The sequence below is a fragment of the Leopardus geoffroyi genome, chromosome A1 (genome assembly GCF_018350155.1).
Source record: "Leopardus geoffroyi isolate Oge1 chromosome A1, O.geoffroyi_Oge1_pat1.0, whole genome shotgun sequence".
In the NCBI taxonomy this organism is placed as follows: domain Eukaryota; kingdom Metazoa; phylum Chordata; class Mammalia; order Carnivora; family Felidae; genus Leopardus; species Leopardus geoffroyi.
The window spans coordinates 224,428,354-224,500,442 of record NC_059326.1 but is presented as its reverse complement, the minus strand read 5'-3'; positions in this window follow the sequence as shown (position 1 = coordinate 224,500,442).

The following is a 72,089-nucleotide window of genomic DNA, read 5'->3' as shown; positions in this document are numbered from 1 at the left end:
CTTCAAACACACTAAAATGCAACTAAATTGGATAGTTAAGTACATTGAAATACTTCCAGTGAGGGTGTAGCATGATGTTCCATGTGATTACTATTTATCCTGGGTATGATAAGTGGTTTAGACAAAGGACATGAAGGAAATAAAAAATAACTGAGAAAGCAGGAAATATTTAGTTTACAAAATAAAGGTAAGCATTTAAATCCTAAATATTTAGATGCCATAGATAATATTATTCTATTAATATAGTATATATTTTATTAGTTTTATTTTCAAAGTCATATGAGCTCTAGAATGCACTAAAGAGTCTTCAACTTTATGTAAGAACATATTTCTTTAAGCTGGATATAGAAAGTTGCAACAGGGAAATTTCAATTTTGAGTGAAAAGACTTTTCATCATTCCTTGACTGGTCATTTAGATTTGTAGATGATTTAGTTGCAACATTATTCTCCATATATCATAAATATTGTATATAATTTGTATACACATATATATGAATTAAATGAATAAAACATTTAATGTACAAGTCAGAATGATATGATCCATCTTCTTTGAACATTGAATAAAATATATACATATATATTTATATGTATATATATACATATATATGTATATATATTTATATAAATATATATAACATATATAAATATATAAATATATATAAATAACATATAAAATATATTATTTATATATTTATATATTTATACATATATGTATATATTTTATATTTATATTTAATTCAATGGTCAATGAAGGTAGATGATGTTATTCCGACTCTTAAGCACTAAATGGAAACGTGTGTCATTCATTCAACTGGGCCTTTTTCCCGCATCAAACACAGAGTGACTCACACCTGTGTTTTAAGTTCTTTGGTTTATGTCCAAGATATGAAAGTTGTCTAGTGTGCTCATACGTGGGCTTTCATCTGAACCTTGCCTTGACTTTTCTCCCCCGCCGCTCAATCTGTTACTGTCAAATAATTATTCTGTAATATATATATATATATAAATGTATATATATTTATATATATATAATTATATATATTTATATATATATATATATAATTACACATTTCATTTCTAGTTTCAAACGTGTCAGTTACTAGCTGAGTGACATTTGTATTACTTTTAAACCTTTTGGAAGGCCATTTGTTTGTCATTGTTTTGTTTTATGTTTCCTTAAAATAATCACTCTAGGAAAAGTTGATGAGTTTCATGCCAAAAGAAAATCAATATGACCAGATATGGTACATATATCTTATTCATGTGCTTTGTTTATAGAACTAATGTTCTCTAATCTCTACCCAATCATTTCTAGAAAAAACTTATGATTTCTGTAATGCAAGAATTGTGAAACTAATTATTTAAGGAAATTCAAGTCTCAAAATATCCTCATATGGATTAAAGATGAAATTTTAAAGATGCTTTAATGATCTCTACTGAAGATGCACTAAATTATCTTTGAAATATCTTCAGTCAGCCATGAGCTAAGATAAAATTGGTCAAATTTAATTTTGTCAATATGAACACAAAACCTCTTACATAACTCAAACTAAATAATTAGACTGAGACCCACCGAAGCATATCAGCTAGAAACCACCTGATACAGTCAGCTAATTTTCCAGAATGAAATAATGCAACCACAAAAATAACACTTTTTACTGTTTAGGAACTGATGTAGCTTTCCAATAGTTAATTTAGAATTCAAACGATGTAATTACCTATTTAGAATAATTTCATAAAGAAGAAAAAGAAAAAATATATATATGTTTTAAATATTTCAGGATCAATACAATTACATCTGTAATTTTAAGATAGGTAAACTATTAAATCAAATTATTTTCTGAAAAAAGTTGATATAGTCTAGATGATTTATTAACATAATCAATGTGGCCTATGGAAGAAGACCCAATTGTGACATGATTTAAAGTATATAGTAACTCTTACATAAATATACTATCAAAACATCTGTTTTACATGAAACACCATAAATCAAATATTTAAGGAGAAATAGACATAAATGCAGAATATTATTAATATTTCAGGATGTCATTAATTTTGCAAAGAAAAAGAATGCTGGAAAAGAATTTATATAACCACTAATTTTGATTTCAAATAGCATTCATTGCAAAGCATTGTGGTTGTTTAAACTGGACAAATATCAATTGCCAAAGACTTCCTGCCAAAGGCCACCAGGAACGCTCTACAGTTGGATTTGTTACTGTTTTCAAAAGAGAAAATAAGCAGCATAGAGAACCATGGACCTTTTCAGTAAGAGGGTGTTAGAGAAGCCTATCATATGATTTGAACTTTCATTGGGTAATTCTTGGGAAGGTCCTAAGAAAGCAGACTCTGCTCATGATTGGACATTGTCAGGTAAAAGGATCATTTTAAGTTTGAACATCTCAGTAAATATAAGCTATAAGAAACGCAAACTAGGTAGAGAAGCAGCTGTAATTTATTTTAGCAGAAAGGGAAGCTTGAGATTTCATGAGTTACACAGTGACCTTGTTTTGTCTGACTTCATCATTCACCCAAAGTTGACTTGATAATGTTCTGTTCTCATAAACAATGATATTGTTTATGTTCAACAGGATAGCATGGTCTAGATGTGAGCATCAAACCAGTTTGTAAAAATACTAAGCCCTACCTCTAAGCACCTCTAAGCATCAGGTAAGTTCTGGAATGTTAGGGACTGTTTGCTTTACCAGAGTTTATTACAGCAGCTACCAGCTGTTTGATCAAAAACACAAAGTTTCATGAAATTATTAATGACTGCTTTGAAAGTCATTAATACTTGATGATGTTGGATAATCTGATTCTGTTGGATAATTCATTTATATTTTAGACTACAAATTAAGTCTCCAAGAGTTTAAGGGGATAGCTAATGGATCATTATGGATTCTAGACAGAATCAAGAAACAAACTAATTTCTTTTGAGATGAGAATGGTGTGATTTCTTGTATACCAATTAGTCTTTCAGATGACATGTTACACAAAGTTTTTTTTAATCCAGCTTTATTGAGGTATAATTGAAAAATAAAAAGTATATATGTAATGTGCACAAGTTTGATACATATATATATATATATTTGTGTGTGTATATATATATTTGTGTGTGTATATATATATTTGTGTGTGTATATATATATATTTGTGTGTGTATATATATATATATATAAATATATATATATACACACACACACACAACATAAAATAATCACCAGTATCAAGATAATTAACATATGCATCACTTTACATAGTTAAAATTTGCTTTTTCGGGTGGGGGTGGGGATAAGAATAGTTAAAATCTGCCCTTTTAGCAAATTTTAAATATATAATTCAGTAGTGTTAATTACAGTTAAATTTTTGTGACTCTAGATATCCAGAACTTCCTCATCTTCCATAACTGAAATATCGTATGTTTTCACCAACATCTCCCCATTTCGCACCACCCCCCAGTTTCTGGGGATCACCATTCTACTCTCATCCTATCTGCCCTCCATATTAGACCCTAGAGAGTGTCATTCTCATACTAACAGTATCTAGCACTTTCTTTTAGTACTTTTTTTTTTGTAACTCTTTGTCGTTTCTGATCAGAGACCTCCTTTCTTGGCCAATGTCAAATTGCAGTGAATTCAACTACTCAAATTCTGTACCTCCATACCCATGCGTCTCAATGTGGCTGGAGTAAACAGCTGAGACAGGTCATGCATCATAATCACTAATACAAATGGGCCTTGATGCTACTTGGGGATTCTCATATGTTTGGAGTTAAGGATGCTTTCCTACTTTCAAAGGAAATACGTAATTATCCTAGAGATAAAATTAGCATCGTGTTCTAACGCAGAATGCGTAAGTGCACAGTGTGTGTGGTATTCAGAGACAATACCTTTATATCTTGATATAAACGGAAAATGAAAAGTCTCCTCTAACACTGATCTTCAAAATAGGTGGTAAGAACTTCTTCCCTTTCCCATGAGTTACATGGACTCTAGTCAAAAAGCTTAATCTCTGACTTTCCCAAAACTATGCAGTAAAAAAGTGCTATGATGTCCCTAAGAAATAGGATGATGCTGAGAGAGATCTGGTGTCGTTTTCCACAACAAACAAAGCAGCTTTGTGGCAGATGCTTTTGATTCATGTGTCTTGTCTCCTTGGCCCACGGCTGAGTTCAGCTGCATCTGGATATGCTGTCAGCATCATGCTTACGTACCCGCCTCGATTTTCTTTCTTTCTGCTCCGGGGTCTTCTCCCTACTTGCTCAGGCCACAGGAGCCACTGCCCCAAATTAACACTATTGAGGGTACCTCTCAACCAGTTTGATGTATGAACAAAGATAGAAATATTCTAATCTTCCAACCTTTGGACTAATAACGTCAACAAAATTTCTTAGGCTTTTAACAATTCGCAGTAGCATCTGCTTCTATTACCTAGAGCAACATCTTCAATATTAGACCCACTATTTGTTTTTTTCTCAGTCTTTATGTCTTTGGACAGATTTGTTTGATACCTTTGGTTTGAAAAGAGTTCCAATGGAATAAATTATTTACATGATCTCAAAGCATTTCCCTACAACTCACTAGTTAATGACACAGGGCAGAAGAGTAGATTTACTTGGAGAGAGATTTACTGGTGCACACACTGTATGTCAGTAATCAGCACAGTCACCTCCATTGTTGGCATGGAGTGGTATCGTGTACCCCCTGTTGTAATGCACCAAAAGGAAAACATAATTCCTGGGGTGTTCCTGTCAAAGTTGCAGAAGCTAAATCTGCTCATGGCTAAAATAAATTTTTAAAAAACTCAAATATTTAGACACATTCTGCAGAATGATGTCCGGTACTCCTCCACACACTGGTGCTAAAAATGTCAAAGGGAAGAAAAGCAAAGTTGAGAAAGCTTTGCAAATTAAAGAATACTACAGAGATATGCCAACTACATACAATGCATGACCCCAACGAATACTTAACTTGGGAAAAGTAAATAGCTACAAGGATACTTTTGGAACAGTTGACAAAATCTGAATATGGAGGTGGATTAAATACCAGCCAAGATAACACTGTATCAGTCCAAGCGCAGCCAACCCTTCAGCACATGAATGAACAAGCCAAGATGAAATCACCCGACCAAATCCCACATACTTAGTAAATATATCTGAGCTTGTGGGGGAGCTTTAAACTTGTATTTTTTTAAGCATTGTCATGGTGACAAGAACTAATGTATTAACACTGCTAACATATATAAGGGGAAATCACTAATCTAGTCTAGCCCTGAATTTAACAGTGTATATATTTTTTAAGTTTACTTATTTATTTATTGAGAGAGAGAGAGAGAGAGACAGACAGAGAGAGACAGAGAGAGAAAGTGGAAATTGAGTGGGGTGGGGGAGGCAGAAAGAGGGGGAGAGAGAAAAATCCCAAGGAGAATCCATGCTGTCAGCCCAGAACCTGATGTAGGGCTCAAACTCATGAACCATGAGATCATGACCTGGGCCGAAACCAAGAATTGGTTGCTTAACCAACTGTGTCACCCAGGTGCTCCTAACAGTGTATAATTCTTAAGATGGACATGAATCATTCATTAAGTTGTCTCTTTCCCCAACTGACTTCAGCTTTAAAAAATATTGAACTATTAACATAGATTATAAACCATTATCAATAAAAATACAATAATGGCATGTATCAATTGGTCTTATCAACAAGATAAGTTTTAAGATTATCTATTATACAAAGTGCATCTGGTTGGGGTACTTGCGTTCTTAGAAGTTCAGTAAGCATATGTCAGTTCCATTTCTGGTTCAAAGATAGAAAATTCACAAGGGACCATTGCTCTCATTCGAACAACCAAAATATATGCATGGAGTAGGCTAAAAATTACAGTTTAAAAAATCTCAGAAAACTAAAATACAATCTAAATTAACTTTCAAAAAATGACAACACTTTCATGGAATTTAAGAGACCAAGACTTCTTTAATCCTTGGAAAATTATATTATGAGAAGGAATTTATCTTCTACAGAAGAATAGAACTCAAAGGGAGGGATAAGTAGAAAACAAATACAAAATGAGAGAATTAAACCCAACCATGTAAATATTAGCTAGCCTCTCATGGCTTCCATGAAACCTCATTGTTCTGGTGAAAATTATCTTTAAATTTTATTACCTGCAGGTAAGAATGGTAACATCATACTAAGGATGTATGTTGAACATTATAAATAAACTGCTGGCCCTTCTACACTGGAAGTAACCCAATTTAGTTAACTCAGCATCAAATGGGCAGTTTATCTACTAGAGAAATGTCTGCATCTTGTGGACTGTTTCTGACTTGATCATTGGCAGAATGAACCACGAAAAATGGTAGAACTTCCATCATCCTTTATAACTGAGCATCAGAGTTTTGGAGCCCTTATCTACCTTCATATTTGCAACCATGTTCATCAGTGCAATGTGCCAGCACTGGGCTGGCTGATATAACTGGACGGGACAATTTATTCACTTGATTTATTTATTTTTGGAACCTCTGCCTTGTGGTTCTCTCTGGGGATGTTAACATGTGATACAGAGATCTTCAGACTTTTTTTTTCCCCACTCCCTCATATTTATCCATATGCCTCTAACTCATATTACCTTTGTTCCCTATCTTTCAGTTTTATACCTCACATGTTATTTTTTTATAATTTAAATTTATTTTTTATTCTTTAAAATTTAAATCCAGGGGCGCCTGGGTGGCGCAGTCGGTTAAGCGTCCGACTTCAGCCAGGTCACGATCTCGCGGTCCGTGAGTCCGAGCCCCACGTCGAGCTCTGGGCTGATGGCTCAGAGCCTGGAGCCTGTTTCTGATTCTGTGTCTCCCTCTCTCCCTGACCCTCCCCCATTCATGCTCTGTCTCTCTCTGTCCCAAAAATAAATAAACGTTGAAAAAAAAATTAAAAAAAAAATAAAATAAAAAATAAATTAAAAAAAATAAATAAAATTTAAATCCAAATTAGTTAGTATATAGTGAAGCAATGATTTCAGGAGTAGATTCCTTAATGCCCCTTACCCATTTAGCCCATCCCCCCTCCCACAACCCCTCCAGCAATGCTCAGTTTGTTCTCCATATTTATGAGTCTCTTTTGTTTGTCCCCCTCCCTGTTTTTATATTCTTTTTGTTTCCCTTCCTTTATGTTCATCTGTTTTGTCTCTTAAAGTCCTCATATAAGTGGAGTCATATGATTTTTGTCTTTCTCTGATTGACTAATTTCATTTAGCATAATACCCTCCAGTTCCATCCATGTAGTTGCAAATAGCAAGATTTCATTCTTTTTGTTGTCGAGTAATACTCCATTGTATATATATACATTTTCTTTATCCATTCATCCATCGATGGACATATGGGCTCTTTCCATACTTTGACTATTGTTGATAGTGCTGCTATAAACATGGGAGTGCATGTGTCCCTTCAAAACAGCACACCTGTATCCCTTGGATAAATGCCTAGTAGTGCAATTGCTGGGTCGTAGGGTAGTTCTATTTTTAGTTTTTTGAGGAACCTCCATACCGTTTTCCAGAGTGGCTGCACCAGCTTGCATTCCCACCAACAATGCAAAAGAGATCCTCTTGCCAACATCTGTTGTTGCCAGAGTTGTTAATGTTAGCCATTCTGACAGGTGTAAGGTGGTATCTCATTGTAGTTTTGATTTGTATTTCCCTGATGACAAGTGATGTTGAGCATCTTTCATGTGTCGGTTGGCCATCTGGATGTCTTCTTTGGAGAAGTGTCTACTCATGTCTTTTGCCCATTTCTTCACTGGATTATTTGTTTTTTGGGTGTTGAGTTTGATAAGTTCTTTGTAGATTTTGGATACTAACCCTTTATCTGATATGTCATTTGCAAATATCTTCTCCCATTCTGTCAGTTGGCTTTTAGTTTTATTGATTGTTTCCTTTGCTGTGCGGAAGCTTTTTATTTTGATGAGGTCCCAGTAGTTCATTTATGCTTTTGTTTTCCTTGCCTCCGGAGAAGTGTTGAGTAGGAAATTGCTGTGGGCAAGATGAAAGAGGTTTTTGCCTGTTTTCTCCTCGAGGATTTTGATGGCTTCCTTTCTTACACTGAGGTCTTTCATCCACTTTGAGTTTATTTTTGTGTATGGTGTAAGAAAGTGGTCCTGGTTCGTTCTTCTGCATGTCGCTGTCCAGTTTTCCCAGCATCACTTGCTGAGGAGACTGTCTTTATTCCATTGGATATTCTTTCCTGCTTTGTGAAAGATTAGTTGCCCATATGTTTGAGGGCCCATTTCTGGGTTCTCTATTCTATTCCGTTGATCTGAGTGTCAGTTCTTGTGCCATTACCATACTGTCTTGATGATTACAACTTTGTAGTATAGCTTGAAGTCTGGGATTGTGATGCCTCCTGCTTTGGTTTTCTTTTTCAAGATTGCTTTGGCTATTCAGGGTCTTTTCTGGTTCCATACAAATGTTAGGATTATTTGTTCTAGCTCTGTGAAGAATGCTGGTGTTATTTTGACAGGGATTGCATTGAATATGTAGATTACTTTGGGTAATATCGACATTTTAACAATATTTGTTCTTTCTATCCAGGAGAATGGAATCTGTTTCCATTTCTTTGTGTCTTCTTCAATTTCTTTCATAAACTTTCTATGGTGTTCAGTGTATAGATTTTTCACCTCTTTGGTTAGATTTATTCCTAGGTATTTTACAGTTTTTGGTGCAACTGTAAACGGGATTGATCCTTGATTTCTCTTTCTGTCACTTCATTGTTGGCATATAAGAATGCAACCGATTTCTGTGCATTGATTTTATATCCTGCCACTTTGCTGAATTCATGAATTAGTTCTAGCAGTTTTTTGGTGGAATCTTTTTGGTTTTCCATATAGAGTATCATGTCATCTGCGAAGAGTGAAATTTTGACCTCCTCCTGGATGATTTGGATGCCTTTTATTTCTTTGTGTTGTCTGATTGCAGAGGCTAAGACTTCCAAAACTATGTTGAATAATAGTAGCAAGAGTGGACACCCCTGCCTAGATCCTGACCTTAGGGGAAAAGTTCTCAGGTTTTTCCCCATTGAGGATGATATTAGCCTTGGGTCGCTCATATATGGCTTTTATCATCTCGAGGTATGATACTTCTATCCCTATTTTCTTGAGGGTTTTTATCAAGAAAGGATGCTGTATTTTGTCAAATGCTTTCTCTGCATCTATTGAGAGGATCATATGGTTCTTGTCCTTTCTTTTATTGATGTGATGAATCACGCTAATTGTTTTGTGGATATTGAACCAGCCCTGCATCCCAGGTATAAATCCCACTTGGTCATGGTGAATGATTTTTTTAATGTATTGTTGGATCCGGTTGGCTAATATCTTGTTGAGGATTTTTGCATCCATGTTCATCAGGGAAATTGGTCCTTAGTTCTCCTTTTTAGTGGGGTCTCTGTCTGGTTTTTGAATCAGGGTAATGCTGGCTTCATAGAAAGAGTTTGGAAGTTTCCTTCCATTTCTGTTTTTTGGAACAGCTTCAAGAGAATAGGTGTTAACTCTTCCTTAAATGTTTGGTAGAATCCCCCTGGAAAACCATCGGGCCCTGGACTCTTGTTTTTTGGCAGATTTTTGATTACTAATTCGATTTCCTTACTGGTTATGGGTTTGTTCAAATTTTCTATTTCTTCCTGTTTCAGTTTTGGTAGTGTATATGTTTCTAGGAATTTGTCCATTTCTTCCAGATTGCCCATTTTATTGGCATATAATTGCTCATAATATTCTCTTATTATTGTTTTTATTTCTGTTGTGTTGGTTGTGATTTCTCCTCTTTCATTCTTGATTTTACTTACTTGGGCCCTTTCCTTTATCTTCTTGATCAAACTGGCTAGTGGTTTATCAATTTTGTTAATTCTTTCGAAGAACCACCTTCCGGCTTCATTGATCTGTTCTACTGTTTTTTTTTTTGTTTTTTTTTTTTTTGGTTTTGATAGCATTAATTTCTGCTCTAATCTTTCTCATTTCCTGTCTTCTGCTGGTTTTGGGTTTTATTTGCTGTGCTTTTTCCAGCTCCTTAAGGCATAAGGTTAGGTTGTGTTTCTGAGATCTTTCTTCCTTCTTTAGGAAGGCCTGGATTGCTATGTACTTTCCTCTTATGACCGTCTTTGCTGCATCCCAGAGGTTTTGGGTTATGGTGCTATCATTTTCATTGACTTACATATACTTTTTAATTTCTTCTTTAACTGCTTGGTTAGCCCATTCATTCTTTAGTAGGATGTAATTCAGTCTCCAAGTATTTGTTACCTTTCCAAGTTTTTTCTTGTGGTTGATTTCGAATTTCATAGCACTGTGGTCTGAAAATATGCATGGTATGATCTTGATCTTTTTGTACCTACTTGGGGCTGATTTGTGTCCCAGTATATGGTCTATTCTGGAGAACGTTCCATGTGCACTGGAGAAGAATGTATATTCTCCTGCTTTAGGATGAAATGTTCTGAATATATCTGTTAAGTCTATCTGGTCCAATGTGTCATTCAAAGCCATTGTTTCCTTGTTGATTTTTTGATTAGATGATCTGTCCATTGCTGTGAGTGGGGTGTTGAAATCTCCTACTATTATGGTATTACTATCAATGAGTTTCTTTATGTCTGTGATTAATTGATTTATATATTTGGGTGCTCTCACATTTGGTGCATAAATGTTTACAATTGTTAGGTCTTCTTGGTCTATAGACCCCTTGATTATGATATAATGCCCTTCTGAATCTCTTGATACAGTCTTTATTTTAAAGTCTAGATTGTCTGATATATGTATGGCTACTCCGGCTTTCTTTTGTTGACCATTAGCATGATAGATGGTTCTCCATCCTCTTATTTTCAATCTGTAGGTGTCTTTAGGTCTAAAGTGGGTTTCTTGTAAACAGCATATACATGGGTCTTGTTTTCTTATCCATTCTGTTTTCTTATCCATCCTATGTCTTTTGATTGGAGCATTGAGTCCATTGATGTTTAGAGTGAGTAGCGAAAGATAAGAATTTATTGCCATTATGATGCTTGTAGAGTTAGAGTTCCCATGGTGTTCTCTGGTCCTTTCTAATCTTTTGTTGCTTTTGGTATCTATTGTATACATGTGTATATATGTATATATATATATTTTTTTCTCCCCTCAGAGAGTCCCCCTTAAAATTTCTTGCCGGGCTGGTTTAGTGGTCACAAACTCCTTTAATTTTTGTTTGTCTGGGAAACTTTTTATCTCTCCTTCTATTTTGAATGACAGCCTTGCTTGATAAAGAATTCTTGGCTGCATATTTTTCTGATTCAGCCCACTGAATATATCCCACCACTCTTTTATGGCCTGCCAAGTTTCTGTGGATAGGTCTGTGGCAAACCTGATCTGTCTTCCCTTGTAGGTTAGGGACTTTTTTCCCTTGCTATTTTCATGATTCTCTCCTTGCCTGAGTATTTTGTGAACTGACTATGATATGCCTTCTTGATGGTCATTTTTTGTTGAGTCTAATGGGAGTCCTCTGTGCTTCCTGGATTTTGATGTCTGTGTCTTTCCCCAGGTTAGGAAAGTTTCCTGCTATGACTTGCTCACATAACCCTTCTACCCCTATTTCTCTCTCTTCCTCCTCTGGGACCCCTATGATTCTGACATTGTTCCTTTTTAATGAGTCACTGATTTCTCTAATTCTTAAATTGTGCTCTTTTTCCTTCATCTCCCTCTTTTTTCTGCTTCGTTAAGTTTGTCCTCTATATCGCTGATTCTCTGTTCCGCCTCATCCATCCTTGCCGCCCCTGCATCCGTCCGTGATTGCAACTCAGTTATAGCATTTTTAATTTCATTCTGGCTATTTATTACTTCTTTTATGTATGTAGAAAGGGATTCTATTCTATTTTTGACTCCAGCTAGTATTCTTATTATCCTGATTCTAAATTCTGGTTGAGACATCTTGTTTGTATCTGTGTTGGTTAAATCGCTGGCTGTCGTTTCTTTGTGCTCTTTATTTTGGGGTGAATTCCTTCGTTTTCTCATTTTGAAGGGAGAAAAGGAATTAATGAGGTAAATTTAAAAAAAATTAAAATAAAAATTAAACACACACACACACACAAATCGAATAGATGATGCTAGATACTAGGTGTGTTTTGGTCTGGGTGTAGAAAGTGGTTTGACATATTAGAGAAACAAACAAAAAATGACAAAAAGGAAATCGTTTGAGATTTTGAAAAAATGAATACACTAAAGTAGACTAAAATACACAAAAGGAGAGAATATAGTAGAAAAAATTATAGAAACATATTTTTAATAAAAATTAAAAAGAAATATGAATTTTTTCATTTTCTGTATTTAAGAAAAAAGAAAAGAAATGAAAATGAGAAAAAAGATAAAAAAAGAAAAAAGAAAAGAAAAGGCAAAAAAAAGAAAATGTTTGAGAATTTGAAAAAGTCTACTGTAGTAGACGGAAATAAAATGATGGGAGTAAGTTAGATTTTGAAAAGATTTACATAAAAGCAAAAAATATAGTAATAAAAATTAAATAAAAATATTTTAAAAGAAATTGAAAGTAAAAATGAGTTTTTTTTCTCTTTCTGCATTCAAAGAAAAGAAAAGAAATGAAAAAAAAAAAGAAAAAGAAAAAACAGGGAATTGTTTGAAAATTTAAAAGGTGAGTACACTGAAGTAGACTAAAATAAAATGATGCAAGTAAAGTAGAAATTGAAAAAAAATATACAAAAGTAAAAAATATAGTAATAAAAATTAAAGACAGATATTTTTAATTTTTTTTTAACGTTTATTTATTTTTGAGACAGGGAGAGACAGAGCATGAATGGAGGAGGGTCAGAGAGAGGGAGACACAGAATCTGAAACAGGCTCCAGGCTCTGAGCTGTCAGCACAGAGCTTGACGCGGGGCTCGAACTCATGGACCGCGAGATCATGACCTGAGCCGAAGTCGGCCGCTTAACCGACTGAGCCACCCAGGCGCCCCAAGACAGATATTTTTAATAAAAATCAAAAATAAAAATGAGTTTTTTCTCTTCCTGTATTCAAGAAAAAGAATTATAAAAGAGAAAAAGGAAAAAGAGAGAGAAAAAAATTGAACAGATGAACCTGCTGACAGATTGAAGTAGGACCGAAATTGCTTCGTTTTCCCCTAGAGGTCAGTCCATGTAGCTCTTTATAGTCCATAATTAAGCCGGCTGTGAGGTTTGTGTTCTTGAAGAGAGGAGTTGGCCCAGTTGGGCAGGGCTCGGTGTAACAGCTCCGCTCTCCACTAGATGGCGCTGCTAGCCTACTGGGGTGGATTCTTGAGGTGCTCCGTGCGCATGCGCGGGTTGGTGAAAAATGGCGCCACCCAGCCACCCAGACTGTTCTCCTGGATCAGCAATCGCGCCCCGGTCCTCCGTTTTCAGCTCTCGTCTACTCCCTGCTTTTCCATTTCCATGACCAGGCCCCAGGCAGTACCTCTCCCCCAAGCTTTGTCCCAGAGGCAGCTGTTTTCCCCGGCCCCTTACTTCGGAAGGACTGAGGATTTGACCCGCTCCGCGCCTCTGCGGGAGGGTCTCACTGAGCAATGGCCGAATGAGCAGTGGCCACATGTCAGCTGCACCCAGGAATGCCCGCCGGACCCTGCTGTTGCCAGTGCCCTGAGACTGCGGCCAGGTGCCAGCCCGCCTCCCAAAAAATTCACGAGACAGTGTAGCCTCAGCGTTTCAAGGACCACGCATGGAAAATCGCAACACACATCTGGCACCAGGCTTCACCCTCGGCAACCTTCCCCCAGCACCAGCGAATGTGGCCGCCTTCCAGGGTCTGCCGGGACCTGGTGGCTTCAACAGTCTCTACCAAATGTCCTTCCAGCAGGGGAACCGCTTTTCCCCGTGTGGCCCGAGACCCTCCCGGACCCCACTCTGCTCCTGGGGATTCGCCCTTCCCACCAGAACACCCCCAGGTATGGAGCTGCGGAGTTGCAGCCTTTGTGCTCCCCTTGTTTACAGTCTTAATGGAATTTAAACCCTCTCCTTTCTCCCTTTTTAGTTTAGTCCCTGCGGCTGTTTCCAGTTTTCCACTTTCTCTCCAGCTGCTTTTGGGGAGAGGTGGTTTTCCCATACGCTACCCCCCCCCCCCGCCGGTCTCCATTCTCCGCCCACAAAAGGGGTTGCCTACCTTTTGGGGCTTCTTGCTCCCCATGTTCAGCTCTTCGTGTTGTGTGCCTGCTGAATTCTGTGGTTCAGGTTGTGTGGATTGTTGTGTTAATCCCCCAATCGGTTTTCTAGGTGTGTAGGATGGTTTAGTGTTGGTCTGGCCGTATTTCATGGATGCAAGACACACAAAAAGCTTCCATGCTGTTCCGCCATCTTGGCTCCTCCCCTCTGCCTCACATGTTCTGCATCAACTGGCCAGGTTGTTCTCTACTACCTATGAATCTGTATATATGTTAATATCAGGCCATATCTTTATACACAAAGTGACTGCTCCCAGTTCTGCTAATAGAGTAGATTGTCTCTCACCACTGTTTTTTAAGGCCACTCATGAGTATAGGTCTAGTACAGCTGTCCTTCACTTTTAAAAAAAAAATTCAGGTTTTTATTTAAATTCTAGTTAGTTAAACCATATGGTAAATTGGTATCAGGTGTAGAATTTAGTGATTCATTACTTGCACATAACACCCACTGCTCATCACCACAAGTGCCCTCCTTAACACCCAACACCCATTTAGACCATCCCCCACTGACCTTTCATAGTTGGGCCTCTTATGGTTTGTTTCCATCTCTTCTTTTTTTCCTTCCCCTATGTTTATCTGTTTTGTTTCTAAATTCCATATATGAGTGAAATAACATGGTATTGCCTTTCTCTGAATGATTAATTTTGCTTAATATATATATGTACCTATATATGTATGTACATATATGTACATGTATTACATACATATATATATATATATATATATATATATATATATGCACACCACATCTTTATCCATTCATCAGTTGATGGCTATTTGGATTCTTTCCATACGTTGACTAAAGTTGATAATAGTGCTATAAACATCAGGGTGCATGTGCCCCTTCAAATCAATATGTTTGTATCCTTTAGATAAATACCTAGTAGTAAAATTGTTGAATCATAAGGTAGTTCTAATTTTAACTTTTTGAGGAACCTCCAAACTGTTTTCTGGAATGGCTGCACAAGTTTGCATTCCCACCAACAGTGGAAGAAAGATCCTCTCTCTCTGCATCCTTGCCCACATCTGTTGTTTCTTGTTTTGTTAATTTTAGCCATTCGGACAGGTGTGAGGTGGTATCTCATTGTGGTTTTGATTTGCATTTCCCTGATGAGGAATCATGTTGAGCATCTTTTCATGTGTCTGTTGGCCATGTGTATGTCTTCTTTGGAAAGATGTCTGTTCATGTCTTCTGCCCATTTCTTAACTGGATTATTTATTTTTTGGGAGTTGAGTTTGGTAAGTTCTTTATAGATTTTGGATACTAACCTTTTATCAGATATGTCATTTGCAGATATCTTCTCCCATTCCGTAGGCTGTCTTTTAGTTTAGTTGATTGTTTCCTTCACCATGCAGAAGCTTTTTATTTTCATGTAGTCCCAATATTTCATTTGTGCTTTTGTCTCCCTTGCCTCCAGAGACAGATCAAGTAAAGAGGTTGTTGCTTGTGATCTTCTTTAGTATTTTGTTGGTTTCCTGTGTCAAATTTAGATCTTTATTTCATTTTGATTTTATTTCTGTGTATGGAGTGAGAAAGTGGTCCAGTTTCATTCTTCTGCATGTTGCCATTCAGTTTTCCCAACACCATTTGTTGAAGAGACTGTCTTTTTTCCATCGGATGTTCTTTCTTGCTTTGTTTAAGATTAGTTGATCATATAGTTGTGGGTCCATTTCTGGGTTTTCTATTCTGTTCCACTGATCTATGTGTCTGTTTTTGTGCCAGTACGATACTGTCTTGGTGATTATAACTTTATAATATAGCATGCCGTCCAGAATTATGCTGCATCCAACTTTGCTTTTCTTTCTCAAGACTGCTTTGGCTATTCAGGGTCTTTGTGGTTCCGTATTAATTGTACAATTGTTCTAGCTTTGTGAAAAATGCTGGTGGTATTTTGATAGGGGTTACATTAAATGTGTAGATTACTTTGGGTAGTATAGACATTTTAACAATATTTGTTTTTCTAATCCATGATCGTGGAATGTTTTACCATTTCTTTGTGTCATCTTCATTACCTCTCATAAGTGTTCTATTGTTTTCAGAGTACAGATCTTTTACCTCTTTGGTTAGATTCATTCCTAGGTATCATTATTGGTGTATAGAAATGCAACAGATTTCTGTACATTGAGTTTATATCCTGCAACTATGCTGAATTTGTGTGTCAGTTCTAGTAAATTTTTGGTGGAGTATTTCAGGTTCTTTATGTAGGGTATTTTGTCCTTTGCAAATAGTGAAAGTTTGACTTGGTTTTTGCGGATTTGTATGCCTTTTGTTTCTTTTTGTTGTCTGGCTATGTTAAATAACAATGGGGAGAGTGGACATCCCTGTCTTGTTCCTCAGTGTAGAGGAAAAGCTCTCAATTTTTCCCCATTGAGGATGATACTATCTCTGGGTCTTTCTTACATGGCCTTATGGTGTTGAGGTGTGTTCCTTCTATCCCTACTTTGTTGAGGGTTTTTATCAAGAATGGATGCCATATTTTGTCAAATGCTTTTTTTTTTTTCATCTATTAAGAGGAACATATGGTTCTCATCCTTTCTTTATGAATATGATGTATCATGTTGATTGATTTGCAAATATTGAACCACCCCTGAAGCTCACTTGATTGGGGTGAATAATTATTTTAATGTACTATTGGATTTGATTTGCTAGTATATTGTTGAGATTTAGCACCCATGTTCTTCAGAAATACTGACCTGTAATTCTCCTTTTTAGTGGGATCTTTGGTTTTGGAATCAAGGTAACACTTACCTTGTAGAATGAGTTTGGAAGCTTTCTTTCCATTTCTATTTTTTGGAATACTTTGAAGAGAATAGGTATTAATGCTTCTTTAAATGTCTAATAGAGTTCCCCTGAGAAGTCATCTGGCCCTGGACTTCTGTTTGCTGGGAGACTTTTGATTACTGATTTAATTTCTTTGCTGCTTATGGATTTGTTCAAATTTTCTATTTCTTCCTGTTTCAGTTTTGGTAGTTTCTATGTTTCTAGGAATTTGTCCATTTCTTCCAGATTGCCCAGTTTGTTTGCACATAATTTTTCATAATTTTCTCTTGTAATTATTTGCATTTCTGTGATGTTGCTTGTGATCTCTCCTCTTTTATTAGTGATTTTATTTATTTGGGTCCTCTCTCTTTTTGATAAGTCTGGCTAAGGGTTTATCAACTTTATTAATTCTTTCAAAGAATCAGCTCTTAGTTTTGTTGATCTGTTCTACTGGATTTTTTTTAAACTTTCTATATCATTTATGCTCTAATTTTTATTATTTCTCTTCTTCTGCTAGCTTTAGGCTTTATCTGTTATTTCTTTTCTAGCTCCTTTGTAAGGTTAGGGCGTGTATTAAGACTTTTCTTGCTTCCTGAGATAGGTTGGTATTGCCATATATTTTATGCTTAGAAGTGCCTTTGCTGCATCCCAGAGGTTTTGTACTATTGTGTTTTCATTTTTGTTTGCTTTCATGTATTTTTTTAAAATTTATTCTTTAATGTCCTGGTTAACACATTCGTTCTTTAGTAGGATGTTCTTTAACCTCCACGTATTTGAGGACTTTCCAAATTTTCTCTTGTGGTTGACTTCAAGTTTCATAGCATTGTGATCTGGAAATATACTTGGTATGATCTCAATTTTTTGTACTTGTTGAGGCCTGATTTGTGACCCTAATATGTGATCTACTCTGGAGAATGTTCCGTGCACACACAACAAGAATATGTATTCTGTTGCTTCAGGAGGAAATGTCCTGAATATGTCTTAAGTTCACCTGGTCCAGTGTGTCTTTCAAAGTCATTGTTTACTTGTTGATTTTCTGCTTAGATGATCTGTCCATTGCTTTAAGTGGGGTGTTAAAGTCCCCTCCTATTATTGTATCGTTATTAATGAGTTTCTTTATATTTTTATTAATTGATTTACATACTTGGGTGCTTCTAATTTGGGGAAATAAGAATTTATAATTGTTAGATGTTCTTGTGGGATAGACCCTTTTATTATGATATAGTTACTTTCTTTATCTTTGGAGGAGAAAAACATCACCTTTTCTCCAGGGCAGAGCATGAATAAAAATACCCCTTGAATAAAAAGGAAGTGAATATAGTAGCTGGAAAAGAAAGCTAATGAATGGTCTCCAATTAGGCTCAGAGTTAACTGAAATTTATTAGTAAGGCTGGGACTTTTACATAACAATCTTAGCCAGGAAGTTGGGTTATAATACTAATTTACATTCAAAAATTTTTGGAATAGTCTTAATATTGAAGATAAATCTTTCACTTCCAAAGATTTTAAAACTGTATAACAACACTTATTTGATAAAGTATCTTATCATGGCAGTGAATTTAGAGCCACACTAAATGTCAGCTTTAAGTCAGGTAATAACATAGTGAAGATAATAGAAACATCATCCTAATAGGAAGAAAAGATGCACAGTGGCTGCAATTTTAAATATCTTTTTAAAAAGTGGAACCTGCTTCTCTTTCCTCTATGATTTCAAGCTCATAAATAAAAAGGGCAAATGATAGTTTATAAATATCCCAGAGTGTAGATCTTTCTACCATCTTGAATTTTTAAAAGGGTAGCCATGATGAGGTTATTTATTTTTCCATTGTATAAAAGCAATTAATTAATGTAGATGATCAATTACCAGGTGAGTTTGGGATGAATTATGTGCGACAAATTATACTGTTAAGTAATCTTAATTGAAGACTATTGTGCATCTTGTAAACTTGTATGTAATATCTACTTGGTTACATAAGAGGGTGACATTTATTTCTTTCTTTGCAATTTCTTAGAGTATTGTCTGTGATATGAGTCACATTCTGGTGTAATGCTTATTCAGTAATAAAACTGCTTTCTTTCTCTGCTATTTTGGTGGAGAGGTTTTCCAGGCGAGGAGAAGAATTTCTTTTTAATTGTATTTTCCCAGCATTCATTATGCAATTGGATTTTGTGGTTATATTTCAGCCATCACTTTACTCCTTTACCATGTTTGTACTCTGACAATTTTATCAATATCTCATAGAGTTATTTGGATGTACGCTAGTCATGCTTCTTTTTCTCTCTCTCCCCTCCCCTCTCACTGTCTCTCTCCTTCCTCTCCCTCTCTCTTAAACACACACATGCACACACACACACACACACACACACACACACACACACGTTGACAATGGCTTACACAGCAAAGGTACTTAATTGTCATATATAAAAATGAATATCGAAGAAGGCTCCTCCAGACTTCACTTTAGTATTCGTCAAAGTCTGGACCCTAAGCATAGTTCTTTGTGCATCTATTGGTTGTAATAATACTCCTAATGCTCCACACATCACTTCTTAACAAAATAGGAAGACCAGGAGGTGGGAAGGGTGGGGAGTTGCCTGGGTGGCTCAGTCAGTTAAGTGTCCACTGCTTGATTTCCACTCAGGTCATGATCTCACAGTTCATGAGATGGAGCCTTGTGTCAGTCTCTGCGCCAATAGCAAGGATCCTGCTTGGGATTCTCCCTCTCCCCCTCTCTGCTCCTCTCCTACTCATACACACTCTCTATGAAACTAAATAAATAAACTTAAAAAAGAGAAGCCTTAAAAAATCATAAATAAAATAAAATAGGAAGACAGGAATCAGCGACATAAAGAGGCTCTTCACTTTTATAAAGACAGTTATTTTGTAGTAACTAGAACCCAGCAGAATTCACATCAGTTTTAGTGGCTTAGCGCCATATAATTTGTCACAAACTGGATCAACTACTACTGGTTGAAATCCAGTAAATTCAGATTATCCCTTAGAATGGGGAGAGGCATTTCAGAACCTACTGCTATTTTGATACTGGAACATATGGCAGGTTTGGTTAATAAGGAAGCATGATGATGTGGTGAGGACTACTTGTCACAGTACTTTGGAAAAACCTTCTTTCCTTCCATTCCCCAACAATCCCCATTCATAGTTCTCTTAAATCTTTTGGCTCTTTCTGCCTACTTTTCTTAGGGACTGCAAATGTTCTTCAAGTCCTTTTATCTTTTTATATATCATAGGCTCCATTTCATCCATATACTGATGGTCCCTGAAAATCTATCATGTGCCTAGATCTTTTTCTTGAGACCCAGATCTTTATGCTCAACTGCTTACCAGACAGGTCCCACTGTGCTTTAACAACATATTCATTTCCAATACTTCATAATAGACCCAAACTCTTTGGCCTAACAACATGGGTAACTGATAATTTGACTTTTCACCACCTCTCCAGCCACTTCTCCAACAACCGCCTCCTACTTTTGTCCATTCACACTCAATTCCTTGTTCCCTAAGCAAACTTGGCAAATTGTTTCTAATCTCTGAACTTTGAATAAGCTCCATTTGATAGTAAAGGGCTTTTATCAGACTAAGCCTGATTGATCTTTCAGCAGTTAAAGTGTGTCTTCTCCCTTCCCTCATTCCTACAGCTTCAGGAAAGTTCCCATGTTTTGTTCTACACAGCTGATGTGTGTTTCTTTTGTGCTTTCCTAATATTGTATTCTTTAAATGTTTTTTTTTTTTAGTTTATATCACAGTATGTTGCAATTTTCTTGTCTCCTCCATTAGGCAGTAAGATTCAAATGATTTAATCAAACCATTAATCTCTCAGAACCCATTTTAGCCTTAGCATTTAATAACTTATCATTTGACTTTAAGAGGGTAGTACACAAATGTTTGCAATTTCCTCGTCCAAGTGATATAAATAATATGTGTACGTTTTTGAATAAGATATTGCATAATACCTGTTTTGATTTGCATTAATAAGCATTAAGCCCCAAACAAATTTAATTTGAATTAAAGTCATTTTAATGGTATATTAATTTCTATAGTATGACAGAGGTGTAAGTAATATAAAATTGGTATTTACGAGGAGTTAGAATTCCTGATAAGTACCTTAGATGACTGGACAGTGGCAAGTGAGGCCGATTATGAAAGTGAATATGGCTTATCTAAGATCAAGTAAAGGATTCATCTGTTTGTCACAGAGCAAGGCAAGTGGAGCCCTTTCTCCAGGCAAATACTTAATAAAAGACATACAAATGAGCTGATCCAATTTGTGTTCTACATGCAACCATAAAGTGTGTAGGGAGATGCTATAAAACATCAACATTAATGAGAAGCCCCAAAAGTTGTCTTCTCAATAAGAACAGGCAAAATGTAAATTCTACCTCTAGCATCATGAAGTAAGAAAAAGTTTTCTGAAGTCCATGACTCATAAAGGACACGGCAGGAGGGAGTGTTAGTCTGCCAGTTGTTAGTTTCCCCCTCTGTAAGAATGTTGCATTCCAGAGACAGTGACTTTATGTTCTGTAACCTTAGACTTCATCAAATAATAATGATAAGGACAATAATTGAAAGAGGACTCCAACTGCCTCCATTTTGACCTCAGTCTGTGCTTTTTAGTTGATTAAATTCTTTCCAGCTCATCTCTTAACTGGGGCAAGAGACCCTGCGGGCAAAGCATCCCCAGAGGGGAATGGGAACTACCCCCCTCAAACAATAGGACTGCCTGAGGACAGCAAGATCACACATGACTGACTTCAAGGTAAAGATTGACCTGATCTTTACTGCTCATTGGCCAATACCCACCGACTTTTGGCCCTCATTTTCCTCATATAAAGCAGCTTTTTCGGGACAGTCTTTGAGACCTGGTCCATTGTCTTCTTGGTTTTGTCCTCACTGAAGTAAGTTCCTGTCTTGGTTCACCATGACTCATCTCTCTGCCTTTGGATTTTGTCAGTGGCAAGTGCCCGGACCTGGTATGTTTGGGACACTGGAGCCAGGTGCTCTTGCACCCGTGCGTCCCAGTTACACGATAATGGGTTTCAATATAAAACATAATTTAGAAGTCATAATGAAATACTGATTCCAGGGAAGTTAGTAGTTTGATCATTATTCCAGCAACTAAATCTGTGTTTAAAGTATTACTTTTCCTTTTGTATTTCATTTTTAAACATTTTCTCCTTGATGTGAGTTGTCTTTTCCAAAGTGACTAGATCATTCAAGGCAAAGGAACAATCAAAGCTAGCTTTGCTTCAGGCTATTTGCAGTTGATGTCACTTGAATTTAAACCACAAAGGCATTTCAAAGAGAAAACATTTTCATCTTCTAATATGTGACCCAGGAGATAGAAAATCAGGGCATCCCCAGGGAAACACCTTTCAGTTATGTCAACTTGACAAGTTGCATCTGCTTTTCAAAAGAAGAAAAAGATATGGATATGACAGTCTAAACACCATGTTTTCTTAAACTTTTTGCCTTCAATGCTGCATAAATGAAACATCCCGCTCTTCAAAAGCCTATTAAAGGCTATTAGCTCTCTCGCTATCACTTTGGCAAGGTGAAAATGAAAGGCTTTATGACTTCTGTGGCTAAGATTCAAGTTCAGTTCCCAGTTACATAATGCAAAAACTATTTTAAGAATGGTCTCTGTTCTCATTGATTCACATCTGCCTTCTGCTCTGAACAACAGGAATAATCAGCAAGACCTGTATGTTTATGGGAAAAAAAAAAAAAAAGAAAAGTTAACTAAAAACTATGGCTCCAACTTCAAGCCAAACCTTACGTATTTACCAAGTCCCACTTCCCTTTTTCTTGGCATGCAACTCTGTATACAAAGGCAGTTATGAAAATACCATACTTTTTTTTTTTTTTTGGAAACATTTATTTTGAAGTTTCCTCAAATACATTTTCTGGTAATTATCCTTTTCTTATGTAACCTAAAACATTTATGTAATCATTCTATCACTTTGCTTTAAAAAAAATGGAATAACTAACATATGTCTCGGAAACACATAAAGAAAATGGAATAAAGGAGTGGGATAAGATCTAGGACTTACTTTGGAGAAGACACCATTCTGGTGGGGGTGGGCAAATGCAAACACAAGTCAAAGAAAATTGATTGAGGGATCCATTTCTGGAGAAGTTAACGAAGGGTTTATATAGGACACAATATTTTTGGTAGGAACATATATATGTATATATACACATACCTACATGTATATATGTATATACATAATACTGAAAGTGTTGGGACAAGCTTTAGTAACCGTGGGATCTATCTATCTATATGTATCTGTCTGTAATTCCTCTATCTATATCTATCTATCTATCTATCTATAGTCATGGGACTATATCTAAGTCATGGGACAAGCTTTAGTAACCATGGGATATATAGATAGATATAGATATAGATATAGATATAGGAATTACAGATAAATATATATATAGATAGATATAGATATAGATATAGATATATAGATATCGATATATAGATATATCTATCCCATGGTTACTAAAGCTTGTCCCATGACTTAGATATAGTCCCATGACTAGATATAGATAGATATAGATATAGATATAGATATAGATATAGATAGATAGATAGATAGATAGATATAGAGGAATTACAGATAAATATAGAGAGAGATATATCTATCTATAGATATATCTATATACTATATCTATAGATTTATATATCTATATACTATATTATAGATCTATAGATAGATCTATATATCTATCCCATGGTTACTGAAGCTTGTCCCATGGCTTAGATACAGTCCCATGACTAGATATAAATATAGATATAGATATAGATATAGATATAGATATAGATATAGATATAGATAGATATATAGATATAGATAGAGGAATTATAGATAAATGTATATATCTATAGATCTATATACTATATCTATAGATCTATAGATATATCTATATATCTATCCCATGGTTACTAAAGCTTGTCCCATGACTTTCAGTATCATGTAAATGCTAAAGACCCTAAAGCTATAGCACCAGTCCAGACCACTCTCTGAATTTCCAGGTTCATGTATTTGACTAGCTATTCAGCATTTCTACTAGAATGGAGAGTAGACAATCTCAAATTAACATGCTTCAGTTTGCACTGTTGGCCTTTTCATACTCCAACCACCCCTTCAAAATCTACTTTTATTGCAGTCTTCCCTCTTTGATAAGAACAAGTCACATAAAAACATGTACAAAGAACCTCTGTCATTCTATTGGTATGGACCCAAAGTCTTGAATTTTCCTCAGCTCCTGTTTCTCCCACATCATGTTCAACGCAACAGGAAACCCAATGAGCTCTATCTTCAAAACATACCCACAATATGACCAGTTTTTGTCACCACCACTGTTTCTAACCTGTCAACAGCATGCTTATCAGTTTTCCTTCCTCTGATTCTTCCAATTCCATGTTCAATCCAGGAACCATGGTCAACTTTTTCAAACACACATGACAATAGGTAGCTCTTAGGCTCTGTAATTCCTCATCTCACTAAGAAAACACATGTACCATTACTTGTAGACCAATAGCATGGTCTTTATAAACCAAAATTTGTATTTGATTATATATATATATATATATATATATATATATATATATATGTGTGTATTTTCTTCATTTCAACATTTCTTCCCTTCAAATATTGATGACTAGTCAGTACAAACCTCAGACCACTACACAATCTTCTACAATCAGAAAGAAATTAATTATTACTATAAATAATATTTTGAAATAAGGAAAGTTATGAGTTCTGTCATATTCAGAAAACTCACTTGGAATCTTATTCTCCCAGTATTTGAACCCCCTCAAGTTTCTCTTCAGGTGGCCACTTTCCCCCTAATCTTCCCCCCTCACCCTCCATAAAATTCCCCTCAGGATATGTTCTGATAAGGGAATATGTAGTGGAATATACAAAGTTTTGAAATTTTACTTTCTCCTTCTTATTTAAAAAATGTTTTTTTTTTTTAAATATTTATTTATTTCTGAGAGAGAGGGAGACAGAGCATGAGCAGGGGCGGGGCAGAGAGAGGCACAGTTAGAATCTGAAGCAGTCTCCAGGCTCTGAACTGTCAGCACAGAGCCCAAAGTGGGGCTGGAACTCATGAACCCTGAGATAAGACCTGAGCAGAAATCAGACACTTAACTGGCTGAGCCACCCTGGGGCCCCACCCCCTTCTTATTTTTTAACATCAGCAAGCAAGACAAGGACATTTTAATACTCATATATTTCATAATTTATTTATGAGAAAAGGAATACTTTTGCAGCTACTCCTTTAAATAGCCAGGAATTATTTTGATCCTAATGTTTAAAATTCATATTCAAATATGAAGAACACCTAATCCATTCTAAAATGTAAATGTATTTCCAATAACTTTATATAGGAACACAAAAAATCATTATGACGTGGGAGTGTAATTTAAACAACCAAAATAGTAGAGCCAAGTGATGAATATGATCACTTACATACATTAAACAGTCAATACATGAATGGCACTGATTTAAGTATTGATATGTATTATCTTATTTGATTGCCACAAAAATTATTAGAGCTGATTAGACCCAGTTTTCCAATTCTGCGAACAATGATCCATTATGCAATCAACTTAAAAAGCTATAATTCCCAATGATAAATTCGTGTCCTTGGGCAACTTATGAAATGACTCTGTCCCTTCATTTCCCTGTCACATGTCACCATTGCTACTACACTATTATGAGGGGAATAGATGAGTTAGTAGATGGGATGTCTTAGTATTTATAGATTGACAATGTAAGAAGAAAGAAAGTGTTAAGGAAAAACAAAAGAAGGAAAATAAAACATCTTCTTTTCAGATCCATTCAACAGCAGCTGTTTTTAAATTTTAACTTCTACATGCATATATTTATAAGGTAGGAAGGTAGGTAGGTATACTGAAAATTAAACACCTTAATTAGAAATGCTAGAAAGGTAAATTAGATTGTTTTCCCTAATCAAAGAATTGCTATACATTTTAATTTGTGAGGAGGAATACATCAAGAAACTTGTTTTTGGTCATTATGTAGGGATATTTAAAAAAAAGAAAAGGCAAGAGTAATCACTTAGCTCCGACAAGCAGTTTTAAAAGTATTTCATTTAATGATCAACATTTACATATCTATTTTGAACAGGTGCATCTCTGATTAACATTATACAAAGAAAAAGCTTGGTAATTAATAAAAATACGATCTTTATTAACAATTTTTTTTCTTTTACTTCAGGTCAGGCTTTTGCAAGTGTTGGCAGATTAGTGTTTAGTCAAGATTTAATGTCACTGTCAATCTGGATTCTTCAGCTAGAAAAGGCAAATCTGATTTACATTAACCTGAACACCTTAATAACTAATTAAAATCTCAGCCTCTGGCCAAGTTCTGAGACATTTATTTTATTTAACTCAACAACAAAATATTGTTAGTCACTTTCTTCTGAGAAAGGTGGCTTTAATTTATTGGCACTATTAGGGCATTTTATAATCTGCAACCTAATCAGCCTTAACAAAAGATTTTGTTCTCGGCATGACTCAAGTATTTTGTTCAATGACTTACTGAGAAATATGACCTTCCATTGCATTTCTGCCCTAATTTACTGCTGTGACTGTATCTGTACATATTTTTTCAGTTCATACGTTTCAGATTGAAACACATAAAATAAAGATGCATGTGTATTGTAACATAAATCCTCAAAATTTGCTCACATAGATTATATAACTAAGTAGATTATAGGTTAGCATTATTTCAAAATTGAAATGGATTAAAGGATATGTGAAGTCACTTCATTCCACTATTTATAATTCTTATTAGACATATGAATTGAGCCTATGACTGAGAACATGAGGGCTTTATAAAGGACATAGGTCAAGTGTGGAATAATTTTCTTAAATTTCAATTATAAGACTCAAGACAAAGATGGAAAATTTGTTAACCAAGTTGATTGGATTTCTACTGGATTTGGAAGGTATATAGTCCCTATGACAATATTAAAGTACTTAATGATCACTCATTGTGATATTTTAATTTATAAGTTAGGTGGCTACTCTAAGTTCCTTATTCATATATTCACATCATTCTACTTTTTTAGGCAATTTTCTTGGAATGGCATACACCAAAGGGAGATACAGGGAGCATCAAGTCTCACATGAAATCATCAACGCAGAATTTTCCTAATTTCAAACTATAATTGTGTTGAGAGCTAGATACAGGAAGAGAATTTATAACAGGGAGAGAATTTATATTTGTTGTATTGTCATATTTACTAAAGTTTCCTCTAAAGAAGTGAATATTTTAAGAGAGATTTTAGGAATCCCATTTGAGGGTAACTGACTAAAGGTAAATATTTGGGAAAAATGAAAACAAGAGTCAAGGATGAGTTCTAGGTTGTTGGCTTCAAAAGTAAGATAGATGTCAACATCACTCACTGAAAAAGAAAATATCAGAAATTGACCACATTTGTAGAAGACTGTAAGTTTAGATTTGATTAAGCATTGTATAAAGTATTCTATAAATAAGAATGAGGTGAAGCCCAGAAATATATGGATCTGAAGTTCACTGGGTTTCTGATTTTAAGAATCCTACTGGAGATTCATCTGAATATGTGATAATTGAATGTTTGAGTACAGAGGAAATTTTGTGGGAGAGAAAATAACTTGACAAGATAGTAGGGTCTAGGACAAGTATTGAAGAACTTCAATGGGGAAGGAGAAAAGTATGGAGAAGTAATAGAAACAAACATACAAACAAACAAATTGTTTGAATTACAAAAGTCCAGGAGAGAAAAGGTTTCAAGGTGTAATTACTAGTGCTAAATGCTGATGAGAGGGCCAGGAAAATAGGAACCCATGTTTGTTGTTGATGGTGATGATGTATGACATGGTTTTGGTGGAATAGCCGTAGAGAGAATCTTTCCAGCAGAATGAAGTCAAAGCTAATTTGGAGGGTAGCAAATGAGAAGGGAGAAAATGAACACAATAGGCTTAAAAACATTTTCAATAAGTTTGATGATGGAAATATAACCAAGTAATATATGGAGCAGTATCTTGGAAAGGAAAATAGGGTCCTAGAAATTCCTTTGCTTCTTTTGTTATTTATTTTTGGGGGAGTGCAATCAGGGGAGGGGCAGAAAGAGGGAGACAGAGGATCTGAAGTGGGCTCTGTGCTCAAGGTCTGACAGTAGGGAGCCCGATGTGGAGCTCCAATTCACCAACTGGGAGATCATGACTTGAGGCTAAGTAGAACGCTCAACGAACTGAGCCACCCAGGAGTCCCCAAATTGCTTTCTTTTTAATGGATGAAATTGTTTTTTAAATTTGATGGAAATAGGAAAAGTTAAGTTGACCCAAGGGAAAAAAGGTATATTTGAGAATGTAAATTTGAGATTGAAATACAGATGAAATAATCTGTATTTAAGGCATATGAGAGATAGGTGCCCTGTTGTAACAAAGGTAAGGGTAGTTAAAAATGTTTGGCTTTAAGCTTAGTAACTGAAATATGTAGCTATCAAAATATTAAATTGCTGAATTTTTCTGAAATATTTGTTGAGTGAATATGTGTTTCATGGTGGTGGTAGAAAGGGGGGGATTCTAATAATATTTGAGGAGAGTGGAGAAGAATTAATATTGTCATGGTAAGGCATGGAAGAAAGAATAGATCAAAGAAACACTTTGGGATTCTTGGGGAGTCCCTGATTGATTTTCTCTCTTTTTTCTAATGTTTATTTATTTATTTTGAAAAAAAGAGAGAGGGAGGGAGAGGTGGAGAGAGAAGGGAGGAGAGAATATCTAAAGCAATCTCCATTCTCAGCGTGTAACCCACATGAGTACATGGGGCTTGATCTCACCACTGGAGACCATGACCTGAGCTGAAATCAAGAATTGGATGCTTAACTGATTGAGCCACCTAGGCGCCCCTCTGAATGATCTCTTTTAGATTTATCATCAAATGTGGCAATCAATGCAACATACAATATGATATCACAAAGTCAGAAGCACTGTGACATAATAAAGTAGTATAAAAGATATAGAGAGTAGTGAAAGACAAAGATGAGATTTTTTTCAGGATCATAGTTGTTTAGAATTTAGAACTTATCTTTTATTATAAAAGTTTGATATTTAAAAATACATATCTATATCTAAATCGAGTTTTAATTAACATGAACATGTAATAGCATCTATTGTTGAGTCAAATAATGCGACTATAATTATATTTCTTTTAATTAAAAATGTTCCTATAGTTTTTTTGTTTATTTTTTTATATTTTTATTTTTTTAATTGATATTTGCTCTGTATTTCCATTTGCTTTGGTGTACTGAAACCTAAAGCTACTTTTTCCATTCCTCCACTACATCTCTACATCTTTCCTTAATTCTGCTTTCTAAATGGCCAAACATAATTTTTATCTGTTTCAATGAGGCAACCTTCTCAGAGCCTTCCCCCAACTTAATCTAATCAGAACTTTGCATGCAGTGACTTTGATACATTTCATGATCTACTAACTTTCTTTTTGGCTGGATCCCTACTTTGTGGATTCCATGCTTTTCTTTCTTCTCTTTCTTTCTTTCTTTTTCTTTTTCTTACTCCCTTATTTTGTTGAAGTATTCACTAGTTAATTATATATGAATTATGTATCATGTTGGGGTATGAGTAACTTCATCAGAAAAGATGTTTATAGGAAAAACAATTTAGATCTGCCATACTGAAACTACTAAAACAATCAGCGGAATATTCAGTTGATTCAGGAGATTTATTCTTTTTTTTTTTTAATATGAAATTTATTGTCAAGTTGGTTTCCATACAACACCCAGTGCTCATCCCAACATGTGCCCTCCTCAATGCCCATCACCCACTTTCGCCTCCCTCCCACCCCCCATCAACCCTCAGTTTATTCTTAGTTTTTAAGAGTCTCTTATGGTTTGGCTCCCTCCCTCTCTAATTTTTTTTTCCTTCCCTTCCCCCATGGTCTTCTGTTAAGTTTCTCAGGATCCACATAAGAGTGAAAACATGGTATCTGTCTTTCTCTGTATGACTTATTTCACTTAGCATAACACTCTCCAATTCCATCCACGTTGCTACAAAAGGCCATATTTCATTCTTTCTCATTGCCAAGTAGTACTTCATTGTGTATATAAACCACAATTTCTTTATCCATTCATCATTTGATGGACATTTAGGCTCTTTCCATAATTTGGCTATTGTTGAAAGTGCTGCTATAAACATTGGGGTACAAGTACCCCTATGCATCAGCACTCATGTATCCCTTGGGTAAATTCCTAGCAGTGCTATTGCTGGGTCATAGGGTAGTATATTTTTAATTTTTGAGGAACCTCCACACTGTTTTCCAGAGTGGCTGCACCAGTTTGCATTCCCGCCAACAATGCAAGAGGGTTCCCGTTTCTCCACATCCTCTCCAGCATCTTTATTCTTTTTTTTTAATTATTTTTTAACGTTATTTATTTTTGAGACAGAGAGAGACAGAGCATGAACAGGGGAAGAGCAGAGAGAGAGGGAGACACAGAATCTGAAACAGTCTCCAGGCTCTGAGCTGTCAGCACAGAGCCCGACGTGGGGCTCAAACTCACGGACTGTGAGATCATGACCTGAGCCGAAGTCGGACGCTTAACCGGCCAAGCCACCCAGGCGCCCCACCAGCATCTTTATTCTTGATGCTACCTCAACAGAGAGGACGTGTGTGTGTGTGTGTGTGTGTGTGTGTGTGTGTGTGTGTGTTAACCTTGTAATATAGTTCTATTCCTGGACTCTCTGATGTGTTCCATTGATCTATTATCAAACTTTACTTAAATTTCACACAGTCTTTGTAATGTCTTAAAACATACTGTAAGCCTTCTATATGTGCACTTCCTTTAAAAGATTGTTATGCTGTTACTGCTCTTGTGTATTCCACATACATCTTAGAATCAGCTTGTCAATTTATACAAGAAAAAGCCTTCTGAGATTATGATTGAAATTGTACTATGTCTTTAGGTCAAGTTGGGGAATTTAAAGAAAAAGAAATATTTCCAGGTTAAAACTTAAGGAATGTTTAACATTTGCCTAGGTATATTTCAGAATTTCCATGGAAAGTCTATAAAAATATCTTACTTGTCCACTTTTGAACTAGAATTTCTATAGCAGTTAAGTATGCATTTCCTATCATTGTAGGTTGGGTGTGAATGGGGCAGATAATTTGTCTTTTTAATCTCACAGATCTAATATTGGAGAATGTATTTAAGTAAGTTAGCCAGAGTATCCTCATCCAATCTGACACCCAATAATTCATGCCTCCCCAATCTGAAAAATATATTCATTCCCTCCCTCTTTGATTATAGTTAAATTTTGAAATTACGGTTTACTGCCTCATAAAAACATTATTGACTCAAAAGCTGTAACTCTACAGAAAGTATGTGTAGACTACAGGACCAAAGAAGAGCTTGGTTTTATCCTATTTAAATCAATCTCTTGAGCAATCAATGATATAGCTGCCCCCCAATTCTAATTTGAAGATGAATATTGAAAAACTTACTCATAATTTGCTTTTTAAAATGAGTATTTTCAGGCCACCTGGGTGACACAGTCAGTTAAGTGTCCCATTCTTGATTTTGGCTCAAGTCATGATCTCATGGTTCATGAGATAGAGCCCTGTGTCTGGATCCATGTTGTCAGCACGGAGCCTACTTGGGATTCTCCCTCTCCCTCTCTCTTTGCCCCTCCCCTACTCATACACGCACTCTTTCTCTCTCTCAAAATAAATAAATAAACATTTATAAAATAAATTAGTAAAATGAGTATATTCTATGGATGTTTTTGCTATTTTATGACACCTACATTTTGACCAATTTTTATGAAGATGATGCTATTCTCTATTATGTCATTCAAATTTTGTAATTGCATTTTCTTACTAATATGAATAGAGCTTAGGAATGGAATTATATAGCTTAAATAAATGCCATTAAAACAACTTTTTTAAATGTTTTATTATTTATTTTTGAGAGTGAGAGAGACAGAGCACAAGCAGGGGAGGGGCAAAGAGAGAGGGAGACACAGACTCTGAAGCAGGCTCCAGGCTCTGAGCTGTCAGCACAAAACCTGATGTGGGGCTCAAACTTGTGAAACAAGAGATCATGACTTGAGCCTTAGTTGGCCACTTAACTGACCCAGGTGCCCCATCAAAACCATTTTTTGTGCAAATGCTAAGAGACTAGAACAAAGAGGCTCATAATAGTAGATGTTGTTATTCCCTGATAGTCACACTTATAGTTTTTGTCTGTTTATCTTTAATTTCACAGAATATAATAATTTTAAAAATATATATTACAATTAAATAATAAAACTATTAATGAATAAATGAAAAGAATAATACTTAAGAGAAACATAGTATAGTTTCATAATACATTTATTAAATTGGAGAGCAAATATGTTAATGAATCACAAAGGCATATTTAATATATTAGGATGACTGATTTTTATTTCAAAATAATTAAACTTATTCTCAAAAAAATGCAAATTAAAATATGCCTTTGATATTAGAATTTTTTCTTTGCAAAATTAAATGATATTGAGAAAATTGATCTTGTTTATATTAATGGAACAATATTGGGTTTTCAAATATTCATGCTAAAGAAACTGAAAATGAGGAATTTATTTGACTATTAAATTGCCTAAGGATAAATTCTTGATTTTCCTTTATTATAAAAAAATCTGTTGTCTATTTATCTTTAGAGTTCCAAAACCAATTTTAAAATTAAGTTTAAGTTTTTATGCTCCAGGCTGGTAAAAAGCAATGAAAAACTCTGCTGTTTTTTAAGGAAAGATTTAAGAGTTTGGAAGCTGCAGGCCACTAAAAATGCATCATTTAAATATTTTGAAGACTCTCAGTTAACATAGCTCTAATACCACATGAATTTCTCTTTAGAACTTAGCAGCTGTTGGAATATATGAGTAGCAAAAAGTCAACACAAGGGAAATAACTTTAATGGAAAAAAGAAATCTTCCTCCCTAAGGTTTAGAGAAATATATACTATTCGTTCCCTAGGCCTTCATATGGCAAATTCCTTCTGAAATGAAAGAAAGTTCCAGGTCTTTCTTATAATACTACACACAGGACAAAACAATTTAAACATTTTGAATCTGAAAGTGAACTTAGTGCACTGAAGTCTCCACTTTAATAACCAAAGCCATAGATGACATTACTTTGATTTACTGATTATTTCTTATATTGTGCTTTTGTCCGTGTCTACGTGTTCATATCTGTGACTCAGTCATACCAAACGCATTTTCTTCTTAGTATAGTCCTTATTAGTTCTCCCCACTATGCCTTTGAAAATGAAGAGTTATCTTGTTTCCACTTTTTCCCAGTAAGATTCAAAATTTTAATGTGGGTTACATGGATAAAGGTAAGTCCATGATATATGAAGCTTTACATATATGAATACAAGTGTTTCTCTCAAGAAAGTTTTCTCAAGCTTCTTTAGTTGTTAAAGAGGCTCAAAAACACAACATCCATGTCAATAACTTGTATTTGTTTATTCAGCTCCAATTTCTGTACCATGAATATGAAACACTTTTTGGATGGATACAAATATGCAATCTTCACCATATAATTCCCAGATCCCCACTGTCTTATGTTACATGGTTGTGTAGTTTCACATAAGACGTGGAAATACTTAAGTATTTCTGTGAATAAACAAAAACCCATGAGATGATTTTACAGATTTGAAGGTTGAAGCACAAAGAGGTTAACTCAATTGCTCAAGGTCACTTAGCCAGCATGTGTGTGTTGAGAGATGCACCTCTAGTCTGTCTGATAACATCTCCAGGTGGGAGTATTTAACATCTCTAAACTAGTAAAGGGCATACCTGGGACTCCATAACAATTATATATTACAATTTACATTGATATGCTGGCAGCACATATCTGCAAAGTTGTAAATACTCCTTCGAAGGCTGATTTGCAGCTTCAAAAGTGATGTCAGGGGATACGGATTTCAGAAGAAATGAACATGATTGGTTCACTTCTGCTGGAAATGGCTGACTCTGCACGTCAATGGGGGCTTCTTAATTATCACCAATAGAGTGGTATATCCTTATTCTCCAATGGATTAGTTCTTTATTTAGTCCAAAGTAGTTATGTCTTACTTGGGTGAAAGTATGAAGCAGGTAAATGTTGATATCTGTTTATCAGATTTCAAGCAAGAACAAATAGTAAGGCATGTGGGAACACTTTGCCTTTATTATTATTTTTAATGTTATTTTTGAGAGAGAGAGAGAGGGAGGGAGAATGCACGCAGGTGGGGGAGGGACATAGAGCGAGGAAGACACAGAATGCAAAGCAGGCTCCTGGTTCCAGTCTGTCAGCACGGAGCCTGATGTGGGGCTTGACCGTGAGATCATGACCTGAGCCAAAGTTGGACACTTAACCAACTGAGCCACCACAATGCCCTGAGAACACTTTGTCTTTAAATGTGAGGTTTTTGTGTGTGGTGGGGAGGCTTAATTCTAAAGATGCCCCAAGATTCTTAACTCTTAGGTATTCAATCACACACAACTCTACATACAGCCACTGTGAAGGGACTTTGAAGATGAAAAGATGGGATTAACTTTCCTAATTAGATGACATTAGAAAAGGAAGACTTTCCTGGATTATCTGGATGGGCCCAAAGATGACTCAGGGGCCCATAAAAGCCCTCTCTCAAAATAAAATCTCTCTCAAAGATAAACTCTCTCTCTCAAAGATAAACTCTCTCTCTCAAAAATAAACTAATTTTCTGTTTAAGGAAAAACAGAAAAGTCAGCCAGAGCCATAGAAAGTGTAAGATGGAACGGATAGGTCACTGATGCTGTTGAATGTCAACCAGCCATGGCTAAGAATGCAGGTGGCATCTAGAAGTTAAGAATGATTCCTTTCCAAAGGCTAACAGAGAAATGGGGACCTCCATCCAACAACCCCTCAAACTGACCCCAAATAAGTGCTGACACTTGTATGGCTGACACCAGATTTCTGACCCACACAACTGCAGGAAAATAAACAGATGTTCTTTTAAACTGCTGCATGTAGGGTAATCAGTTGCAGCAAGAATAGAAAACTAAAACAACGAGTATGGAGAGAAACGTTTTGGTACGATACCTCTGAAAGTGGTTTCAAGCATGAGAAAGAAACTTGCCATCCAGATGAGGTTTGTGGAGGCTGGCGGTCCATGGCTCCAAATGCAGCACATAAAACCGTATTTCCTTTTCTCCTACGTGGTAGCCGTCATGAGTCATTTACACATAAGGGCAAAGACAAATGTTCTGGCCCTTATAAAAACAAATCTTTTGCTTTTGCCAACTTAGCAGATGCAAATCTTCACCAACTCATTTTATGTTTTAGAAAAAAAAAAATCTTTAAAATCTGATGGCAATCTCCCTTTGCAAATTAAACTTAACTTTCGACCTTATTTAAGTAATGGCTTTTAAGTTTTGTGTTGAGTCCCCTGTGCATAGACTACAGCTAAATAAGTAAAGGAAAACAACAAATACAGCTATGTGGACAATCAGGAAACTTGGGGACAATTATCTTAAAATGTGGGGTGGGGGAGGTGTATTTATTTTCATCTGATGTTTTTAAATGTTATGTTTAGTTCATTTTTAAATTATTAGTTCAAGTGTTGTGTTTGGATGCAGATAAATTTCATTTTATTTTATTTATTTTTTAATATAATTTATTGTCAAATTGGCTAACATACAGTGTATACAGTATGCTCTTGGTTTTGAGGGTAGATTCCCATGGTTCATCACTTACATACGATACCCAGTGGTCATCCCAACAAGTGCCTTCCTCAATGCCCATCACCCATTTTCCCCTATATCCCACCCCTCCCCATCAACCCTCAGCTTGTTCTCTGTATTTAAGAGTCTCTTAAGTTTTGCCTCCCTCCCTGACTGACTTATTTCACTTAGCGCAATACCTTCCAGTTCCATCCATGTTGCTGCAAATGGCATGATTTCATTCTTTCTCATTGTCAAGTAGTATTCCATTGTATATATAAATCACATCTTCTTTATCCATTCATCAGTTGATGGACATTTGGGCTGTTTCCATAATTTGGCTACTGTTGAAAGCACTGCTATAAACATCAGGGTACATGTGCCCCTATGACTCAGCACTCCTGTATGCTTTGGATAAAGTCCTAGTAGAGCTATTGCTGGGTCACAGGGTAGTTCTATTTTTAATTTTTTGAGGAACCTCCACACTGTTTTCCAGAGTGGCTGCACCAGTTTGCATACTCACCAACAGTGCAAGAGGGTTCCTGTTTCTCCATATCCTCTCCAGCATCTGTTGTTTCCTGAGTTGTTCATTTTAGCCACTCTGACCAGTGTGAGGTGGTATCTCCGTGTGGCTTTGATTTGAGTTTCCCCAACGATGAGTGACATTGAGCATCTTTTCATGTGTCTGTTGGCCATCTGGATGTCTTCTTTGGAAAAGTGTCTATTCATGTCTTCTGCCCATTTCTTCACTGGATTATTTCTTTTTTGGGTGTTGAGTTTGGTAAGTCCTTTATGAATTTTGGATACTAACCCTTTATCCAATATGTCATTTGCAAATATCTTTTCCCATTCTATTGGTTGACTTTTAGTTTTGTTGATTGTTTCCTTTGCAGTGCAAAAGCTTTTGTTTATGGAAAGACACATACTGATTTCAAATTTGTAAAAGACAAGATCTTGTATTCCTCATGTATTTATCACCTACTTTACACCTGCAATTGCTTGGTGGGGAACAGAACTTTTATATTACAATTAGGATTGTTAAAATGGAAATATAACCGAGGAAAGATTGCACACTAAAGTATAAACCAATTTTTTTTGTAAAAAGAAATTCATGAAGTGGATTAGAGACAGCTGATCATAAAAGAGGAATATCAGATATTTCTATTAAGTAATATTTTAGCACCTTGGAAGATTTACACATAAATCTACTTTGACTAGCAGAGAAACAAGTTGTTACTTGGATTTTTACACAAGCTGGCTACTGAAGAGATTAAAAAAGAAGTATTAGATTTAGTTCCTATTCTCAATAATGTTATACTTTAATTAAAGAGGGATGACTAATGCACAGGAGATAATTAGCAAATAATGAAAAACAGTATGAATTTATGTGATAAATGTGGACCCAATTTTTAGGTCTAGGATGCAGCTTTACTTTTTCTTTATCTCATGCACTAATATAAACCCTGTGTGGACAAAACAAAACAAAAAACAGCAAGTGAACAAAAAGGTTACACATGTAATTACAGATCTTCTTGAACTTACACTGGGGTTACATCCCAACAAACACATCATAAGTCGAAAATGCATTTAACATACCTAACCTATGTATCATCATAGGTCAGTCTTGCCTAGCTTAAACATGCTCAGAACACTTCCATTAGCCTACGGTTGGGCAAAATCATCTAACACGAAGCCCATTTTATAATGAAATGTTGACCATCTTGTAATTTATTGAATACAGTACTGAAAGTGAAAACAGTGTAAAAATGGCTGTATGGGAACAGAATGGTTGTCAGTGTATCGGTTTTTGATCTGCATGATTGCATGGCGGACTGCTGCATCATGAGATAGCATTGGATCCACTGGTAAAAGATCAAAACTGAAAATTCAAAGTATGGTTTCTACCAAATTCAAATTACTCTTGCTCCACTGTAAACTTGAAAACCCATAAGTCAGATCACCTTCTCTCTATATTATGATGTTTAGTAAAATAGGTCTTTATAGTAGCTTCTTCCTACTGTTTTCAAGAATCTGAGTCTCGATCCTGAGAAACTTAACAGTAACCCAGGGGGGAGGGGAAGGGAAAAAAAAAAAAAAGAGGTTAGAGTGGGAGAGAGCCAAAGCATAAGAGACTCTTAAGAACTGAGAACAAACTGAGGGTTGATGGGGGGTGGGAGGGAGGGGAGGGTGGGTGACGGGTGTTGAGGAGGGCACCTTTTGGGATGAGCACTGGGTGTTGTATGGAAACCAATTTGACAATAAATTTCATATATTGAAAAAATAAAATAAAATAAAATAAAATAAAATAAAATAAAATAAAATAATGGTAATAAAAAATAATCTGAGTCTCTTCCATTAGAACTGGAATCACAGTAATTAATATTTTACTTCTATGTACCATCTTGTTCTGATTGTTCATATGGATCTTCAGGCTTCTGTTTATATAACATTTTATTCTCTCTGAGAAAAGAAAGGTTTCATTACTGAAAAGAAACCATGTAATCATTAAGTTCTCAAAGACTGTTCAACTTTGTTCCTGTATTTTCTACCAATTAATCAGTTTCCACTCAAAGAGAGAAGCCCTCATTATTCACATACTATTAGAGCAAGTAGAATTATAATGTGACTCTGAAAAAGAACCCACGCTTATCTTTCAGATTAGAAAAAATGTACAGCAGGCTTGGATGCTTATTATGATGAATCAAAGCTCCAGGCAATAGTTTTTCTTTTAATTTTTGCTTCATGAAATGACGAATGGCCAATAGGTAACATAACATTCATTTGGAAATAACAGGGCTAAAATATAACAGTATTTAAGTTGATATTTAAAGTAATAAAGAAAATATAATAACCGCCATCCTTACTTCCTGCTTTTTCTTCTATTCAGCTACTTTTCAATTTACTTAAGGACTAGGTCTTTCAAAGACAAGCGGCAGTTATATTCCTATTTTGGTCAGATTACATTTTAATTACCCCTGGATTCCCAGTTTACCATGAAATCTGTGGATTATAATTTGGCATATCATTTGGTGTTTTCTCTAGGGAGAACACATGCTGACCCCAGCAAGTGTATATTCAGTCCTACTGGCAGTTAAATTTCTTATCACAACTCCCCTAATTAACTTTCTGGCACACAAGCCATCTATCTTGAACAGAATTTATGCAAGGTATTATCATCAAGGTATTCAATCTTGGGAATTGGAATATTGTTATGTTTTGACTCCCTAAATTTAAGAAACATTTAAATGTAATTGAAAGATTTAATTCCACTCTTAGCAAAGGGAAAAATTGGCTGTCTTCTGAGGACATCCATTTCCTTGAAGTCACATTTGAAAAAAAAAAAAAAAAAAGTGAACTTTTGTTTTATTCTCTAAACCTGCACCTCCCCCAGCCCTCAGTCACTGTTTCAGGAAATTTGCCACCATGTTCCTTTGATCCTTAAAATAGAAATAATGGTTAACTTGGTTTATTTCTTTCATTTAGACTATACCCAATTTATTGGTTTTGCCAGTTATAACTTAATAATTTAGTGTTGATTTGTCCATTTATGGTCATCTATATTGCCATGTGTTAATTCAGGTCATAAGCATCATTCCACTGAAGACTGTAATGTCTGTCTTTGCACATACCCACGTTCATTCCTTATTTTGTTCAAAATTGCTCTTTTAAAAGTATAAAACTTCAGGGCACCTGGGTGGCTCAGTCGGTTAAGCGTCCAACTCTTGATTTCCAGTCAGGTCATGATCTCACAATTCGTGAGTTCGAGCCCCACATTGGGCCCTGCGCTGACAGCATGGAGAGTGCTTTGGATTCTCTGTCTCCCTCTCTCTCTGCCCCTTCCCTGCTCATGCACTCGCTCGCTCTATCTCTCAAAAATAAACATTGAAAAAAAAAAGTATAAAACTTCAGGGGCACCTGGGTGGCTCAGTCGGTTAAGAGTCTCACTTCGGCTGAGGTCATGATCTGGCAGTTCATGGGTTCAAGCCCTAGGTCAGTCTCTGTGCTGACAGCTGGAATCTGGAGCCTGTGTCAGATTCTGTCTCCCTCTCTCTCTGCCCCTGTTTGCGCTCTGTCTCTCTGTACCTCTCAAAAATAAATGAAAAATGTTAAAAAATTTAAAAAAATTAATTAAAGTGTAAAACTTCAAATGGGGACACTTCTGGTTAAATATTTTCAATGATTCCTAATTAGAGTTAGAATAAAAAACCCATTCTGTCGAGCGTACCCTGCAAGAATGCTTGTCTAACTTCAGCTTTCCAAATACATCTTCTTACTTAATTTGCATCAATGCAACCAGACATTTTCACTTTTTAGATTGCGAAATATTTTTATATCTCAGGGCCTTTGTAATATTCCATCTGTCTAGAAGACATTTTCCTACAATATTTATCTCTTTAGTTCAAATGAATAAAATATGATCTGTGCTTTCAGGCTGCTTACAACTATCAGACATCAGACATACTCAAGAGGGGAATGAAATCATGAAGTTAGAGCCATACAAAGGTTGTTCTAGAAATGCAGAGTTGCATATGCTCTAGAGGCTGGGGAACATCTCTGAAATAGTTACAGTTATACTAGTAAACAACTGTTGTATTTTGAGAATCAATAGTATGTTAAAGTCTGGGCTAAAGATTAGATCCATTTTTCCAGAACATACCTCTGAGTAGTCAGTGCCAGTCCAGATGGAGCTGGTTGAGACCTAGATGAAAAGGTGTTAAGGAGTAACAAATTTAGGAACAGCTCAGCTCTCTCCTACTTCAGGCAATCAGAAAGTGTGGAGAGACAAAGATGTAAGCCAAGCAGAACTTTGTAGAGGGAATTTTTAAATCAGTGTAATATTCAGAGGATCTGAGGTGAAAACTGATGTTATTATAACAAAAAGCAATCCAGAGAAAGTTGATTGTGTTGGAAACATTCAAGATACTTGAAAATTACTTCAATAGCTTGCTGGTGTTCTTGTCTTTTCAAGTGCAAGGACAAGTGTTATGTTTCTGGACAAGAGTGGTAGAAGGCAGGAGAAGCTCGGTGTTGGTTATACAACAATAAAAAAGAAAAAGTTGCTTTGATTTGCATTTTCCTGATGATTAATGTATCAAATATTTGATGTGGGGTTTTTTTGCTAGTATTTTAAATGCGGTATCACCAGTTTTTCAATATTATTAATCTTTTGAAAGAGACAGCTCTTCATTTTCTTAATTTTCTCTGTTGATTTCCTGTTTTGATATCATTGATTTCTTCTCTAATTCCTATTTTTTTCTTCCACTTAGTTTGGTTTTAATTTGCCCTTTTTCTTTTTCTTCCTTTGTATCTTTTTTGTTTTGTTTTGTTTCCTAAGATGGAAATATAGATTATTGAGTTTAGATCTTTTTTTCTTTTCTAATACATGCATTCAATCCTATAAATTTCCCTCTAAGCCTACTTTCTTTCGTCGCATCCTACAAAGTTTGATGTTGTGTTCTCCTTTTCATTTAATTAAAAATATTTTTAAAATTTCTCTTGAAATTTCTTCTTTAAATCATGTACAATTAGAAGTCTGATTTTTTAATCTCCATGTATTTTGGGATTTTCCAATTATATATTCATTTTCAATTTGTAGTTTAATTCCACTATGGTTTGAGGACAGATATTGTGTGATTTCTAATTTTTCAAATTTGTTGACATTTGTTTTATGGCCCAGAATGTGGTCTATCTTGGGCAAATGTTCCATGTGAATTTTAGAAGAGTGTGTACTTTGGTGTTGTTGGATGAAATCATCTATGGATATCGATTCTATACAGTTGGTTGATGGCGTTGTTGAATTCAATCATGTCATTAACTTTTTGCCTTCTGTATCTGTCCATTTCTGAAAGTGGGGTACTGAGATCTCCAGCTCTGACAGTGGAGTTGTCTCTTTCTCCTTGCATTTCTATCAGTTTGGGCCACACATAGTTAGATGATCTGTTGTTAGGTGCATATACAATAAGAATTGTTATGTCTTCTTGGGTAATTGACATCTTTTTTAAAAATGTTTTTAACGTTTATTTATCTTTGAGGGGGTTGAGGGGAAGGAAGAGAGGGAGACACAGAATTCCAAGTGGGCTCCAGGCTCCGAGCTGTCAGGACAGAGCCCTGACACAGAGCTCAAACCCACAAATACTGAGATTTTGACCTGAGCCAAAGTCTGACGCTTAACTGACTGAGCTACTCAGGCACCCCAATAATTGACATCCTTATCATTTAGGATGCTCCTTTTGTCCCTTATAATTTCCTTTACTTTGAAATCTGTTGTCTGAAATTAATCATAACTTCTGCTTTCTTTTGATTAATGTTGCTGTGGTATATTTTCCTCCATTATCTAATTTTTAATCTGTATGTGTCTATATTTAAAGTGGGCTTCTTGTAGACAACATATAATTGGGTCATGTTTTTTGCATCCAGTCAACTAATTAACTCATCAAATACATTATTCATTTCTGTTGCAGTGGTTTTGATCTCTAGTATTTCTCTTTGATTCTTTCTTAGGATTTCCACGTGTCTGTTGACATTGTCCATCTGTTTTTGCATGCTCTTTCCTTAATCCCTTAGAGCCCTTAGGATATTGTCTTAGTAATTTTAAATCCCCAGTCTGATAATTCCAATATCGTTGTTTTATTTGGTTCTGATGTTTGCTCTGTCTCTTCAAACTGGGCTAATTAATTAATTAATTAATTACCTTGTGGTACGTCTTTCTTAATAGCCAAATAGAATGTACTGGGTAAAGAGAAATGCTGTAAATAGGCCTTAGTAATGTGGTGATGTATGGGTCGTTGGGAGAGCATAATATATGCCCATGATTCATCTTCAGTCTTTAGTGAGTCTATATCTCTGAACTCTAAACTTCACAAGTATCACTATTCTTTTTTATTTTTGCTTATGTGGGATAGGATAGCTAGAGTCGGCTGAAGTGGGCTACTTCCCCTCTCCCATTGGAAAATGAGAACAGATAGGAGTTGGGCATTTCCCTTCCCCAAGCAAGATAGACGCTGATAATACCCCAGAAGGTGAGGCTCTGATTAATTTGTTTCACCTAAAGGCAGGCTTTGTTATGAACAGAGTACTCTGGGATGTTTCAAAATGTTCTCTATTCCCCATGCCTTGCCAGAAGCCCGAAGATGTTTCTCTGATATTTACTATGGGAAGCTGGACAAGCGCCTGGACTTAAATTTCACAGTATTATAACTCTGAGAGTTGTCCACACTGAGCCTTCAGGAATTTCTAAATTAGAGGTCAGGTTCTCCTACCGCAACATTGGTCCCCAGGTGGCTTCTGCTCAGGAGTCTCTGCTCAGGTAAGCTGTGTCCCCCAGTATTGGCCTGTCTCTCTGATCTTGGGGGCAGTGATTTTTTTCTGTGTCCCCCTCTTCCTATAGATCCAAGAAGTATTGTTTCATTTGTAGTGTGTTCAGGTTTTCAATTGCTGTGAGGAAGCGCATTTCCAAACTCTGTGTATGTCAAACCGGAACTTGTTTATGTTGGTTTCATATTCAACCACCTTGTTAAACTCTCCTTATTGTTTCTAATATTTTCTAATAATTTAACTTTAAAATATTTTAATTTGATAACAATATAATCACACAGACAATTCCCATGTCCTTGTTTTTTGCATTATATTTTCTTGTTTTATATTTTGTTTATATTTATTGGATTTTACAATTTCAAAAAGCTTATATTTAATTACTCCTTTGTCTTAAAAGTCATTTTCAATAACTTTATCTTCTAAATCTGTATTAGTGCATTCAGTAGAATTTTTTGTTGTTGTTGTAAGGTTTATTCTTCATCCTGAGTTTTTCTTTAATCACAAATAATGTTTTCTCTTTTTTCTATTTTGATGATTTTTCCTTGATATGTTTGCATTTACTTTCCAGTAAAGTGTTTTTTAAGCTTTTTATCATAATCAGTAAAAATTGTTAAGAAGATTTAAATTTGCCCCATATATGCACACTTACTTATTTACTGTATCAATTTATTTTTTGCCTTGAAATTTTACCAAAAGTTCTCTTTTCTATAAATGTCATTTCAGAGCTGGTTATTATTTAGCCCACGTTCACATTATCTGAACTGTCAGAATCTATCAGCTACTCTAGATGTAACCAATGCTATGTTTCTAATGGTTGCTGGCAACCAAAATTTTGTCTAGTTTGCCTTAGTCAACACTCCAAAAATTTTTATTCATGAAATTTACACTTTGTAGTATGAACTCACAGATTTCTGGGGCGCCTGGGTGGCTCAGTTGGTTGAGTGTCTAATTTCGGCTCAGGTCATGATCTCATGGTTGGTGAGTTCGAGCCCCACGTCAGGCTCTGTGCTGACACCTCGGAGCCTGGAGCCTAGAGCTGCTTCTGTGTCTCCCTCTCTCTCTGCCCCTCCCTGCTCTGCTCGCTCTGTTTCTCTCTCTCTCAAAAACAAATAAACATTACAAATGTTTGAAACTCACAAATTTCTGGCATTTCTTGTGGCCATATTGGTTTTATAACTAATATTCATCCTGAATATCCTTAGAGCAATTCTAAGTTCAAATGCTAGGCTTTGTGAGTTCACAATTAGGGAGAGGAAGGGTGAATACTAATTTCTTCTAGGAAGAAAATTTCAGTGGGGAGCAGATCAGACAGGATTTGTGCTTCAATGTTCTCTAGAACATCCAACAACTCCGACAAATTTGTATTCCAGTTTTCATGATTTTATATTTTCTTCCTAAATTTGACAACTTTTTATAATTATTGTTAATTCAAATAGTGTTTTAATTCAGTGATTAGTAAAGTTGTCTTCCGAACTGGGCTTTTAAAAGTCAAGGGATAATAGCTTAGAAAGTATTTTATTTAGATAATGGCCCTAAGTTTTATTCTATGTTTAAGATTAGAATGTAAAGGTGTGAATTTACATTTTTGTCACTCTGGATTGTGTACAACTATCAGGAGCAGTCATGTATTCCTGCAACTTTCAATGTTTTTATTCCCTCTAAAGAGGTTGACAGCTGGCTCACTGGGGACAAATTCTTTATATTACAGTATTAGTTAATTAAAATTGGTTATTAGCTGCTTCACCTCAGAATGTCATTGGCTCTTGCTTCCTGCCATAGAAATAAAAGGAAAAGGGGATCTCATTTTTGGACCTTTCTTGGTCTTAAAATAACAACCAAATTATGGATATTTTCTCAAGGCCATAAATACTGATTCTGTTTCATTTAAGGTTTTTTTTTTCTTTTTTTTTTTACTTAACAGTGCCATCTATTTATCCAAACTATTTTCATGTAAAAGAAAGATTAAAAGAAAAAGTTTCTTTTTCATAAAAAAAAAAAATTGATCTAATGGGAAAAAGGTAAGCAATTATCTCACTTGTCCTGTTTGTATTGTAGTATGGGGTAAATCAAGCGTGGGTGAATGCTAAATATATATAGAAAAATATGAGTGGGGAATTTATAATTGGAAGACTATGTTGTCACCACTGATCAGTCTCAACCTGACTAAAAGGGATCAAATTCATAAAGATATTGTATTTATGTTCACACAATACAGCATGAAATGTATTGTGCATCTTTTATGGCAGTCTGACCAAAATGATTTGGACCTGGGTATAATCACTATTTAGCTATGGCTTCCAATTTACAGGACACACGTGGAATAGAGGCAAATATTAAGTAACATCAGTAGGGATCACCCACATATACATAGACTAGATAGATAGATAGAAAGATAGTGATAATTCATAAAATCTAACCCAGTTATTTCTAGAAATTAATGGCATGGAAACAAAATAAAGGAACAAAAAAAGAAAGATGTAATAGTTGTAACAACCACATAGGGGGTATTAAGATTTTATGCATTGTTTTATTCTTTTTTTTTTTCCTCCAAGTTTTTATTTATATTTTAGCTAGTCAACATACAGTGCAATAATGGCTTCAGGGGTAGAATTCAGTGACTCATCCTCTACATACAATGCTTCCTGCCAGTCACAAGTGCCTTCCTAATACCCATCACCCATCCAACCAACCCCCTCACCTCCCCCCCAGAAACCACTAGATTGTTTTTCACTGTCAAGAGTCTGTCTCTTGATTTGCCTCTCTTCCTCTGGCCCCAGTTCATTTGTTTTGTTTCTCAAATTCCACGTATGAGTGAAATCATATGGTATTTGTCTTTCTCGAACTTATTTTGCTTAGTGTAATAGTCTCTAGCTCTATCCATGTTGTCGCAAGTGGCGAGATTTAATTATTTTTGATGGCTTAGTAATATTCCATGTGTGTGTATAAAACACATCTTCTTTATCCATTCATCAGTCAATGGACATTTGGGTTCTTCCCATAATTCGGCTATGGATGATAATGCTGCTATAAACATCGGGGTGCATGTATCCTTTTGAATCAGTATTTTTGTATCCTTTGTGTAAATACCTAGTAGTGCAATTGCTACATGGGAGGGTAATTTTATTTTTAACTGTTTGAGAATTCTCCATACTGTTTTCCAGCTTACAATCCCACCAACAGTGTAAAGGATGCAAGCTCTTTAAATACTTTAGATCTTTGACCCTGGTGAAGTTTAGAAGTTGTCACCATATTGAGATGTTTTTTCACTCTTGAAAATCCTTATATCCATTGCCAACTATTCCCATTTCCACCCCCAGCCTTTTGCCACCAATAATCTACTTCCTGTTTCTATAGATTCTCTTATTTTAATGTTTCATTTTAATTGAATCATACAATTTATGGCCTTTTTTCATCTCATTTTTTCACTTTTCATAATGTTCTCAAGGTTTATCCATATTGTATCATATATCAGTATGAATCCTAATCTCTGGTCTTTCCAGGGATGGTTTGTTTTGACATTTCCCCCAGGACCATACTTTATTGCTCTTTGCAGGTTCCATATATGTTATTTTTATTGAAAAATAATATTTTAAATAATAATATGTGATGATTCTGGAAATCAGATTCTACTCCATCCCCAGATGGAATTTTATTTTGTTTTCTTTTGGTGCTGTTTTATTCTGGTGCTGTTTGCTGCTGATGGTTTTGCTTGTTTGTGTAGTACTTTTCTGAAACAATTCTGTAAATTCTGTTTTCTTTGCCATTTGTGACCACTGAAATCTCTCTGGAGTTAGCTTAGTGGTCAGCTACTGATAGGACAGAAATTTTTTCAATACCTGGGACCAATAAGTCTCACAGTGTGTGCTAAGGGTCAAAGTGTGCATGTTGTAGGATGTCTTTAACACTCAGCTTGGCAGATTACAGCTCTGCCTTGGCCTTTACCTCCCACTTGTATAGACTTTCAAGATTAGATGGAGGTGAGAGTATAGGGACTTCCCAGATCTTTTTTGAATATCCTTGCAACCCTGGGCATGAGAACAACACTGTGCATTCACAAGACCTAGATTCTCAAAAAATATTAGATATTTTCATACTTCTCTATAGTCATTTCATTCCTCAATTTTTTAAGCTTTTTGGTTCATCCATTGTTTGCCCCAACTCTTGTCTACTGCTTCAGGAAAACAACATGGTATATAACTGGTTTGTTTGTTTTTTTTCTTTTTTAGTGCGCCTGAATAAAAAGCTTTTCACACTGAGTTAGCTCTACATCAGAATGAATAAAGACAACTTTGGAAGTAAGGGCTACCAGAGAACTATGAGACAGGAAAAGACTGACTTTTTTTTTTTTTTCACAAGATTCATCCTTTTCTTGAATAAACCTTCCCTAGATGGCTACAATGTTTGCTTAATTTCCAGAGTAAGAACAGTGTTGATTCTGACAGTACTTGTCAGTGTCCTACTTGCTTTTATGAAAGAGTTTTTTCCTAGGTCCTTCTCTGCCAATATTGTTGATTGATTGATGAATTGATTTTCAAATTTAATATATTCTTTATTGACTTTGTCCAGCACAAATTTTTCAATATGCCCCAATATATACATTTATAATGGAAAGTTGCCAAGTAGTAATTTTATTTATTTATTTTTTATTATTTTTTTTAACATTTATTTATTTTTGAGACAGAGAGAGACAGAGCATGAATGGGGGAGGGTCAGAGAGAGGGAGACACAGAATCTGAAACAGGCTTCAGGCTCTGAGCTGTCAGCACAGAGCCCGACGCAGGGCTCGAACTCACGGACCGTGAGATCATGACCTGAGCCGAAGTCGGACGCTTAACTGACTGAGCCACCCAGGTGCCCCGAGTAATTTTAAACAGATATTCAGTCAAAGCCATGGCCAATAATGAGAGAATAGAAAATTTTCAGACATACAAACAAATCAGGAAAAAATATTTTAATGAAATTATACTCTGGAAACTACAATAGCTATGGATTAGTTGATACTTAATAACACAAGCAATAATTATAAAGTAAATATTTTTAGAAAGATATCATGAAATTTATAAAGTTGCATAATAATATAAAACTACTACATATATTAAAGAAAATAACAAAGTAGTCAAAAAACAAAATTAAAATAATTAATATTAAGAAGAATATATGAATTAGCAGACATATTTGATATATTAAATAAAATACAGTCATTTCAAACACTTATGACATGTTTTAGATAAATGTATTAAAATCATCTCTAATTTTGAAAAAGAAGACCAAAGCAGGAGGCATCACAATCCCAGACTTTAGCCTCTACTACAAAGCTGTAATCATCAAGACAGCATGGTATTGGCACAAAAACAGACACATAGACCAATGGAATAGAATAGAAACCCCAGAACTAGACCCACAAACGTATGGCCAACTCATCTTTGACAAAGCAGGAAAGAACATCCATTGGAAAAAAGACAGTCTCTTTAACAAATGGTGCTGGGAGAACTGGACAGCAACATGCAGAAGGTTGAAACTAGACCACTTTCTCACACCATTCACAAAAATAAACTCAAAATGGATAAAGGACCTGAATGTGAGACAGGAAACCATCAAAACCTTAGAGGAGAAAGCAGGAAAAGACCTCTCTGACCTCAGCCGTAGCAATCTCTTACTCGACACATCCCCAAAGGCAAGGGAACTAAAAGCAAAAGTGAATTACTGGGACCTTATGAAGATAAAAAGCTTCTGCACAGCAAAGGAAACAACCAACAAAACTAAAAGGCAACCAACGGAATGGGAAAAGATATTTGCAAATGACATCTCAGACAAAGGGCTAGTATCCAAAATCTATAAAGAGCTCACCAAACTCCACACCCGAAAAACAAATAATCCAGTGAAGAAATGGGCAGAAAACATGAATAGACACTTCTCTAAAGAAGACATCCGGATGGCCAACAGGCACATGAAAAGATGTTCAACGTCGCTCATTATCAGGGAAATACAAATCAAAACCACACTCAGATATCACCTCACGCCAGTCAGAGTGGCCAAAATGAACAAATCAGGAGACTATAGATGCTGGCGAGGATGTGGAGAAACGGGAACCCTCTTGCACTGTTGGTGAGAATGCAAATTGGTGCAGCCGCTCTGGAAAGCAGTGTGGAGGTTGCTCAGAAAATTAAAAATAGCCCTACCCTATGACCCAGCAATAGCACTGCTAGGAATTTATCCAAGGGATACAGGAGTACTGATGCATAGGGGCACTTGTACCCCAATGTTTATAGCAGCACTCTCAACAATAGCCAAATTATGGAAAGAGCCTAAATGTCCATCAACTGATAAATGGATAAAGAAATTGTGGTTTATATACACAATGGAATACTACGTGGCAATGAGAAAAAATGAAATATGGCCTTTTGTAGCAACGTGGATGGAACTGGAGAGTGTGATGCTAAGTGAAATAAGCCATACAGAGAAAGACAGATACCATATGGTTTCACTCTTATGTGGATCCTGAGAAACTTAACAGAAACCCATGGGGGAGGGGAAGGAAAAAAAAAAAAAAAAGAGGTTAGAGTGGGAGAGAGCCAAAGCATAAGAGACTGTTAAAAACTGAGAACAAACTGAGGGTTGATGGGGGGTGGGAGGGAGGGGAGGGTGGGTGATGGGTATTGAGGAGGGCACCTTTTGGGATGAGCACTGGGTGTTGTATGGAAACCAATTTGGCAATAAATTTCATATATTAAAAAAATAAATAAATAAAAAAATAAAAATAAAATCATCTCAATTCACTTTAAAACTAAAAAGTACATGAGATATTTTCTGCTTATAATATCATATATTTTGTAAATAAGTCATGTTTTAAATAATAGCAATGTTTAAAAAATAATAGTTTTAAACATATGTTCTTCCTGTCCTACGTCTTGGTTTCAGAGTATGAAATAACACAAATACTTTTATTCCTGTAATCTATATCTAGATCTGTCATCTATATTTAGATGTATGCCAGGTAGGGTGTGTGTGTGTGTGTGTGTGTGTGTGTGTGTGTGTGTGTATCTGCATGTATCTGCAAATAGGCAGTAAATGCATCCAGATATAAAAAACACACACACACAAAAACTTGAAGAAATTGATAATTCTCTGCATCAGAAGAGACCTGCAAAATGTATTGGAAAATAATCCAAAGAGACTTCAGTTTCATTATTTTTATCTACAGTAACAGCATATGTGCTGTGTGTAAATTTGCATGGATTTGTAGAAATCGGTACCCTGCTTTTTCTTTTCTCCAGTAGAGAGTGATAAAATAAAATAAACATAAATAAAGTCTTTGTCATGCACTCATCAATGCAAATGCACATGTAGGAAAGCATCCTCAAGTTCAGATATTTACAGTTTCTACTTTGTAGACACTCCGAATGATATGTGGTGTCTTGGGATATCTCTTATGAAATGTTTAGGGATCTGAAAATGCTTTTGTAGTAATTTGACTCAGAATCCACATTAAATATATGCTTTCCACTGTGAGGGACTAATTCTAAAAATAGTTTTGATATATTCAAAGGTGTCAAGGGAACGTATGTGCAAAATGAAGACAGTGAAGTTATTAATATTTACAGGAGGCATTCTATCACTTTTGCCAAGCTGAAGCCGTGCCATATTTAGTTGTTGTAATAATAAATGTTCCATGAAATAGAGCTATATTACTGTGAGCCAGGATGTTCTAGCTGACTTCAACATAGCCATTGACCTCTATGCTTAAAGATTTCTTCCTCCCACATCACACATTTTCTCTGAGCGTAATCCAGAATAGGCTATCCAAACTAAAAAATAAACAAACAGATAAATGCATCCTAGGAGAGGAGTTCCTGGGATAAAATTTAAAAGCAAGCACAAAATAACTATTCTTAAGATATTCAAAAGTAACACAGAAGGGGGTGAGGGCTGTGGTCATGCGTCTTCCATTTATCTTTGACTCAATGATTTTTTATATGTGTTTTCCATTAATACACATCTACTCTTTGAAAATACACAGAAAATTTGGATTAATCCTTTCAATTACCACAAGTAAACTATCTTATTATATTTCATCTAATGATTTCCATAAAATATTACTTGATCCTCATAAAAAATATTAAGAACAGTTGAGAAATTGGCATTGGGATGAAAAAATGGTGCCTTATTTTCAGGTTTAAAAAATTGTATAGCCCTTGCTTAGATGCCTATTTGTGATCTGTTCTCTTCCATACTCTTCTAACCCTCCTCTCAACATCCAAAATTGCACTTCTAATATCTAAGTCAACATTAGTATTTTATAAGTGAGGAATTTTTGTTTTAAAGTTTAATTATGTAGCTTGAGAAACAATTTCTGTCTGCAAATTATGATTTGGCACATTAAACATAAATGTAAGCAGATGGTAAAATTCAGTGATTTTAATTTTCTTGTTATTTTGTTTTTAAATTTTAGTTGCTTATGAAAGATTTTGATTGTTAAATTCAACAGTTACCACCATTAAAAAATAGATTACCTTTTAAGACTGTGAAGAAGATTCTCCAAATGGTACATCTTAATCAAATATTTGGCACAAGATCTTCTGCTACACTAGTAGTAATTTAAAAAATAAACCATCCACGGGGCGCCTGGGTGGCTCAGCCGGTTGAGCGTCCGATTTCAGCTCAGGTCATGATCTCACAGTCTGTGGGTTCGAGCCCCGCGTCAGGCTCTGGGCTGACAGCTCAGAGCCTGGAGCCTGTTTCCAATCCTGTGTCTCCCTCTCTCTCTGCCCCTCCCCCACTCTCACTTTGTCTCACTCTGCCTCTCAAAAATAAATAAATATTAAAAAAAATTAAAAAAAATAAACCATCCTGTAATTTAGATACATTAGGAAGGTCTCTTTTACTTTTTTTCATTTTTTTAAATGTATGTTTGTTTGTTTGTTTATGAGAGACAGAGACAGAGCATGAGGAGGGGAGGGGCAGAGAGAGGGAGACACAGAATCTGAAGCAGGCTCCAGGCTCTGAACTGTCAGCGCAGAGTCCGATGAGGGGCTCGAACCCAGGAACTGTGAGATCATGACCTGGACTGAAGTCAGACACTTGACTGACTGAGCCACCCAGGGGCCCCAGAAAGTTCTCCTCTTGTAGTACTATTGATTGAGGATGTTTACAAATATTTCTGAAAAATACACTCTGGATTGCATAACATATGTTCTTAATCATATGAAGATAAGAGGAACATACAAGTTGAAATGCGTAAGAGTGAAATAACTTCCTGGATTAGTGGAGTAGACCCTGACTTGGGGTCTCAGAACAGAGAGAAAAGCCCAAGATACTATGCTTTTGTCCCTCAATGTCCTAAATGATCCAACATTCAGAGACTAGTAGTCTGAAGCCCTACCAAGTTGTTTTCTATGACCTGCATGTTGGTGTATTCTCAAAATTATATGTCATATGTCAAAACCACTACCCCTGTTGCGGCTGTGTTTGGAGGTGGGACCTCTAAAGAAGTAATTAAGGTTAAATAAGGTCATAAGAGTGGGGTCCAGATCTGATAGGATTAATATCCTTTTTTTAAGTTGTATTTATTTATTTGAGAGAAAGAGAGCATGCACGCAGGGGAGGGGGGGAGGGAGAGAGAGAGAGAGAGAGAGAGAGAGAGAGAGAGAGAGAGAGAATCCCAAGCAACACAGAACCTGACACAGGGCTCCGTCTCATATACTGTGAGATCATAACCTGAGCTGAAATCGAGGGTCAGATGCTTAACCAACTGAACCACCCAGGCGCGCATGGGATTAGCGTCCTTATCGGAGGCATCGGAAAGCCCTTCTGTGGGCAAAGGCACTGAGCAAAGTTCAGGTGAGAATACAGTGAAGGGGTAGCCATCTGGCAGCCAGGGAGAGAGCGCTTATCAGGAATTGAATTGGTCCTCATCTTGAGCTGGACCTTCCAGCCTCCAGGACTGTGAGAAAATACATTTCTCTTGGCTAAGATCCACGGTCTGTGGCATTGTGTGTGGCAGCAAGAGCAGACCAACGTGTGTTCCAAGTAAAATTTAAGACAAGGGAGGAAACTGAAGCCAGGTGAGGTAGGGAGTGTTAAGGAATATTCAGCTACATTTCTTCAAAACAGATAGGAAATCAAGGCAGATATGATCACTTGCAAATGTGGAAAAGTTTACGTGAAGTTATTATGATACAGCACTAAAGAAAAAAAGGAATGTTAGTGTGAAGAGAAAAAAAAATGATGAGGGGCATCTGAGTGGCTCAGTCAAGTGTTCACCTTCAGCTCAGGTCATGATCTTGCAGTTCGTGAGTTGCATTGTGTTCTCTGCTGTCAGCACTGAACCAGCTTCAGATCCTCTGTGTCCCTCTCTCTGTGCCCCTCCTCTGCTCACTTGCACAGGCACATTCTCTCTCTCACTCTCAAAAACAAACATTTAAAAAAATGATGTAAACCTGGAGTGCCTGGGGGGCTCAGTCAGTTAAGCATCAGACTTCGGCTCAGGTCATGATCTCATGGTTCATGGGTTCGAGCCCCACTTGGGCTCTGTGCTGACAGCTCAGAGCCTGAAGGCTACTTTGGATTCTGTGTCTTCCTCTCTCTCTGCCCCTCCTCTCTCATGCTCTCTCTCTGTCTCAAAAATAAATATTTAAAAAACTTTTATAAATGATGAAAAACCCGATGTGGATATCTTAGGTACCCTTCGGTCAGTTGGAAAATATATAAATAAAGATAATTTTAAAAATAAGACAATGAGATGAGTCACATAAGGAAGGAAATGGCACATTCAAAGATATTATGAGGGTTGTTTTTTTTAAGATTTTTTTAGAAAGGTGTATCCATGTACATAGGAAAACTACAAGGTATAGAGAAAGCACTAAGGTGGGGTTAATATAAGGGAAATTTATCACCTCTCATTCCAAATACGTAAGGTGAAGGAGAGATTACTGGAAACTGGAAGGGACAGTTCGTTTATGCAGAAAGAGCTGCATTTAGAGAAACTTTGACTTTCAGCTAAGGGATAGTAACAGGCCAAACTGATCTTAGAAAGATGGAACAGGATTTGTAAACATTCTGAGCTCAGTCTAGTCCCTCTCCAGCTTCTGTGGGAGCCGTGTGTTTATAGCATCCAAACAAACATCAGACGCAGGACAGCTCATTGATATACTCTCTGCCTGTTAGCGTCCTCAGGAAGGGATTGTGTGACGGAAGAGAAAATATTTACAAAAGAACACCTCTCAGAAGCTAAATTATGACTGACTAGTTAGTGAAAGAAATCTTGAGACAGTTTCCTCTCCAAAGCTATATGTCTACACTTTAAGGAGGTATGTGAACCAGGATCGTGGACGCTTGTCTGGGATGCCGAGCTTGAAGTCCCTAGTTTTGTCTTTGCTGGAGTCATTTTTTTATGTTCCCAATGTAAGAACCCAGAATCCTTCCCAAGTAGAAGGTGTTAAGATTTTTCTATCCATTTCTCAGAAAGGGAGGGAAACATCTGAATGGTGTTCAGATTAATAATTCAGATTAATTCAGATTAATAATTTTGGAGTTCCCACCTCAGACCAGTTCCTCCAAACTGGCGTTGGTGGGTAATGTCTCATCTGGCTCTCATCATGTACCTCTGGAAAGAGGAAATTGCGTGTTATCACGTGTGTGTGTGCGTGTGTGTGCGTGTGTTTAATGTTATCATCTGAATTTCTTCTCGCTGAGACAAGTTTTCACCGCCAGTCCTTCATGGCCTTATCTAAGTGGGCTTTAGTGAAGCAACTTTTCACTTGTAGCATATGGTACAGATTCACCTTCAAACCTGGTTTGCCTTTTCCTTTCCATCACCTCCTTGAGGAAACACCTCAAGAGGTCACCAGTGTGTATGGAGAGGTAGCAGAGTTGTGGAAACAGGTGCTAAGTTGTCCTTTTGTGCCTTCAAACCTATTCAGGGTCAACTCTGCAAAATCTGCTTCCATTCCAGAGCCAAGAGTATCAGGACAATTTCTGGTTGACGCATGACTAGTCACTAAAGCGTAGGACAAAATGGAACGTGGAAGTGTATATTTTAGCTCTTAACATTTCTTCTTGAAGATGGCAATATAAGTTGTGCTCACAATTAATTTTCCACACCAAGTCAGAAGTTCAAACCAGATGTCTGTGAAGTTGGGAAGGATAACCTCAACCCCCTGTCTCTCTACCTCCCCTCAAGGGCTCTGCATATAAGAATATAATTGCCCATATCTTTCTTACAGTTTTCCTGTAGATTTATTTTTGGTTTTAGTTTTTGAATTTCAGGTTCCCTCCCCAACGTATGCAGTAGTTCAGTTATACCTAATTCATATTGCAATGCTGTATTAGATTTTTCTTCTATTTAGATTGTGTTAGAGTACTTTGATTTGCCAAAGGTTTTTGATCCTTCTATGTTATTTCAGTAACTTTGAATGAACATGAGGTTTTGTTTTGATGTTTTTCTGTTTTATTTACTTTGTTGTATTTGTGATTATTTGTTTTCACAGGATTATGAGGCCATCATAGGGGGCGAAGGAATAAGAGACACTTATTTGGTTTCTTAGTTCAAGATTGTTTTCATCAGTTGCCACATTAAAACAATTTTCATAGCAAATGACACCTTATATTTGGGGAGGGAGTGTAAGTCTTCTTATTATTGATATCCACTTGCTTTTGAGTTTCTATCTGGAGATACTTTTTAATATTTTTTTCCTAGCTCCACTGAGTTCCCAAGTGATACCTTCTTTTCCCAAGTTAATTTGTGCAATTCCAAAAATGAGTATTTCCTGAGATTCATATTTTATCCTATGGCTTCCTATGTTTCTTCCTTTCCATATGGCAATAGCCAGTTCTTTTATTCACCGGGTCTCAAAATTACTTTAAGAAGCTCCATACAGAGGGTTTGGGACTCTTCTAAAAGTGATGAGAGCACAGAATGTGATTTACTCTTTTATTTATTTTTTTAAAATTTTTTAATGTTTATTTATTTTGGGGACAGAGAGAGACAGAGCATGAATGCGGGAGGGGCAGAGAGGGAGGGAGACACAGAATCGGAAACAGGCTCCAGGCTCTGAGCCATCAGCCCAGAGCCCGACGCGGGGCTCGAACTCACGGACCGCGGGATCGTGACCTGGCTGAAGTCGGACGCTTAACCGACTGCGCCACCCAGGCGCCCCGTGATTTACTCTTTTATAGACATGGCAGGCACGCAGCAAAGGGGAATGTCCTATACAGAGTACTTAGGGAAATGAAATGTGAAATTATATGATAGGAATAGTGGATATATTCGGTGCCAGGTTTATGATTCAAAGAGATAGATCCAGTTATTGACAGGATCACGACTGTAGAAGAAGGTGATGAGATTTCTGGTTGTATTCATAAAGGCTTAGTGTCTACAACTTAAAAAAAAAAAAAAAAAGATGATAGTGTTGTTTATCCATGTAAGTGCTAAGCAATACCTTTGAATCACTTAGAATTCAACCGGAAAAAGGTAACCAGAATAGTAATGAGTATGAAGTTATTGGAAACGGGATATAATGTGTAGCCTAGTGGTACTCAAACTGTGATAATGGGCTTCTCCGTTATTGAAAATCCTTATCAAGTAGCTGAAAGAGGAAGGTACTGTGACTTGTTTCACTGAAAGTCAGATTATGCAATATAACCTCACCGCTTCCTTTAAAGTCTAGAGTTAGTGCTCTATAAGAGGAGAGCAGTTTGTAAATGTAACCATTCCCTTCTTGGAAAACCTCCATATACACTATATACATAGTTGTCCTAAGATAAATTTTAAGCCTCCAATATATCAGTGAAGACCTTAAAACTGATGTATTTTATGTATGTTTGCAATAAACAGTTATGGCAATAAGCACATATAGAAACTCCAGACATTATCTGAAAGAGCACTATATTTGCTTAGACAACTATTTAGTCAATCTTTGATAATTTTCTCATTTTCCAGGAACCTGAAATACTTCACTGGTAAAATGGAAATAATAATATACAAAATCCTTACAGAAGAGGTTATGTAATCATGTTTCTGCTCCTTTTCCATGGGTCTGATGTCTCTTTTTTGCTTTAACAGGCATATTTTGTTAAGTTTCTTCTATATTTGGGTAATACAGATAAAATAGAGCATAAATAAATGAAAAACATTAATTTAAATAACTTTTTTAGAGAAAATTCCCATTACTAATAGAACAAGGCTAAATGAACATCAATGTTCTGTTTTCTGATGACCTTGTATAGCTAATTGAAGAATAGAATGGATATCAAAACTCCTTTGTATATCTTTGGGTAATGAAAAATTAGTATTACACTCAAACCAGAATTCTGTTATTTTGAACCAGTGATTTTTAAAAGGGCTTTTTAAAAATCTACCCTGATATATAGTATGCGGCTATACAAATGTACTTGGTGACAAAATCATCTCTAAAAGAAAATCCACTGGTATGAGTAACAAAATAAGACAAAATGATATTTAATAATTACTGATACATATGGGTTACAAGTAATTGTTATAGCTGGGTGTTGATATTGTTTTCAGTGCAAAATTAAAAACTTATGTACACTCAAAAGTTCTTTCTTTAATGGAAAAATAAAGTCCAACTGCATGGCTAAATTACTTTGCTAGGAGTTAATTTTCTTCTTACATTTTAAACTAACATCTTGTATCCCAAATTACTCAGTGGAAAAGTAAATTGATGGCATGAAATTAATTTCCACTTTTTTAAATCTACATGGATATAAATCATTGCAACTTGGGGGAGATTGAAAAATGACTGTATTAACAAAACTTCGTGTTCAACAGACAAATAAACATCCTCACAAATCCAAATCACCAGTGCATATTTACCCATCATTAGCCATAATCTACTTGAGATGATGATGATAAATGAACCAAGAGACTGGATCTCTGAACAATACCTATTTAATGTAACAAACAACCAAAAACACAGAAAGACTCACCTTCCATGAAATTGGTGTTTAGCCTGATGGGAACCTGACTAAACTGCTGTCTCCTTCACAGTTTTCCATTATTGGGGGTCCTCTCCCCATAATCTCACAGACTCATTTCGTTTTAATACTCATCTTTTCACAAATGCAGTTGATATTGACACACAATGATAAATGTTCTCAAGGTAAACTCAATTAACTTTTATATTTAGATAGATAAGTGATAGGTAGATATATAGATAATAAATAGGTGATAGATACATAGATACATAGATAGACTTACCAACCATAAGGAAATGCTTTTATTTTTTCATTAAACAACTAGCAGTTTGACAATTTTGAAGGTATTCTAAAAGTTATCAAAGTTCTGTTCTTCAATCTTCTAAGCTGTACCTATAAAATTAAGCTTGAATGTTTTTATTTCTTGCTATCACCCACAAGACCTAAGATGAGGTCTTTTGGGACACTAGGTACCTGAAAAAGAAGTGACCTTCGCTTTGTGACTCTGGTAAGTTCAGGTAATAGTAGTTTGTGGTTATGAGACCTAACACAACGGGGTGCCTTAAATTCTATTTACAGCGTGGTCACCCTTTCACTCTCCCTATCTGTTAATACAAAACTGCCCATTTCTTTTATTTATTTTTTTAACTTAATTTTTGGGAGAGTGCAAGCAGGGGAGGGGCAGAGAGAGGAGGACAAAGGATCCTAAGTAGCTCTCCCTGATCGGCTGACACCCCCAATGTGGGGCTTTGAACTCATGAACCGTGACATCATGACCTGAGTGAAAGTCGTACAGTCTACTGACTGAGCAACCGAGTTGCCCCCAAACTGCCCATTTTTATTGCCATAAAATTCTATTTTCCTCTCTTCTGATTTTGTTGAATGTGTTGATTAGATTACCTTCTGGCCTGTTTTGTTTTTTGTTTTTTTTGTTTTTTGTTTTTTGTTTTTTTGATCTTAACCCACCTCCCTGACCCAATCTTTTCTCTGGGCATTGATCATACCATTATTATTGCTATATGTGATTTTACTAACCCTAGCCTTTCTAATTCTATATTTTATCAACAATTTATTAGTACCCCTTAATCATAGCAGTAAGGTAAGGAACTAACCATCATAATACAGTCAATCTATTCTCTTTATACAACTGAACTTAGAGATTCTCTTGTGAGATTTGACTGAGACAACTTTGTGTGTACTTATTAAAGATGCAGCTCCATGCTTTTTTTTTATAGTTGTTGTTAAAATTAAATAAAAAGAAATAACTCAGGTCAAAATGGAACTACCAAAACAAAATTTATCCAGAAAAATAAATTCAAAAGACAAATAACAAACTGAGAATTGCAGTTATATCACAGACAAATTCTAATGTCCCTAAAAATGTAAGCTAAACAGAGATGAACGAAAAAATGGCAGTTTGATTAACATATGACACAATGAATTTTAAAGTACAAGTGATATATGCTATAGAAGATTAAACAGAGCTACTCAGTTAACAAGAAATAGAAGGTGGAAACTGAGCTTAATCTTGGGATCAAAAAAGTACATTTTGCTATTGTGTAAGAGAAAGAAAAATAGCGAGACAGGGTAAGGAAGAGAATTACAAAGAGACTGAGAAAGGTTTTACAGAGATGAATGTTAGTATTAGTGGTGAATCTTGTCAGTAAGAAATTGAAAACATTGAGACATGATCAAACTTTCCTACAAGGGTTGATAGTGAATGTTTTCAAGAGATTTGTATAAAATATTAGGATGGCAGCTGTATTTGTTTGCTATTGTTGCTATAATAAATTACCACAAATCCAGTGGCATAGAACAATACAGTTTATCGTGTGTCATTCTAGAGGTCAGAAAGCTGACATGCATTTCATTGGCTAAAACCAAGGTGACCCCAGAGCTGCATTTCATCTGAAGGCTTCAGGGCCCTCAGGCTGGGGTCTTGAAGCATTTGCTCCTCCAGACTATAAAAGAAAGGTCTGGGTGGATTTTTCAGTGGCTACTCTTTCCTTCCTCTGCTGCTGGTGGATCTCTAGGCAAGCTTTCACACCACAAATCTGGATAGGCACCCTCCTGGATTAAGCCTGGATTGAGGGCAGAGTGTGAGTGGGGGAAGGGCAGGTGGATTGTGTTCTCTTCTTTTAATGAATGGTAAGTTTTATTAGATAGCACGTATTTTAAACCCTTCCTGTTGGATCTTGGTTATTTTTGCAAGTGAATTGTTTTGAGCTTAGTTCTGGGACACAACTGAGCTATTTGGAAACTGATCTTTTTGAGTCATATTTTTAAGGTTTTTTTGCTTGTTTGTTTTGATTTTGTTTGTTTGTTTGCTTTTTAGGCAAGGCTAGAGCCACATTTGCTCTAGGGTTGCTTTTCCCCTGGATTAAAAAACAAACAGACATGGCTCCTCTTAGTTTTCTGCCCAATGCTTCATGAAAGATGAGATGTTTTTCACTCTGGTGGTGCAAAACAGACACTGCTCTTTCCTATTGTCTTAGGCCATTCAGATCAAAACTGGGTAACTTGGAAACAACAGAAACTGATTTCTTTTTTTTTTTTAATTTTTTTTTTCAACATTTATTTATTTTTTGGGGGACAGAGAGAGACAGAGCATGAACGGGGGAGGGGCAGAGAGAGAGGGAGACACAGAATCGGAAACAGGCTCCAGGCTCTGAGCCATCAGCCCAGAGCCTGACGCGGGGCTCGAACTCACGGACCGCGAGATCGTGACCTGGCTGAAGTCGGACGCTTAACTGACTGCGCCACCCAGGCGCCCCCAGAAACTGATTTCTTAAGGTTTTGGAAGCTGGAAAGTCGAAGACTGTGCCGGCACAGTCCCATTCTGCAGAGGGCTTTTTTTTTTTTTTTTTTCATAGCCAGCACCTTCTCCCTCTATCCTCACATGGTGGAAGAGGTTAGGAAATTGTGTGGGTCCTTTATAAGGGCATTAATCTTGCTCATGATGACTCCCTTTTCATGGCCATATTTCTTTCCCAAAAATCCACCTATCGATAACAGCTCATTAGGCATTAGAATTTCAACATATGAATTTATGGAGGACAAAAACATTAAGCACAACTTGACTCTCATATATAAGAAGGTATGAATTAAGTACAACATAAGGAATATAGTGAATAATATTATAATAATGTAGAGTAACAGATGGCAACTCCATACTTATGATACTTATGATGAAAATTGCATAATGCATAGATTATCAAATCATGATGGTGTACACCTGAAACTATTATAATATTGTAGGCCAACCAAACTTCAATTAAAATTTAAAGAACATATGAATTTAAAAGAAGAAAATTTGACCTTGGAACTGTGTGGTAATACGGCATTATTATGGCAATGTTTAAGGCAAGTGTTTATGTGAATTCTTGTTTTGTGTTTCATTCTTATAGAAAATAATAGTAAGTTTAACAAGTTAAAAATTAATCATTATTGGAATGATTCAAGAAATATCACTGATGTGGAAAAATTCATATTTTAAAGAATAGAACTCATTTAAACTCCTTATATCTTCATTTTTTTCCTTTCACTATAAGCATTGTTTATTTTTTTGTAATGTTTGTTTATTTTTGAGAGACAGAGTGTGAGTGGGGGAAAGGCAGAGAGAGAGGACAAGAATCTGAAGTAAGCTCCAGTCTCTGAGCTGTCAGCACAGAGCCAATGGGAGACTCAAACTCATGAAATGTGAGATCATGACCTGAGTCGAAGTTGGATGCTTAACAGATTGAGCCACTGGGATGCCCCAATATAAACATTGATTTTGATTGACTTGCATTTATAGATATGACTCATTCTTTTTTCTTCATGCTATTTATTTTGGAGTGGTTAATAAGATTTTTCTCATTAAAAGTAAGTCATTGTAGTTCCAACTTTGGCTAGTACATCTAATACAATGAAGAAAAAAATTCTATAAAACAATTCAGCCATGGTTCTAGAGGTATTTTCAAGTGAAATCATACTAAGCTTTTTAAAAATAATATTAATAAAAACATAAGCTCAAAATGGCACAAAGGAAAAACACTTTCTCAAGGGAAATAAAATACATAAAGTTCTAAACCAAATTGAAGTTTAAGGTTATTTGTAAGAATAAATAATATGATTATTTTATTATAATTTCAGAATTTTGTAGCATTTTTAAGGTATTTTTAAAATGTAATACACATATGAGCATTTCTAAGGATAGAATGATTTCATAATGTTTTTCTTATGTGGACAGAGTAATATTTTCATGTCTTAACATTGTAACATACATTAACTTCTTCTTTCATATTCTAATATGACAAATCACATTATTTCATCTGATTTGTCATATTAAATTATATTTAGTATAGAATTTTAAGATTTATTCATTATCAAGCTAAATTAATAAAGAAAGAATGCAAAAGAAAAAGAAAAAAAGTAAAGTAAGAAAAAAATGAAAGGGAGGGAGGAGGGAAGAAAGTAAGAAAAAGAAAGGAGAAATGATGGATGAAGATTTTCTAAATGGCAGAAGGAAAGAAAGCAAGAAAGAAACCCCATTCCGCTAAGAAAGAGAATCATCTGGTAGTAATCCATAGGTCATAAAATATACATTTTAAAAAACTCCAGTTAAAACCAAGAATGCTATAAGAATTTGATATAGCAAGTCAAGTCCTAACCATCAAATATAAAAGAACATATAAGACACTAAGTTTAAAATGTGTCACTCATCTTTCATTACAAAAGTTATAATTTATTATTATATTAAAATTCAAGTAATTGTTGCTTCTATATCATCAGTTGACTATGAAAAAGGTGCCTGTACAAAAACAGCATATTTTTTGTTTGCTTTTTAAGGATATGGATAGCCCCTTTAGTATTCTTTATTTATTCAAGTGTAGTATTTTATATGGCAGCACTCTTTATAAAGCTTCCTACCTCAATTTCCAGTTCTCTAAAGAATAATTTTCTGTAAGAGATCAGTGTCTAGGTAATAATTAGTCTTAATCAGGTAAAGAGGAAATATGTTGAGGAAGCCTAGGAATAATTAATTTCTCTTTGGGGGTTAAGAAAACTATGATGAAGAGACCATATTACAAGAAAGCAAAGACTTGTCCAAAGCAGAAAAGCTGGTCTTTTGCAACAGAGGATCTTTGCCATGTTTGCCTTCACTAGTAACTTAATTAATATTTTGCATGTATCTGTTTAAATTAGTCTACCAGGGATTTGGGTCTCATATGGAAAATCATAAAGCCAAGTAGAGATACTGACCCAGGATCAGGAAGCAGTTATCAAATGGGCATTGAAACTATTAATTTTCTTTTAGACTTGGAAATAAAAGAACATAGATGAAAGGAAATAGAATTTAATTGAAAAATAATATTAAATGAACTCCTTGTATAAAATAGAATGTTTTCCAAAAAAATATTAGTTTTCTTCCAAAATTATAAAAGTTTCTTTAATAAGTGTTTTTTGTAGAACTTGATCCTGCTTCAAATGCCAGTGAAAATATTACAAAACACGGGTGAAGGATTCATTTGTCTAATTTTTACCTTTATAATGTCTTACAGTAATATACATATTTACATAATTCAATTTGTTGTTTGGCTAGCTTAAATTTAGGAAACAGTATTAGAATAGCAGAAGCATAGCCTTTCTAATGGGACTTCTGGGTCAAATGTCATCGCTGCTTGTTATTAGCCATGTCATCTCAATTATGTTGTTTAAATTCTTGTACTGATTTATTTTCCATATTGGTAAAATGAAAGTTATGAGATAATTTATATAACCAATAGCGGGTAATCACATTAGGAGAAGCCAAGTTACAGAGCAAGTTTTTCACAGCTGTTGGTCGCTTTTATCATCATGATCATAATGATCATTTTATTCAGTAAATCAGACTAACCTGTTTTCTAGGATAACCATCCATCAAACGAGAATGAAAATATTGATCAGTATTCTATTAAAAAGAACATCTCTGGTTTTTAGGTAAGTTCATGTGTGAATTGGAAGTCATAGATAAATAAAACACAGGAAAAATGGAAGGGAAAATGAATACTCGTAGCAATTAATATAACATAAATTACGAAACTGTATAAAAAATTATTTTCTGAAAAGCCAAGCTATCATAAGTTCTCTACATTCATTGCATGAATTTGAAATTGAAGTATGCTGCAAATTCCTTCAAGTAATGTAGTCATTACTTGGTGGGGAATTTGACATCATGGATCTTTCAACTAGAATACCTCAAGGACATTTTTCTTAGAGAGCTAGTGAATCCAAAATATCCTTCCTCATCAATCATGGATCGACAACTTCCTTGAGAGTTTGTCAGTAAGCTGGATATTCAGGTTACTGACTTACATTCATTCCATTTTCTTGGCTCTAAACTTTTATGTCCCCAGGTAATAAAACACCTCTCATTTTGTGTATTTGTGTGTGCACACATGCCTTTCACTTGAGCTTATTTTGCTTTTGATCCCTGATGTTTGGATCTGAGCAGAGGAGGAGGAAAAAAAAAAAAAAAAAACGTGAAAATTATTTCTTCCATGACTTAACAGCAATAGGAATAAAGTTCACAAAAGAGTTTGCTCGGTCCTTATGGATCAAAGTAGAGAGGCTGCAAAATTGCTAAAACAAAAAAATTGCTCAAAAACATGCAAATATGGCAAAAGTCATAAAATATATAGAGGATTAGTATTGTTCTTTTACTTTATCATTTCTACTTTTTTTTTTTTAATTTTTTTTTTCAAGGTTTATTTATTTTTGGGACAGAGAGAGAGACAGAGCATGAACGGGGGAGGGGCAGAGAGAGAGGGAGACACAGAATCGGAAACAGGCTCCAGGCTCTGAGCCATCAGCCCAGAGCCTGACGCGGGGCTCGAACTCACGGACTGCGAGATCGTGACCTGGCTGAAGTCGGACGCTTAACCGACTGCGCCACCCAGGTGCCCCGTCATTTCTACTTTTTAGAAAAACTTATTTTTGTGAGTGCTGAAAAAGAAAACGATTTCAAACTGTTGTTATCTTTAATTCATGGAAAACTATGGAACTATCGTAAAGGATGTATGCAAAAATACACAGTGCCATTTATAATGCTAAAAGGGCATTTTGTCTCCCGCTATCTAACTATTTCATAATAAGGACCCTTACAAGTCTTAAAAGGGTCAAACGGATTTGTTTGATTTTTTATTTTCACTTGAGAATACTACATTATGTCTATGAACCATAAAATGGAAAATTCATTTTTCAACAAGGAAAATGTTGGATATTGTCAGACTGCAAAAGAATATGATAGAAGAGAGCAAGGACGGGGGGGACTGTTACTTATCCAATATAAACTATTCTCTTCCACAGAAATTGGAAGCAAATGTCCATGAGCAAGGGTTCACGTGCCATTTCTGAACATGTGAATAAAGATGAAGGCTCTCCGTCCTCACTCTCTCCCTTTGAAAGGGGACTGGATCCCAGGGTCAGTGAACCAGCTTTGTTCTTGCCAGTGAGTCTGGCAGGTTTTTATCTCCTCCCTGGAGAGAAACTGGAGGCCTGTCTAGTCTGCCATTCAGAGGTTTTAGCTTAGCTCTGTGACTGACCAACCGTCCAACAGTTTCAGAATTTTCCAAATATCTTGAGAGGGAAAATCTTCCTGTTTGTGTATCTGGACTGCATCCAGAGCTTTTTGGTGCCTTTAATAAATTACTTTAGGCCTCTCTAGATGTTCCAAGGCAAGCTGTGGTTTACTACAAAAGACTATCTGATGACTGAAAAATATCTTTAGATTTTCATATTCTAATACTTCACCCATTTTTATGAAATACTGTGATTTCTTATTGACTTGGGGAATTCTGCATAAATTGTAAATATTGATATTTTTATAGTACATAAATTCCAACTATTTTACCCTGGTATGTACTTTTTCTTGAAGGTTAATGTTGTTTCTGACTTTATGAAAGTTTACATTTTCGTGTGGTCCACGTATCAATTGACTTTTTTGCCTTTGTTTTCATGTCTGCTTTAAAGATATACTTCCTATTCTAATTTGAAAAAAACATATTTCTAGGGGCGCCTGGGTGGCGCAGTCGGTTAAGCGTCCGACTTCAGCCAGGTCACGATCTCGCCATCCGTGAGTTCGAGCCCCGCATCGGGCTCTGGGCTGATGGCTCAGAGCCTGGAGCCTGTTTCCGATTCTGTGTCTCCCTCTCTCTCTGCCCCTCCCCCGTTCATGCTCTGTCTCTCTCTGTCCCAAAAATAAATAAACCTTGAAAAAAAAATTAAAAAAAAAAAAAAGAAAAAAACATATTTCTTAAATTATCTTTTAATACGTTTTCAGTTATATATCAGTGCTATGTCTTTTCTTTATTGATACATGTGAGAGACGAGAATGTGCCTCACAGAGTTCTGAGTCAGGTCTGTGCTCTGAATTCAGCGTGGTTTTGTGGAAGCCAGGATGTTCACTGGCTGCTCCCAGCCCATGATGGAGCATACAGGGAACTCGTGTAAGGAGCTGGGTTACAGCCCCCATTGAGGACACCTATACGACATGTACGGACTCTTACTAGGAAGTATTGAGGTGGCTAGGAGGCCAAGTGTCTTCCGTGGATCATTACAAATACCACTTCAGTTATTTGGCATATATCCTTTACATGAGATCTTCAAAAATATTTTCTCAAGTTTCATGAAAAGTCGAGGGTTCCAGAGACAGAATAGGAGAAAATATTAGCCAATGACATATAGGATAAAAGGTTAGTATCTGAAATCTGTAAGTAAATTGCCAAACTCAACATCCAAAAAACAGTCCATTGAAAAACGGGCAGAAGACATGAATAGCCGTTTTTCCAAAGAAGACATCTAGGTGGCAAACAGGCACTTGAAAATATGTTCAGCATCACTCGTCAGCAGGGAAATCCAAATCAAAACCATAATGAGATAGCACCTCACACTTTTCGTAACGGCTAAAATAAAGACTCAGGGAACAGCAGACGTTGGTGAGAATGCAGAGAGAGCAGAACACTTTTCACTGTTGGTGGGAATTCAAACTGGTGTGGCCATTCTGGAAAACAGTACAAAAGTTCCTCAAAAAATTAAAATTAGAACTACCCTATGACCCTGCATGTGCACTACTAGGTATTTATCCAAAGGATACAAAGATGCTGATTCAAAGAGGCACATGCACCCCAATGTTTATAACAGCACTATCAATAGGCAGATTTTGAAAATTGCCCAGTTGTCCTTTGGCTGATGAAGGAATAAAGAGGATGTGGTATATATACACACACAGACACGGAAACACACACACACGCATACACACACACACAATGGAATACTACTTGGCGATGAAAAAGAATGGCCGTTTTCAATGACATGGGTGGAACTAGAGGGTATTATGCTGAGTGAAAACAGAGAAAGATCTAAGATTTCACTCATGTGGAATTTGAGAAACACAACAGATGACATGGGGAAGGGAACGAAAAATGATAGAAAAACAGGGAGGCAAACCACTAAGAGACTCTCAAATATAGAGAACAAACTGAGGGGTGCTGGAGGGGAAGTGGTAGGGGGATGGGTTAAGTGGGTGGTGGACACTGGAGAGGGCACTTTTGGGGATGAGCACTGGGTGCCGTATGTAAGAGATGCACCACTGGGTTCTATTTCTGAAGCCAAGACTACACTGCATGTTAACTAACTCGAATTAAAAAGAAAATATACACTATATATTATTATATAATTATGTTGAATTTAGGGATTTGTCCCATTTCTATTGCTATGTCCTGCTGTCAAAGGGCACATTCTTCTCAGTTTGGGTCATATGCATACCTTTTTACTTGCAGTCATCTATTTTAAGTATTCTTGTAATTTGAATGTTAGGCAGTTAACATCAGTAATCACAGCTACGACTCACCAGTGTACATTTTGTAATGAGAGAGGAAATGTATTTGTTAAGTATAAGCAGGGAACAAAATAAATATTTTTTTGTAAATTAAATATGGTTTAAAGAAAGAGCATCAAATTCATGTTTAAAATTAGTTTTTTTTTAAATTTTTTTTAATGTTTATTCACTTTTTGAGAGACAGAGACAGACTGAGCAGGACAGGGGCAGAGAGAGAGAGGGAGACACAGAATCCGAAGCAGGCTCCAGGCTCCGAGCTGTCAGCACAGAGCCCGATGCGGGTCTTGAACTCACAGACCACGAGATCATGACCTGAGCCGGAGTCGGACACTTAACCGACTGAGCCACCCAGGTGCCCCTAAAATCCGTTTTAAAGTGATAGAATATATAACATTTAAATACATACGATTAATACTATCTTTATAGATGAAAGATAAAACACCTTCCTGGTTTCTAATACAAAAGATTTTCTCTAAGTAGCCTCTGACTTTACTGTCCCCTTGCTCAATCTGCCAGTCTGAGAGTGAAGGCCTCGTGACCTTGGTATATTTAGTCTCGCCAGAAAGACTGACAGGGCATGGGAGATTCGCCATGCCTGTTCCCTTTTAGGAGCAAACCCATACCCAGGGAGAACAGTTTTATTGTCTTCATCATGGCTTCTGTCTTCCCTGGCTGGACACTTCATTCATAAGGGGAATCTTGTTTGTGAGTAGCAGAATATGTGACTGAAATAGTAAGTCTTATTCTGAGATCCCATTTGGACATAGAAATTCCATGTGGACACCGTACTGAGATACATCATCCCATCTCAATCCTATCATAATAAAATTGACATTTTTCCTGCTATCAGTGTGTGTGTGTGTGTGAGAACAATGGGGTAGGAACAATTAGGGAGGAAACATTCTGTATCCTAAGTAAGGATGGATATCTTTTTATATTTCTGTGAACAAATGTTTTCCAATTAATTACATTATAGTCAGAAACTCTTGTGTAATTAAAAAAAAAAACATATACATTAAATTTGAAGTATAGGGGTGCTTGGATGTCTCAGTCAGTTGAGCATGTGACTTCGGCTCAGGTCATGATCTCATGGCTCATTGGTTCCAGCCCTGTGTTGGGCTCTGTGCTGACAGCTCAGAGCCTGGAGCCTGCTTCGGATTCTGTGTCTCCTTCACTCTCTGCCCCTCCCCCAATTGCGCGCTCTCTCTCTCTCTCTCTCTCTCTTAAAAATAATAAAATGTAAAAAAAAAAATTAATTTGAAGTATAAAGAAGTATAAAGTATACATTATAGCAGCTGGAAAAAATCAATTTTAAAATCTGTAGTCCTTAGCAAAGGCTCTCAGTCTATGTTCCAAGCAGATAGAAGGGAGAGAAAAAAAGAGAAGGGCAAATGTCAAAACCCTAGGTCTTTAATACTTAAGAAGATCCAAACATAAACTCCTTAAATACTTTATTGTTAGGCATTAATGCAATTGCACAAGAAGCTCCATGGAGTCCAGGAAGGGTTATGATCTTTTCAGTAGAGGAAGGGTTTATGAGTCAATTTGGAGTAACCAATCTACAGTGCTTGCTACAAGGTTCTTAGGAAATCTGTAAATTTAAGTAAAAAAGTGACATTAATGTAGACCCTCTGAAATCTTTTTTTTTTTTTTTAATTTTTTTTCAACGTTTATTTATTTTTGGGACAGAGAGAGACAGAGCATGAATGGGGGAGGGGCAGAGAGAGAGGGAGACACAGAATCGGAAACAGGCTCCAGGCTCCGAGCCATCAGCCCAGAGCCCGACGCGGGGCTCGAACTCACGGACCGCGAGATCGCGACCTGGCTGAAGTCGAACGCTTAACCGACTGCGCCACCCAGGCGACCCGACCCTCTGAAATCTTAAAATAGAATGATTTCACAGAGTTCTACTTTTGTTTCTAACCTAATTTTAATCATATTTTTTCCCCTGGAAATTGCAGATATGAAACCTGATAGTGTAGGAATGAAAGAAACATATATAAATGTAAAATCAGGGGCTGAATGCTTCCAACATTTAGGGTAGAAATCTGATCATTAACAGGGTAGGTAACTTGATTTTAAGGACTTTATATAAGCAATTTTGTTCTGCAATATGTTCCATAAGACACTGTGATAGTCTTTAAGAAGATGTAAAAGTTTAAAATCTACATTTAAATTCTAACACATGCAAATTTAGACCTATGCAAATGAGATTATTAGATTAGTGTTAGAAAAATTTTAAATTTTGATTTAACTTTATAAATCCTATTAAGATAAAGGTTCAGAGGAATACCTGTGCTTTGATGTTAGCTCTGAGAACAACCTGTTTGAAATTCAGTGTTGGTTCCTAGGCGTGTGTTACAGGAAATTGTGAAGGATGTGGTTTGATATTTCTTTGCTGCTGCCATATATCCTTTTTAATCTACCACTTCTCAGTTTCCAATTTCCTCAATGCCAATACTGTCCTATTCTTGAAAGGAAATGATAAACCTGATTTTCTCTTGGGTGACAATTAGCAGTTGGGATGATCTTGGCAGTAAATAAAAGAAGACTGTGCTCAAAGTTGCTTATAATATAAGGATCTATATTATTTCGAGTAATAGGATCCCCAGATATCAGGTAAGCTCCAAATATCCTCAGGTTCAACCTCTTGCTTGTTTCTGTTGTCTTTTATATTGTAGCTTCAACCTAGAGCAAAATACATTTCTTAAAGTCTTTCCAGATTTTATATTCAGGGTAAACAATATCTACGTAAAGAAGAAGGGTTCTTTATTCTTGGATTTGTTTCAGAGGATAAGATAAAGGACACATTTCTCAGAAAAAGCATACAGAAGCCTGTGTCTCATATCTCATTAATCAGAATCAGTCATGCTTCCCACCCCTCCCCTAAATTCTACAAATGAAAATAGATATGAGAGTGCCATGATGGTCATAGACCAGTCAGTATATGTTCCTGGAGCCTGATAGGGGATCGCCTTCTGTGTTGGAAGGTGGACAAAATAACAAAATCAGAAACTTACTGGGAACGAATAAAGCAGTAAATAAATACTAAGTAGGGAGTAAACTGGGACAGCTAAATAACTTAACAGAGGAGAGTTGTTTATTCTTTTAAAAAGACAGTAAAATAGGAGTGCCTCAGTGGCTCACTCAGTTAAGCATCAGCCTCTTGGTTTCAGTTTGGGTCATGATCTCAAGGTGGTGAGATTGATCACTGTGAGTCCAGAGCCTGCTTGAGAATCTTTCTCTGCCTCTCCCTTTGCCCCTCCCCTGCTCACGCTCTCTCTGTCTCACTTAAATAAACTTTAAAAAAAGACAGTATAATGGGTGTACAAATTAATCAAGATAGGAGTTTTTCTAATAATAATACAGATAGGAGTTGATTTGGGGTAGATTTTCTGGAATCCTTCACATCACGCTATGAGGGACACCCAGTATTTTATCTCTGAGTAAAATACATATGTTTTCAAGTTAAGTATAAATTGTTACTTCACTTAAACATATACACAGAAGCATATTTCAATAAAGTTTTTTCTTAATTTTTTTAACATCTATTTATTTTTGAGACAGAGGGAGACAGAGCATGAACGGGGAAGGGTTGAGAGAGGGAGACACAGAATCCGAAACAGGCTCCAGGCTCTGAGCTGTCAGCACAGAGCCCAATGCGGGGCTCGAACTCACAGACCGCGAGATCATGACCTGAGCCGAAGTTGGACACTTATCCGACTGAGCCACCCAGGTGCCCCAGAATAAAGTTGTTTTTAATAATATTTTTAAAATTACTATGCTTAAAATAGAATTTAACAGGGATTAACATAGATCACATCAATCAACTACATTTTATGTACTAGACACATTGCCCTCTGAACAATCCATGAAAATGCATTGTTCTACCTATGGCATATTTTGGACTTCTCTTCAGCAAACCGATTGTTTGATATACCAGGAAAACAGCTCATATATATGGATATGTTTATTTGTTAGTAATATTAACCACTCAGAATGTGACTGTACATATACCATAGAAGGAACTCAAAAATTTATTTTATGAATATGTGAATTATTTTATGAATATGAAAATTTATTTATGATCATGCCATTTACCAACAACTTCCTATATGCCAGAAACTTTACTGTCATTTATTTAATACTAATGACACTGCTATATTGGTACTGTTTCCCCCATGTTACAGACGAGATACTATGTTAAGTAATTTTCTTTAAAGACAATATTAGCTGATGGCCCTTTT